At 34.5% G+C, this 72,089-nt stretch overlaps 5 protein-coding genes, 1 long non-coding RNA gene and 1 pseudogene across 7 annotated transcripts; 5 read left to right on the forward strand and 2 right to left on the reverse strand.

The window, feature by feature from the left end:
- The first annotated feature begins 1,340 nt into the window (after positions 1–1,340).
- Positions 1,341–2,678, forward strand: LOC111913593 (14-3-3 protein 9-like; annotated as a pseudogene).
- A 2,925-nt stretch (positions 2,679–5,603) lies between these two features.
- Positions 5,604–7,452, forward strand: LOC111913505 (uncharacterized). Its single transcript, XM_023909208.3, has 7 exons — positions 5,604–6,006; positions 6,138–6,206; positions 6,314–6,433; positions 6,539–6,613; positions 6,708–6,842; positions 6,933–7,074; positions 7,186–7,452. The coding sequence occupies exons 1-7, from the start codon at positions 5,704–5,706 to the stop codon at positions 7,344–7,346; spliced, it is 1,005 nt and encodes a 334-aa protein (XP_023764976.1). The 5' UTR covers positions 5,604–5,703; the 3' UTR covers positions 7,347–7,452.
- A 255-nt stretch (positions 7,453–7,707) lies between these two features.
- On the forward strand, positions 7,708–9,208 carry LOC111913506 (uncharacterized). The gene is made up of 3 exons (XM_023909209.3): positions 7,708–7,975; positions 8,125–8,420; positions 8,513–9,208. The coding sequence occupies exons 1-3, from the start codon at positions 7,874–7,876 to the stop codon at positions 9,039–9,041; spliced, it is 927 nt and encodes a 308-aa protein (XP_023764977.1). The 5' UTR covers positions 7,708–7,873; the 3' UTR covers positions 9,042–9,208.
- Positions 9,209–12,247: 3,039 nt separating this feature from the next.
- LOC111913594 (receptor-like protein 46) lies at positions 12,248–14,665 on the reverse strand. Its single transcript, XM_023909321.3, has one exon. It carries the CDS (start codon positions 14,663–14,665, stop codon positions 12,248–12,250), a length of 2,418 nt encoding a protein of 805 aa, XP_023765089.1.
- Positions 14,666–15,391: 726 nt separating this feature from the next.
- Positions 15,392–16,940, reverse strand: LOC111913507 (uncharacterized). 2 transcript variants are annotated; one of them, XM_042899809.2, is made up of 3 exons: positions 16,679–16,940; positions 15,750–15,871; positions 15,392–15,673 (listed from the first exon to the last, which is right to left on the reverse strand). In XM_042899809.2, exons 1-3 carry the CDS (start codon positions 16,806–16,808, stop codon positions 15,656–15,658), a joined length of 270 nt encoding a protein of 89 aa, XP_042755743.1. In that variant the 5' UTR covers positions 16,809–16,940; the 3' UTR covers positions 15,392–15,655. The 2 variants fall into 2 exon arrangements, with proteins under 2 accessions (XP_042755743.1, XP_023764978.1); XM_023909210.3 differs by having other exon boundaries at positions 15,392–15,622; positions 16,679–16,938.
- Positions 16,941–37,802: 20,862 nt separating this feature from the next.
- Positions 37,803–41,892, forward strand: LOC128132632 (uncharacterized). The gene is made up of 3 exons (XR_008230890.1): positions 37,803–37,938; positions 38,235–38,315; positions 41,714–41,892. It is a non-coding gene; the product is annotated as an uncharacterized LOC128132632 (long non-coding RNA).
- A 20,916-nt stretch (positions 41,893–62,808) lies between these two features.
- On the forward strand, positions 62,809–64,056 carry LOC111913596 (protein FAR1-RELATED SEQUENCE 12-like). The gene is made up of 3 exons (XM_023909323.1): positions 62,809–63,657; positions 63,893–63,934; positions 64,027–64,056. The coding sequence occupies exons 1-3, from the start codon at positions 62,809–62,811 to the stop codon at positions 64,054–64,056; spliced, it is 921 nt and encodes a 306-aa protein (XP_023765091.1).
- The last annotated feature ends 8,033 nt before the right edge of the window (positions 64,057–72,089 follow it).

Below are 72,089 nucleotides of genomic sequence, written 5' to 3' on the forward strand. Positions count from 1 at the left end.
TGACTTTGACCAGGGGTAAAATGGTCATTTTACCCTAAGAAGGATTATCAGATTTTAATTAAGTGTTGTTGTGAAATTGATACCCGATGAGTCATTGGAGCAGCCGTTAGAGATTCCTCACTCGAGATTTTAGCAGTCAGCTTTGCGAGGTGAATTTTCCTCCTGTAGGAATGGGTCGAAGGCACCAATGTTGGCTCGTTTAGATGTTAGTAGTTCCGGGCTACGGTCCGATGTCGGGGCGGTCTCGAGAAGCGTTTATGTATGCTTGATGTCTTTGTGATTCTTGCATGTTATGTGTTATGTGTTCCGGGCTTCGATCCGATGTCGGGGCAAGCCCGATGTATGTTAGCTTATATGTTATGTGTTATGTGTTTCGGGTTTCGGTCCGATGTTGAGGCAAGCCCGATGTATGTTAGCTTATACGTTATGTGTTATGTCTTCCGGGCTTCGGTCCGATGTCGGGGCAAACCCGATGTATGTTAGCTTATATGTTATGTGTGATGTGTTCTAGGATTCGGTCCGATTATGTTTTGTGTTTATGTTATATGATATGTTGTAGGTATGTGGCGGCAAGCCCGATGCCAGATGCAGTCTAATGTCGGGGTAAGCCCGATGCTGGGTTCGTCCCGATGCACCTGGGCAAAGTCCCAAAGTTATGTTATATGTTATGTGTATAGTATGTGGTAGTTTAGGGAGCTCACTAAGCTTTGTGCTTACGGTTTTCAGTTTTGGTTTCAGGTACTTCACCTAGCAAAGGAAGGGGATCGCGATGATCGCATGACACACACCACATCTCTTAGATTGGGACTTTTACTATGATATTTTTATATGTGATTTGGAAACATTGATACTGGTTTTAATAGATGTTTTTGAGATTATCACGACTTACAATTTTATTTATCAAACAACAATTATGGTTTATTTAATGGTTTAAAACGAAATTTTTGGACTGTATTTTTGGGATGTTTCACTATATATTGACCTAATTTTGGGAGGGTTTTTTTGGGATAAAATAGGATTCACATATAAGAAGTAAATGATGAAGAATGTCATCTCCTGTCATCGACTTGCCGTCTCCACATATGCACAAAACCATTGTCGGACCACCACAGGTATCCTATTTCACTATCATTTATTTTTCCTCTTCATCGTACCCTTTCTTCTCCGACGAAGACTGTATCACAGACAAGGCCATCATGATGTCTCTTTCTTATTCTTTGATAATTTGTTGTCTTGTTTAAAAAAAGCGATATGATCTTTCCTCTCTATCTCTCTCTCAAACAACAAAGTAATCCTTGAATCCTTATATCATATTCATCAAATCTCATAGATCGATCTCCATGGCTACTTCAAAACCCGAGATCTCTTTCTACAGTGTTAAGCTAATTGAGCAAGGCGAATGATATGATGGTCAGTCAAAATTCTTTTTCTTTGATCTTTCTATTTTATTTATACTTCACTACTCATCATAATTGGAGAAAGGATTATCCGATTTATGTTCACATTCATGTGATTTTATTATTTTTTTTGGTTTTATAATTGTTTCATATCACACTTGTTGCTGAAATGGAATTTACTGAGAGAAAGAGATACAAATGACTCAAAATTGATCTTATTCTCTCTACTTGCTAGTCCTTAGTATAGTTTAGTTTATTAGTACATACAAATTGCAACATGTAATTATAGTTGCAAACTGGATACTTGCTTTGGGATCTAAATTGAATAATCCAAATTATGCTTTGGGTTTTATAACTTGATTATCCATTGCACATATCAACTTCTACGTGTTAGCGTATGCTGCTTTTTAAAAATTCCATGGAGCTAGAAATGCTAGACCATTTTTGTGGTGTTAGTTTGATTATGAACTTGATATCTTCATAGTAAGGTCCTAATCTAACTAGTTATGTTTCATTTTATGTAGATAGTCATTTGTTTGACAGATTTGTTCCATTTCAAGCTTTTAATCTGAATATTTTTTTTGACATTCCTTAGATTCACTAATATTCTTTTTTCTAGTTTAGTGTTGTTGTTGATTCTAACTATCCCTTTTACGATTTAATGTTGATAGAGATGGTAGAATAAATGATAAAAGTTGCAAAGTTAGGTGTGGAAACTGATTATGGAATAAAGGAATCTACACAGTTAGGTATAAAAATGTAATCCGTGCTAGGAGAGCTTCATGGAGGATTTTGTCATCAGTAGAGTAGAAAGAGGAATCAAGAGGTAATGATCAAAATGCAAAAGATATCAGGAGAGGAGTATCGACATAAGTGGAATCATAACTCAATAACTCAATATCATTTGAATGATATCAAGAAGGTCATGATGAGAATCTCATTTATTCATATGGTGGTTTTGGTGATGAGATGTATTTTATTACAAGATGTAAGTTCAAAACATACATAATTTATTATTTTGTACAACCCATTTCAAAATTTTGCATCATTATAGTGGGACTCTATTCTTTTTGTAGGAAAAGGGATTATTATGGATATTTAGTAGAATTCAAGTTTGGAAATGACAAGAAAGATGTTGCAGATATTTCATTGAAATTATATGAGGTAGCTACCACTACAACAAAAGGTGAATTGCCACCTTCATTTCCTATTCGATTGGGACATACTTTAAATTTATCGGTCTTTTGTTATAAAGTTATGGTTCAACTATTTGAACCATAGTTGGGTTTTGACCAAACAAGTAATAAATAGTTTTTCCATCATCTATACGGCTAGGATTGACTAAAATACATTTTTTCTATATAACATCAATGTATATTTACTTATTTTTCTTTTTACAATATTAAAAAATAAGCATAACTTTTTTACCGTGAATTAACTTTGATTATTAAAGAATGAATTGTTGTTATTAAAGAATGAATTTTGATTCTTAAAGAATTACAGAGAGGCTGGAGGTGGTGGTTTGTGATGTTAAAGTCTGAATGGTGTGTTTTAATGTAGGTATATGTTATGAGAGGATCACGATGCAGGTGGTAATCAATATCGATCAAAAATAGTGGAAACACAAAAAGTTTTAGACATTATATTATTCAAATATTCTTCAAGAATGATCAAATTTTTCAAGAATTACAGTCGTTTAAGGTGGTGGTCTGTGACGATGATTAAAGTGAAAAGACAAAAAAAAAAATTAGACATTGTATTCTTCAGGAGTATAAAAAGAATAGTGTTATAGAGTTAGAAAACTATATATTCTTCAAGAATTACTTTATTTGTATAAAATATTTGTGGTGTTATAGCCAGAACATTTTAGTTCTTTAAGAATTTTTCAGTTGTATACAAAATAAAACATGTTAAACCATTTATTAATCATAAATTCTAAAGAAGTATATGATTGGTTGTTATGTTATACCGATTATTTATCCTAAATTCTAAAAGAATATATTTGATTGGTTGTTAAGTTTAACAAATTATTTATCATAAATTCTAAAAGAATATTTGATTTGTTGGTATGTTCAACTTACTCTCTCTTACTTCTTAAACTCGGGTAAAAGTATTCTTCAAGAATTTATTATTGATATTCCTTTAAAAAAATGTCGAATTATTTTTCATGAGAAATCTAAGATTCCCATTGTCATATTATATTTTAATTTGTATTAACTTTTTATTTAATTTCTCTTTATTTTTTTGATTAATTTCAGTTAGTTGCCTAAAATGTAGTTACTATTTAATTCTCTCTCAAAACAAAATATCAAATTTACCCCTATAATTAATGAGTTGCAATAATCCAGTAAATGACATCCCATGTTAATACAATGTTCCCGAAAATCAGAGTCACTCTTTCATATTTTGTATATTATTTGGCCTAACCTAAAATAAAATATTGTTATGCCACTGACCCTAACAATGTTCAAATCGGTTTCGAAGTCTAAATTAACTAATAATTGAACTAATAATTATGTTTAGACTTGACAATTCGTGTATTCGTGTCGTTTCTTTTATGTGTCAGACACGAATTTGACACGACACGGATACACACACAAAGAAATAAGTTTTATCTCATTTTTCAAGATGTATTCATATTGTGTATTTGTGTCATGTCGTGTTATACACGAATTCGTGTGTTCATGTCTAGAACTGTCAGGTCGTATGTTTGATATAAATGTTTTAGTATTTCATTTTTGAAAAGACACTTATACATGTTTACAAACATTTTTTATATTTTGATGATATTTTTATGATTATCCAAATAAAATATATTATTTTTGTTTGAAGTTATTGTATTCTTAATTCTTAGAGTAAATTACACGATTCGTTCCCCTCCGCTAAGTGTCAAAATGCACGTTTAGTCCCTAATTTCAAAAATTAACTCGGACCGTCCCTGTAATGTCTTTTTCTCACTTGGACCATCCCTGGCGAACATAAAATGACTATTTTACCATTTTCATTTCATTTTTATTTTATTTATAATTTTCTTTTCAATTTATTAAAAAAAACAAAAAGAATCTGTCCACCATCTATTCCTCATCCCTCTCAAAGCCACCCACTCCTTTGAAGTTTTAGGAACCATATTCACACTTGTCAGCTGGCTAGCCACCACCATCTTCGACTACCTACTTGTCGGTCGGCTACCCACCGAAAATATGTAAATCCAAAAACCCAACAACCCCAACAAAACCATACACCTCTCATAATCTCTTTCTCTCTAATTCACTAGATACGTTTTCCTGGCACCACTATCACCAACCAACAAACATGGGAGAAGATGAAGTGTTATAACAACCACCTACCTCCGACCAACACCAACCTTCGACCACCTGCAGGTACTACCAACCACCTATTTCTCAGCTCCAACAACCACCACTTGTTACCATCTAAATTTCCCCCTTTCACCTTTGGCAAGCACCACCATGTAGATCTACAAATGGAAAATAGAGAGTTTTATTTGGAGTGTAGATCTGCAAACCCCAAATGATGTGGCAACGATTGTCAAACAGAGAAGATCACCGACCTACAAATCAAAGAAGATATTCGAGTAAATCTGAGAAGATAATCCGATTAATGCTGATGTAAATCTGAGAAGTTTGAGTCGTTTTCGGAGACGACCAACGTTGTGCAGGTGGAGACGACAACGAAGTTGTGACGACGATGATGTGGGGGTGGTACGCATGTGAGTGAAGCGATGATCTTCTATTTTCTCTCCTGGTAGCTTCGACGATGACTGTGGTGGAGACGAGGGTGGTGGCTCCGGCCCCCCGTATCTCTCCAGCTCCGGCGACCTAAGTGAAGAAAAAGAACCGATGAATGATTGGAGTTTTTGGGTGGGGCTAGGTTAAGGATAAGTGTTTGCGGTGGTGGGTCTTTTTTTTAAGAAAAGAAAATTATTAATAACAAATAAATAAATAAAATATATCAAAAAAAATGAAAATGGTAAATTAGTTAGTTTATGTTCGTCAGGGATGATCCTAGTGAGAGAAAAACGTTGTAAGGATGGTCCAAATTAATTTTTGAAATTAAAGGTTATACGTGTAGTTTGACACCGACAAAAGATTAATCTTATAATTTACTCTAATTCTTATTTACGTTAATAATGTGACATAATCAGAATCATCCTGAAAACCAAACGCCTCCTAAACAAAATGAAATTCGTGACACGGGTACGTGGGGTAACAGGTTTCCACATAATCATGGCCGAAGAATCCCTATCCCCCTTCCCGAATCACGAAATTTGTTGTTGCAGTCGTCAAAAATGAGTTGCAGAACCACTCTCAATGCCTTCACCACAAATTCAACTTCCACTTCCATTGCTGCCGTTTCTCGTTCCTCCGTTCTTTTGTCCAACATCACTCTCAATTCCTTCCCCACAGTAGGAACAAGAAGAGGAGGAGGAGCAGCCTCAATTACAACCTCTCATCTGCTTTATTATTATTCCCTCCGGCGTCTAGATTCCAAAACCCAACTACTCAGACGCCCCAATAAGAAATTACGACGCAATATCGTAGCCTACGCGACCTTCTTGGAGCTTCCGCTTCTCCCTTTTCCTTCTGATCAGGTATCTCGTTTCTTATGTTACTTCGCTATGATTGTTCATATCGTAAACCCCACACTCAAGGTCTCAAATTCATTTCAAGTTTGAAGCTTATACTTAATTTGAAATGCGGACATTTTTCTTATGTATTTCAGGTGCTAGTTCCATCTGAGGCAAAGACACTTCACCTATTTGAAGCAAGATACCTAAAGTTGTTGGATGAGGTATTGAATTCGCTTCTTTTTATAGTTCTATCCTGCAAAAGTGTTATCCCTCTTTAGTTCTTTACTTCAAATTGTTGATGTGATATGCTTTTACTCTTTGATTTCAGTGTTTGTTCAAAAAGAAGAAACTTTTTGTGCATTTCGTGTTGGATCCCATTGTGGTGAGTTCCTCATCCAAAGAAGCATCATTTGCTGCTAGATACGGTTGTTTGGTTTCTATAGAGAAGGTAAGCTTCCATTAATCATCACATTTCCTTTAATTCCTTTACATTTTTTACTATTTTTTTTTTCGGTCAAACTCATTGTCCTCTCAGTGTTATGACTTGTGACAGGTTGAACAATTAGATGTCGGGGCCTTGGTCTCCATTAGAGGAATTGGTCGAGTCACACTTCTGAAATTTGCAAAGGTAATGTTGAAATATTGTGTCGATTCTTCATAAGAATCTTTTAATTGTTTAAAAATTACTTCAATCAAAGGGGTAACTTTTAGTGATTCTGCAGGCGGATCCTTATTTAGAAGGCATTGTATTACCATTACAAGACAATGTTCCACAGAATGAAAGTCAAATAAGTTCTAAAGTTCTAGAACTGAAAGAAGCTCTTCACAGTTTGAATAGTTTGGAAATAAAGTTAAAGGTTCTGTATTAAGTCGCAAGTCAAAAACAACTGTCATACATTGAGATTATTACAAAAATGACTAATTTTTCTGCTTATGCTAATGATTAGGCTACAAAAGATGAACCATTGCAAACACAAACAGCAAACTCCTTAGAATGGGCTCTTAAAGAACCTTCTATAGATTGTGAAGAAGCTTTCATTCCATCTTTTGCTGAGCGTGTGTCCTTTGCTGCACTTCAAAATGTTTCGGGTATAAAGTCAATTCATGATTTGGATTAATTGAAAGATGCTATAACTGGGTGTACGTGTATCTTTCAAAGCACAGTGACTGAATATGAAAATTGTTAATGAATTATGACAGGATCTACACAATCAGAAATGTTGAAGTTGCAAGAAGAAAAGCTGAAAGCAATGGATGTTAAAGAAACACTACAAAGACTTGAAAATTGTACGGGTTTTGTCAAGAACAGAGTCTCCATGACTGCAGCCAAGCTTGCTATACAGTCCTTGAACATGCAATAAACACAAAACTAGAGGGACTAAACTTGTGCATTTTCTAATTTGTTATACAGAATTTGTAAATTGCTCATCATGATGCAACTAATAAAAATGCTTGTTTGCATTTTCATATTGACCTTGTAGAAATAGTAGAATTATGTGTTTCATTAATATGCACAATATAAATTTGAGAAAACCATTTAAAACCCATCACATTTTTTCATTTTGTTTTTGCAAACAAGTCGCTAAACTCTTTCTTGAAACCAAAAAGACTAAACTTATTTAAAAAGTTACAAACACGTCCGCAATTAGTGTTTGTTTGCACACGTGGTATAAAATTGTTTACAAATAATGATCATTTGCGATTTTTCACTAGTTGTTTGAATACATGATTATTTGTTATTTTGTTATATAAAAATAAGATATGTTCATGAGGTCTGAGGCCTAGAATTTTCTGAACAGATATTTGTTTTGTATTATTCCCATTTTCTCTCCAGATATCTTCCATCATCTTCCACATTACAGAATCCACATTGAGACCAGAGCAAGAAATGGGGTTAACCTCCGCCATTATCATTGCTTCATCAGCAACAACCTCCAGGTATCTTCTCAATGCTCCGAATCCAAGCTTCTCGCCGCGCCTTTCCTTCTCTGTAAGTCTCCGATTTCTCATTCTTAATCTTCTTATTTGCTTCTGTAAAAGTGGACGGTGGTTTTGGATTGGGAAGAGCATAATTATAAAAATCGCAGATATTTCAATTTTAATTTGAATGTTGACCGTAAAGCTTCAGTTATTGTCCAGAAAATCTGCAATCTAAGCTTAAATCGTTGCCGGAGATCCTTGTCTAGGAAAAAATCATATCGCCGGGTGTGTTGCAGTCAGGTGCAGATCGAAGAAGGCACCGATGAGGAGGCATGTGAGCTGGTGAATGGAGCTGAGGTTTCCATAGGTGAAGGATCCGATACTGTTCCTGCTTATCTTCTCTCCGCTGTGAAGAACAACAATGGAACTGGTATTTTACTATTGTCTGACGTCTTTGGGTTTGAAGATTCATGTACCAGAGATTTCGCCTATCGAATCGCCTGCAATGGTTACAAGTATGTTTTACTAATTCTACCTTGGAAATAATATTCCAAATCCATTGTTGTACTTGTATGGAAAGCTTTGATGCTTATAAGTTATAACGCAGCGTTCTACTACCCGACCTATTCAACGGAGATCCATGGGGAAAAGAACGCCCAAAATCCTCATATGAAGAATGGCGAGCAACTCATAACCAAATCGCTACAAAAAACATCACAACTTCGATCAAATGGATGGTAGAAGAATTCGTAGCTGCAGGAATCTCAAAGAAGCTTGGGATCGTTGGGTTTTGTTTTGGTGGCGGAAAGGTAATTGAGGTTCTGGCTGAAGATGAAGAGGGTTGTTTTGGCCTCGGAGTCTCGTTCTATGGCACAAGAATCGACCCTTCTGTTGCTGCTAAAGTGAAGGTGCCGGTTTTGTATATAACAGGGGATGAGGATCCGCTGTGTCCGGTGAAGGTGGTGGAAGAGATCGAGAGGGAGAATGTGGGGGGATCAAAGGTCGTGGTTTTCAAAGGAAGAGGCCATGGATTTGTTCATCGACCAGCGTCTGTTGAAGATGATACAGATGCAGAAGAAGCTTTTACGATGATGAGAAATTGGTTGCATAATGGGTTGGTTGTAGAGAAAAACTAATATATCTTTTGTACGTAATATAGGTTTTCTCTTCCCAATCTCTTTCTTAGTTTTTAACAATTTCTTGAATGAATGGAAGTGTTGTATGGTTTGTAGAGTTATGTACATTGATATTTGCTTATGTTAGTTACCGTTTCAGGCAAATGAAATAAGTTTTCAATTTTTTATTTTCAGTTTTCATTAGAAAATTAAGAAAAAATGTTTAGTTAAAATTTATTTATTTTTCATTTTTGGTTTTAAAAAATTAAAAAATGTGTTTAGAATTATATATATTTTTTTATAGGTTTTAAATTTAAGAAAACGATAGTGATCGAAAGGTGGAGGTGGAAAGATGAGCTGGTGGTGGTGGCGGTGGATTGTCACCAAGACAAACGGTTATCCATTTCTAGCGGGGTTAAGAATGAATGTGAATACAATTTACAATCAAATGTATGATTAGACAGAACTAGGATTGATCGAGAAATTTATGAAATTGAAAATGTGAGAATGAATGTTAACAATTCATTTTGGAATGCTATATTTATGGATTTTTTTTAATATATTAAAATTTTAATATTTAATTCTTTATAAAGTAACATTAATATCAATACAATATATTTTTTATGCAATTAAAAATTGTTTTAATTCTTTTATAATTTTTTATTTTATATATATATATATATATATATATATATATATATATATATATATATATATATATATATATATATATATATATATATATATATATATATATATATATATATATATATATCACATACGATTAAATATTATTCGTTCCTGCATGCTCGATTCCATAATTGTTTTGTTTGAACCCCCACCCCCTATTGGACATATGGTATTTTAATACATATTTGAAAACAAAGCATGCATTCATGTGTGTATGAGAGAACATCGTAACATGGTGTGTTAGCATGTATAATTAATTTTTGTACGGCATAAAATGTTTTAACCTTGTTCATTTAGTATAAATTATTTTATAGACAAGTATGTTAGAAACATGGGGAAAATATGGTAGTTTAATAATCAATATGGTTTTTCTGGATATCATGATGATCAATGATCGTGTAGGTTTATTGTGTGTAATTGATATTTCGAGCATATGCTTAGGTCTCATGGCGTCCAATTTGAGATAATCATCGATGTCACTTTCAAGTTTAGATATGAAAAATAGAAAGGAATATACTAGAAGATTGTAAGGAATGTTTGAAGATTTTAAGTTGGTTCTCAAAATGGCAAATTATAAATATAAATACTCATATTTTCTAAAAATGGTTGATTGTCAATGCGACTTTCAAGTTCAGGCATGAAAAGAGAAAGCGATGTACAGATGTACAAGAAGAATGTAAGGAATGCTCAATATCTTAAAAGGGTTCCCAAAATGGCGAATTTTGAGTATTCATCAATGGGGTGACCAATTGCAGCAAGTTGGTCACAGATTGATTTGAATTTGGAACCAAATTCGGTAACAGTGGAGGAACCCCTTTTAAGTTGTCGAAGGGTATCCTTTAGGGTTTGCATATGTTGTTGATTTGTTTCACTAATGTGATTTAAGTGTAATGGGATTACTTTGTGTGACAAAAAGTGATCTTAATAAATATTAAACAAGTAAGGAAGGTGTGGAGTGCACACTTGTTTAAATTTACTTAAGATTAAAAGTAGACTGTCATTTAGGGGCGAAGCCCCTGAACGAACGGGGGTCCGGGGCAGCGCCCCTAGGAGCGGGGTCCAAGGGGCGGCAGCCCCTGGCGGGGTCCAAGGGGTAGAGCCCCTGGCTGGGATCGAAAATGCATCAGAAATCCAAATTTAGAATATTTGACCAGTTTTTTGGCTTGGTATTAATCATTATAGAAAACCCAGATTTATGACAGTTTTTTTACTGTTGGCAAACTATTTTATGACAGTTTTCAGACAAAGGAGATATTTAACCAATTTTGGTCAGTTTTTTCTAATACCCATGAAATTCATATATCTCATTCTCTGTTCTTTTCTCTTCTGAGTCTTATCCAATCAAAGATTAGGGAGTACCACCCAATACTTTGATTTGATAGTGAAATCACAATTCTCAGAATTTCCAAGGCTATTATTATCCCATTTTTCTAACAGCATACACTCTAGGAAATCATGGCGATATGCTACTTCAAGAGATCGCCAAACATTAAAGGCAGTCTTGGAGCCGAGAGATTCAACCATAGTAGCCTCGCTAAGAGGCTTGGATAACGAGGTAGGCACGTCGATCTGCTTCCAACCATGTTTCATAGTCAGGATTAGGAGAAGAAGTATCTGCAACGACTTTTGTCTTGGGTGAAGGAAGAATCGTGCCATCCATGTGGCCGGACAGCTTCTGATATGCAAGAAGGGGAAGCATTTTATTGCTCCAGAGTAAGTAGTTTGTAGGAGAAAGTTTGACAGTAATCATATGAAGAATGATGTTGAGAGGGAGAGAAGATGGCGACGAGGAAGAGGAGTCGTCGTTTGTCATTGCAGAGAGGAAAAGTCTTGACCTAATCTGATACCATATAAGACTTTATTAAATTAACCTCAAAGGATATAAACGAGTTTACAAGTATATATAATACAAGAATAACAAACAAAGGCCAATTTCTAGGAATACAACTTGAAGACAACTAGATAACTATATTATCTGGACTTATCTTATTTATCACTAATATTGAGTATAAATACTCATACTATCCTAAAGTGGACAAGATTGACGAATAACAGTTTAAAATAGTTAAGAACAGTTTTCTAGAAAATCCATTAGGCAGCTTGAGCTGCCTAGAAAAACTAATCATACAAGTACAAATCATATTTGTTTCTATAAGCAGCATGGGTTAACTTGATTGGCTGGCATCGTGAGATGCCCCTTACCGATCCCAAGAAGTACATATGTCTCATTATTCTTTTATTCTTATCATGTCTTCCTCTTGTCATTTGTCATATTTGAGATAAAAATTACTTATACAAGTATGCAATCTCTATCTAAATTGTATTATATAACAAATTAAATCTCCTTTGGCACTCATAATTTTTCCAATTACATTAAATGTACGGACACTAAAATCATCATTAGATTTTTACACGGGAATAGTAATTTCATAGCAAAAGAAATTGGCTTAACACACAAAGAAACAAGATCATATGTATCCAAGTTCAAACAACTGGTTTAATGGGATTGATTATCGAATTGATAAGGGAAGAATTTTTCACCAACATTTGAATAGCAAAAGAAAATTCAGAAAGTATCCCATGATCAAGATTGATGAGAAGAACCCAACCGGAAAACCAACCCACACTCCTTCCCATAAAATCCATGATTGTTTCTCCTTCTCCTCCACATTTCCTTTTGGTGGTGAGGGATCCTCGGGGCATTTGATCATAATCTGCATACCGCATAATCCACTATTGTTTGCAAAGAAATTCAACTCGTTCATTGTGTTCATTTGCCAACCTGTTGGAATCTTACCTGTTAACCTATTGTTGCTTACATCCAGAATCGCAAGTTGATCAAGCTTCACTAGTGATTGTGGAATCGAACCTGAGATTTTGTTGTGTGACAAATCCAAGCTCTCTATGTCCCTCAGATTCCCGAAAGACACCGGAATTTGCCCAACGAGGTTGTTGTGTGAAATGTTTAGCACTTTTATGCTTTTGAGATTTCCTAGCGATGTTGGGATCTCACCAGAGATTTTATTGTTAGACAAGTCCAAGAACCAATACATATCAAGATTGTGACTAGATAGGCCCTGAAGGGAGTTCTTCCAGTTCACTATCAAGTCCTGATACTCAATGTCCTCAAGGAAATTTTCCGAGAAGAATACATCATTGGGAGCATGTTTTGTATAGGGAGTTTCGATCGTTCTTTCAAGGTTTGCAATTCCTTGTGGAATACTTCCGGTCAGTTTGTTCCCAGAAAGATCAAGAATCCTGAGAGAAGTGAGGTTAGAGATTGTTCCAGGGATAATTCCTTCAAGGGAATTGTTTCTTAGGTTTAGGACTTGAAGCGTTGGAATTCGAGGAAAAACATCTTGGAAATATCCAGTAATATCATTATTGTAAAGATCGAGACATTCGAGGTTGACCAAGTTAGTCAAATTTGAAGGTAGGTCACCAGAAAACTTATTCCCACCCAGTGAAAGAGTTAAGATCTCTGTAGAAAAGGTCAACGGGATCTTACCAAAAAAGTCATTGTACGACAAGTCTACGTATAAAAGAGGGTTTTCTCTAAAGTTAGGGAAACTATCGCCAGAAAATCTGTTTCTGGACAAGTCGAGAACATGCAACCTGTTCATGTTCGACATGGACATTGGAATTTGTCCAGAAAATTTATTTCCTGACAACATAAGTGTCGTGATCGATCTGGCTTGGCCAATATTCTCCGGCAACTCCTCGGAAAAGTTATTCCGGGACAAGGCAAGAAATTCTAACTTCATGGATTCAAACAGTCCCGGCGGGATAGATCCGGTGAGCTTGTTATCTGAAAGAACTATGCCTGAAATATCCATCTCCACGAGCCAATCTGGGAATCTACCTTCTAAATCATTCACGCTCAAATCAAGAAAATGCAAATCTTTCTGTGATGAAATCCATTCAGGAATTTGGCCGGAAATTCCACATGAAGTCATGGAGATCTGTTTTAGACTACATCTTGGAATGATGTTTGCTTTGTTATCCCAAATCAAGTTGTTTCGAGCTCCACCAATGAACAAATACCTTAATGTTGTGATGTTGAATAACCACGTTGGTATAACTCCGGTTAACTTGTTGTGTTGGAGTCGAAGGGTTTCTAACTTGCTCAGGTTTTGCATTGATGATGGGATTGGACCCGTGAATTGGTTCTTGCTTAGGTCTAGTCTCGCCATGTTGGGTAGCATTCCCATGCCAGAAGGAATTTGCATGGAGAAAGAATTATCAGACAAATCCAGTGATTCTAGTTCCTTCATGTATACAACTGAAGATGGGATTCCGCCTGAGAACTGATTCTTTCCAAGGTATAATTCCCTTAACTTTGTTAAATTTCCAATCTCTTCTGGGATGTTTCCCGAAAGAAAATTTTCATTCAAGTACAAACGTTCAAGATTTCGAAGCTTACCAACTTCATGGCTCAAAACAACCCGGAGAATATTATTACTTAGATCAAGAATTCGAAGAGATTCAAGTTCGAAAAGCTGAGAAGGAATGGAACCCTGGAAGTTATTCAGCTTCATGTCAAGGTGAACTAATTCAGTGAGATTACCAAACCCATCTCCGGGAATCTCTCCGTTCAAGGAATTCCTCGAGATATCAAGTAGTTTCAGAGATTGGATATGGAAAAGCGGAATCAAGATGTCGGAGAACACCGGAATCGGATTGGCGAACTCGGGAACAACATTGGAGAGGTTGAGCTCAGTAATGGTTGTGGTTGTGTTGCATTTAACACGGTCCCATGTGCAACAATCGGAATCAGGATTCCATGAGTTAAGCTCTATGAACAATCTGGAATTAATGATGGTGGTGAGGGTGGATTTGAAGTGGAGAAGCGCTTGTTTTTGATGAAGTGGACAGGAGAATGACGGGGTTGGAATAGAATTGAGTACGAAGACGATTGATAACATTAACAATGGTGTAGTTAGGGTGGTGGCCATGGTGGCTTTTGATGGATTCTATATTTGATTCCTTTGTACAAATACTGATGGTGAATATAAAGGGATTGAAATGTGGAACATTCGTTTTTTTTAATCCAAAGTTTTGACTTAATTAAATAACGTGGACGATCTAAATTAAGCATAATCATAGCAATGGAAAAAAGATTAATTACGTCGGTGTATCATTTCCATATCAATAAGTTTGAAATTTCTCATTTAACGCTGATTTGCATCAATAAATAAACAACCGTCACCATTAAATTATTTGTAAAAAAACTCTTTATGCTTTCTTTACTCTTTGAAATAAACAACCGTTCTCCTTTTGCTCTCTGTTACAAGTGTCGGCATGCCGGGGAATATTGAAATGGTCATTTAAGTATAAACAAAATTAAAATAAAATATTTGACTATGTTTTTTTTTCTTCTGAAAACATGAACTATAAAACATAAATCAATGTAGAACATATTTGGCAAACAAGTTTACTTTGACATTCATGCACAAGGCCATCGAGACAATAAGCAACAAGAATTTTTTTACATGTATCAAGGAAAAGGAACCATTGGTTATTTCTCCTTATTTTTAATAATTGAGATTGCTGATATAAACTTTTACTTATCATATAAACTATACCATCTTAAATATATAAATACCATGAGTAGAATTTTAGCAAAAGCCAAGCAAAAAAGAAGACCAAAACATTAAGAAGAAGGTAAATTGGAGTGCCCAAAACCAAAAAAAAAAAAAATAGTTTTGATTGTACATCAAATGTATGTATGTGAAATCAGTAAATGTAATGTAAAAAGTGGACATTGCCAGTTTGCCAAAATTATTACTCTTCTTCTAAATTCATTCATACAAGATAAAATTCAAAATCCATTTCACTTGATCATTGGAAAACATCAACAATCTTCACAATTACACCTTCAACCCCTCATCATCTGGTTATTTTTTTCAGTCCTGAAAATTCGTATTCAGAAATTCAAAAAGATTTCATGCAAATGCTGATTGCTGTATCCATCCATGCAATACTTTCAGTTTCAGATGAATAGAAATTAAAAATAATAAAGTGAGAAAACAAAGCTACCTTAGCAACAGTGGGAGAAGTGGAAGTTGAGGCATCAAATTTGTGAGAGCAATCAGAGTATGCAGATCCAATTCCCACTCCAGCACCAAGAGCAATTGATGCCCACCTTGTAACAGGGGAACCTACCAATATAATTTAACAAAACATTTCATCTATTAAATACTAATATTTTAAATTACCTTGAGCTGCCATAACCAAAGTGTTGTATAAATTATAGTAGTAACTTCATTTCATGTGGCATAAAAATTATAATTACATCAAAGTTTCAATTAACAATAAGAGCATTAGCACAAATGTAGAACTTGAAGGTTTGACAGCCACAAAACAAAGTCCCAAAGATTGGGTATATTAGATGTGTATGCATTACCTATTGAGGATATGAAATGAATACTAATCTCTTCTCAACAGCTAGTTAATAACAAATATGTCAAAAAGAACTTAGTTAAACATATAGGGAAACTCTCATGAAAGTCTTTCTCCTTTCTATAGCATTTTGTAAACATTGTAACAGGACTTCTTATTAAGCATGAATATTATAACTTCAACTTCCATAAGAAATGCCCATTTTCGATAATAATTTCAAAGAAAACATCTCAGTAATCTTGATACGCCAATGTCAAATATATAACCTAAACGATAAATTGAAATCTAGCATTAACAATTCAGAAGGTTGGATTTGCTGATTTAGCTTCAGTTTTATTCAACTGGTTAAGGAGATATCAAACGGAGACGCATGTATGGCAAGTTCGATTTAGAAACTCCTCCTCAAACAATAACTACCTATAATATCCGTAACAAACGGAAAGCTGATTACAGTGCCCTAGCGACATATAGTTTATTATATTCTATCAAAGCATATCGATCGTCATTTGGAATCAGCGATAACGAAAATTATGAATCAAGGGATTGACAATGCAATAGGAACTCACGGAATAACAGAAGACCGGCGAAAGCACCGATACCGGCGGAGTATACGAAACGACGAACACCCAAATCTAGACAGGCATCCCACTTCGCATTCAGATCGTATTGAGACGGAATCTCTTTATTTTCAGCCATTTTATAAATTTTAGAGCGTTTTCCCCTTCTTTGATCTTCAATTTTCTACGAATCGAAGGAAATGTAACCTGATTTGCTTGAGGTCTCCACGACCGCCGAGGGTTTTTCGCGAGGAAGATATGAGCCGATGACAATATACCGGTTTTCTCATATTCTTGAAACGATGGCAAAATTGTAAATTACATGGCCAACCCAATTGCCAGGTCCATTGGGCTGTGAAAAGCCTTACTCAGCTTTTACAACACTCCAACTAATTTCGGATCCAAATCCCTTAAACTATTTGGGATTTTGGGGTTCTTACTTGAGCTTTTAAAATCATTATATATTTATAAAGCTAACATTTTTTTTTCATCAAATTTATTTGAAACCCCCATTCATTTTTCCTTTCACCACATTCATTTGAAACTCCCATTCATTTTTCCTTTCACCACATTCATTTGAAACTCCCATTCATTTTTCCTTTCACCACATTCATTTGAAACTCCCACGACTTTTCAATTTTCTTTCTAATAATAATTGTAAGTTGGTTAATAAGGTTAAATAAATATAAAACCTAAAGTGTAATTATATATAAACTAAATTTCAATATTAAAAGAATATATTTTCTTCTATTTATAAAGTTATGTTTTTAACTTTTAACATATTATACTTAAGTTATTAGGTCTAATATGTTGTTATATAAAAATCATTATCATTTTAAAGCTACACCTTTTGAACAATTTGTATAAAATACTTAAATTGTTAATTTAAATATAACCTTACAGGATCAACTTAAATATATATTTTTGTTCAACTTGAACAACCGAAAGAATATTTTGTAAATAGTTAAAAGTGATAAATTGTAGTGACGTTCTAATAATGATTATAAGTTGGTTAATATGGTTAAATAAGTATCAAACCTAAAGTGTAATAATAAATAAATTAAATTTCAATATTAAAATAATATTTTTAGTTCTACTTATAAACTTATGTCTTTAACTTTTAACATATTATACTTAATTTATTTGATTTAATATGTTATTGTATGTAAACCATTATCAATTTAAAGCCATAACGTTTGAACAATATTGACAAAATACTTAAATTGTTAATTTAAATATAAAATTACAGGGTCAACTTCAATATAAATTTCAGATACACTTAAAAACCCCAAAGAATATTTTGTGAATAGTTAAAAATGATAAATTGTAGTGCTAAATTTAAAAACTAAATTTTAATATCAATTTAACTAAAATATTTCTTAAAGATATTTTTATAATCGTTAAAAGTTTTTAAATAATTAGCTCAAAATAACTTACAATAACAATAGTTAAAAATAACTCTATATAAATGATTATATTGTTACCTTTAAAATCAAAAAAAAAAAAAAAAAAATTGTTTGATGTTTTAAATAATTACAATGATAGAAATTAAAAAGTTAAGAAAATAAATTTTAAAAAATTAATTAATAATAACTACAACTATAAATAACATCAAACTATATATTATATTTTATTTTATTTATGAGTAACCCGTGGGTAGAGGTCATTCAAAAGATTGAGATTATGCAGTTTTAATGGATGTATATATTATCATATAATTCAAAATAGAGTAAATTACATGAATGATCCCTATGGTTTAGAGTAATTTGTGTATTTGGTCCCTGACTTATTTTTTTTTAACTCGGAAGGTTCCTGCTATTTGTTTTTGTTACGCACTTGGTCCATGTCTTATCTAAAAATACTCTTTTTCCCTTTATTTTCTAATTTATTTAAATAAACACACCCCCAACCCCACTCATTCACCTTATATTACATACCCCATAATTTTTCCCTATTTAAATAATAGTCTTTTTAGGTAAGACAGAGACTAAACGCGTAACAAAAACAAACAATAGGGACAAAGCGCATAACAAAAACAAATATTATTGTCCTTCCGAGTTAAAAAAACAAGTTAGGGACCAAGCACGCAAATCACCATAAGGACCATTCGTGTAATTTACTCTTCAAAATAATCAATATATTATATCTCCTTAGTATATCATTTATTATATCAAATTTAACAATAATATTATTGTTATATTTAAAAAAAAAACATGTAAAGATTTCAGTTATATAGATGCTTCTGCGCAACGCGCGGGCATTCACCTAGTAATGAAATATTTGTTGTATCGTAAATATCTTGACGTTTCACCACACTCGAAGAGAAGAGGAATCAAGAGAGAGTGTGCATGTGGCAAGATTTAACACTCAAGACCGCAGGGTGGGGGTAACGTTTTAACCGGATGAAGTGGCAAACCATGTGGGTGCTACTACACCCACACCCTCAATTTATATAACCAAAACATGTTTTCTATTCGTTTTTTTTTTATAACAAAACCGAATTGATTTTTTAATTCAATTTTATTTAAAAAAAAAAACAAAAAAAGATCAATTATAACCGAAATCCTTTTTAAGAAAAAAAAAACTAAAACAGTTCAAAACCAATATATGTGCACCTCTGTTCATCTGGACATCTAGCCGACAATTTGTAATTTGTAAAGCTATTTACGAATAGTTTATTTTTATCCGAATAATATTGACTTAGGTTGTCATTTATATTTGATTCATGTAAATATAAAACGACCAAAATATCATAATGTGAATTGGTATCAATATTGAACTCGCATTGTTTATGTAAATATCAGACGGTACTTGGTATTCTAAAATCATGAAATTTAGGATTTGATACTATCGGTACCGGTATTAGTATCACAAACCGGTATCACTACCACTACCACTACTAGTAACACTAACTCGATTCAATTCTCATATTGATATCGGTGCGATATCATACTCATCCTTATAAACAATTACATCAATACTAACACCAAAAATTTATCAACAAGTTACTACATATCCAAAGTGAGGCATTAATTAAGCTGTAATCATGTATTCATATTTTAATGAGAAAATGACAAAAATAGTCATTTACATTAATTATATTACAAAAATAGCCAAAAAAAATCGAAATTATAAAATTGGCCACCCATTTCGCAGATGAGAAGCCCCATCTGCGAAATGCCCTCGTTTTGACTATAAAAACGTTTTTTTTTTTTTTTTTTTTTTTTTTTTTTTTTTTTTTTCATTTTTCACCATTCAATACACAAAAACTCTCTCTAACTTTGGGCTTCTCTCGGAATTTTTGCTAGTTTTTGAAAAAAATGGAGGATTATGTCAACAATCCCGCAAATATGGTTAGATTTTAACTCTTTTAATATCAACAATCTCTTTATTTTATCATTTGTTGTATTATTTGTTGTGTTATTTTTGTTGTTTTTTTAGTTGTTGTATAACCTGAAATCTTGTATATTCTTATCGTATAATTGTTTATATAAAGTGCAAAATAGTCGTTTGTATATATATTTGTCGTATAAGTATAACATTTGTATTAGTTGAAAATTTGTCGTATATATATTGTTAGAAATTGTTTGTATTTGTCGTATAAGTATAACATTTGTATAAGTTGAAAATTTGTCGTATATATATTGTTAGAAATTGTTTGTATTCGTCGTGTAAGTTGAAAATTTGTATAAAGTTGTCGTATAACTTGCAAAATTGTTAGTTTGGTTGTCGTTTTATTTTTAAATTTTTTTGTTTATATGGTTATAAAATGTTAGTTTTAATTAGAAAGATAAAAATTGTTTATATATTTGTCGTTTAAGTTGAAAATTTGTTTAAGTTGAAAATTTGTCGTTGATATATTTGTCGTTTAAGTTGAAAATATGTTTAATAAAATCTTTATATAATTATGTATGATATTGTTTTCTATCGTAAATATATTTATTGTATAACTTGGAAAATTGTTTATATATTTGTCGTTTAAGTTGAAAATTTGTCGTTGATATATTTGTCGTTTAAGTTGAAAATATGTTTAATAAAATATTTATATAATTATGTATGATATTGTTTTCTATCGTAAATATATTTGTTGTATAACTTGGAAAATTGTTTATATATGTGTATGTTATTGTTTTTTTTATCGGAAATATGTATATTAGTAATTAAGAAATTGTATTTGCAGTTCGTAATCATATATTTAAAAAAAATATATTTTTTAGTTATCTAATTTGTTTTTGTGTTTTTTTTGCAGCATCATTTTAGTTTAATGAATACGAAAGCCTTTGCGAACCTAAAAGGCTCTGGCGGTAACATATGGGAAGTATTTGAAGTTTTAAATGATGTCTGACGTGCTATTTTCAGAGATACCGTCTTTGGCTATTTTATTGATGTCCCTCGTTTACAAGGGGACACTTTATTGTTTCATAAAATGTTCCTTCATCAGATCCGGCCGGACCCTGTTTTATCTCCAGATGGAATAAAACGTTTATATTTTCGAGTAGGCAATACCAAAATGGTTTATGGGTCGGAAGAGTTTTGTTTGATTACCGGCTTCAATTTTGGGGAGTATCCAAAAAATATTGGGAGAAAAGGGTCGGAAAAATTAATAAGTAGTAAAAAAAGATGTTTACTGTGTGAACGGCTATTTCCGGACCATACTAATAGTTCGGTGAAAATCGGCGACCTGAAAAGTTTAATTTTAAATCAAACATTCCTAGCACTTGACGACTTTGATGCAGTTAGAGTATGTTTGATATACATTTTGTGTGAAGGTTTTTTGGGCAAAGAAGTTAACGATCGGGTGCCACAAGATTGGTTTTATTTGGCTGAGAATTTGGATCTCTGGAATAGGTATATTTTCTTTACGTTAAAAGTTCTATTTTATTAAAGTTATAATTTATATAATAATCAATTTTGTTTTTTTGTTTTGTTAGCTTCGCTTGGGGTAGCTATCTCTGGGATTTTACTTATGTTGACCTTGAGGATACATGAAATAAGATACATAATTATTTATCACTTCCTGAGCGTGATCAAACTTTAAAGTATTCCGTCTCAGGATTTACGGCTCCAATAAGGGTATAAAAATTTTCTTATATTTAAATTGTTTTATTGTTATGTTTTTTATTTTAATTTTAACTTTTATTACTGTAATTGTAAAAAATTGTAGATATAGATATATGAGATGATTCCGGCTGTTCGTGCATGTGGATTTGCATCGAGAAAAAATAAAGAATTGCCTCGGATGAAAAGATGGAGTGGAACAAAAAAATTGAAATGGGTTGACGTGAACAAGATTTGGTCAAAGATGCAGGTTTAAAAATATTTCGTTTATTATTAATAAAGTTGATTATTATACTTTTATATGCATTTTTAATATGTTTAATTTTTTAGGAGGGGCTACCACCAAGACAAAACATGTTATCGGGTAATGGTGAGATGACATCTTTTTATTATATGTCATTTCAAGAGTATGTATATGGTGAAGGAAAAGCAGTTCCATCCCCAGTACGAGACCATTTTAGGAGAAAAGACGAATCTTCGTCTAGTATGTCGTCCAGTGGTCGCTCTCATGGTAGAGGTCGGGGCAGTGGGAAACACAAACTAGACGAGGTGTTGAAACGGCTACATGCACTGGAGCAGCATGTGTTTATGAACCGACAACCTACAGAGGTTTTTGTTGAAGAAGTGAATAATGACCAATTTTGGAACGACATTTTTTTTGATGATACGACAGTGTCACAAAGAAATTATGATGAACAGGTTAGTTACACGCTACATTATTTATTAAATTTTATTAACATATATGAATACTTGTGTTCATATTTTATATTTGAAAATATAGGTTGTGCAAGATGAAGTGATGAATAAAAACAATACAACTCAAAATGTTTTTGGTGATACTCAAGACGACAAGGTTGTTATAGATGTTACCTTTACGATTTTAATAATTACTTTTTAATAAAGTGTCTTTCGTTATTAAGTAAAAAGTTATATTTTTAATGTAGGTGTTGGAGGAGAGTAATCAGTATGCGGGGAACAAATTTGATGATGATGTGTTTGATGTAAACGATTATAGTGAAGTTAAAGAGGTTATTATAGTTACATTAATATAAATATTTTGTTTATTTAGATATTATTGCTTATTAAATTATGTGTATTTCGTTATTAAGTATAAAGTATTATTTTTAATGTAGGAGTGGGAGGAGAGGAATGACAATGCAGGGAACAAATTTGATGATGATGTGCCAGACGAAGACGAACTAATAATAACGGGAAATGTAGATTATTTTCATGATGATGATGATGACAAAGAAGTTACACCCGATAAACCGAGGAGTCGAAAATCATCACAATATGTGTGCCCTCCTTACACCGAGGTATTCGTTTTATTTATAAACTGATGATTTTATGTTTATGTAAATTATCTGAAAGATATAGATTTAAACATTTGAATATTGTTTTTAGTTGCACACGACACCGAAGCAAAAAAGAAGAACAAAAAAGAAGGTTGATATGAAATCAACAAGCCCCGTTCCTCCTCCAGTTTTTGGTGTTGCTCATGACTTCTCCATGTTGCGCCTGCAACCTTACGTAGCAGGCGGTGAGGATGTCATCCAAAATTATGTATTGCATTCATATGATGTGCAGCATCGTTTGTTTAATTTCGTGTTAGATAGAGATTTTTGGAGCTCATTGTTTGGGCATACACACGACGGATGGTTGGAGTCAACGGTAAATAAATTGTTAATTAATTCTTTTAAAAGTTAATTGTTTTTTAGTCAATAACAAAAGTATCATGTGTGCAGCATATAACCATTTGGTACCGACTTTTGATGGAGAGACGGTTTGAGAGCGACCAACATACAATAATGCCTCCAAATTTTTTTGTTTCTCATGCTTTGGAAGAAGGACAGGACTGGAGGGCGTTTATGGCTGGTATTGCTACGTACCCCAACTTCATGGTTGCTTGGTGGGATGTTGATACGGTAAACTTAATAGTTTATATTGAAAATAATATCGTTTTTTTGTTATGTTTTTGTATTGTGATGTAAATAAACATAATTTTATTTTCTGATCCTTATACAGGTCTTATTGCCGATTCATTCATCCCCTAATCATTGGCTATTTGGGGAACTGCGTTTAGCGTCAATGGAAGTGCATATTTATGACAGTCTTGGTAGAGGTGCTTATGAAAAATTCCAATCCAAAGGAATCTTTTCCAAATTTGAACGTCGGGTGACAAATTATTTGGACAAGATTAAGTATTGGGCCCGGAGGAACATCCCAAGGATTCCATTGAATATGCAATTCATTTATGAAGAAAACGTTCCCCAACAAAGTAGTCATTTGGGAGATTGCGGTGTTTTTCTTTGTATGTTTATGGAGCAATTGGTTTCAGGTCAACCAATACGTGTTCTTATTGACCCAAAGAACACAGCTTTAGAGTTCCGTCTCCGGATGGCAAAAATTATTTGGGGGTCTAGTCTTGCTCCTATGTAGTTGGATTATATAAATGTATATACAAATTAATGTTGGATTTCATTATTAGTTTATTTTTAGAGTTTACTCAACGGATGACAAAAAATATAACGTGACGACAATTACAACAATTTAATGACCTACTAATTACTTATCAATACATACAACATAAGAACGACTACAACATTTGTTTTAACGTTACAAATACAACAATTTATTGACCTAACAACTTCAAAACCATAAAAACAATATTGAAAAGCTTACAACTTGTAAACAAGAACTGCCAAGAACAACACCCAACTACAAACCAACGCTATCTTTAACTTCTTATTTTCTGATTGAAAGAGCTTATTAGATTTAGCTACTTTAGCTATTACCATAGAAGATTGGTCCTTCTCTTCATCAACCCAACTGATAAACCCGCATTTTGGTCCCTGTTAAATTTAATATTCACAGTAAGAAAATAAATTTGTGTGATGTAAACACGAGGGTTTAAATTTGAATGACGGTAAGAACATGATACCAAATACGGGCAAGCGTAAAACAATCTTCCTGGGTTTTTAGCTGTACCCGAAATCCTAACGATACGTTCTCCTCCGCAATTGCAGTATGCCATTAGCCTTCTTATTCTTTTTAAATCGGAGTTACTTTCTCAGTTAAATTTTTTCATAATGAGTGACACCCATTTATAGAATAAATCATATTACCGACAATTCTTTTTGACTATGAAATGAACTGGTTTGACTATGAATTCAAAAAGTTCAACTATGAAATGCAGACAAGTACATTCTGTAGTATTGTCATGTCGGTCAGTGAAATTTGACTATGAAATGAACTAGTTTGACTATGAATTCAAAAAGTTCAACTATGAAATGCAGACAAGTACATTCTGTAGTATTGTCATGTCGGTCAGTGAAATTTGACTATGAAACGAACTGGTTTGACTATGAATTCAAAATGTTCAACTATGAATTTAAAAGGTTAAACTATGAATTTTGATCAGTAGAGATACAATATTTTCTATTTATAATTGCATTTGTGTGATCATTGTAGAACACAATCATCGGTATTGAAAATGAGTAGTTACAGCGAAAGAACCTTTTCTCAACTACCAATTTTCTTGCATAACCTTCAAAGAACAAATCCTAATACCTTCACAGCCATTAAGAAAACCGATACCAACCGCTTTCAATTCTGTTTTGTGGCTTTAGGTTGCGTGGTATAACATACTTCTTTTATTGAGTTATACAATATTTCATGGTAATGTATCTCGATTAGTTGTTACTTATCACTAATATGTGTTCGTTTTTATGTAGATTCGTACCTTCCTTAGGTGCATGATACCGCTGATATATGTGGGTTATTTACCCCTTCTTGGGAGCTTTCTGACAACAATGTACTTCGCAGTGGCTTTAGATGGAAATCATGAACCACTACTCTTAGCAATTGGTTTGGGAACCTTACAGTGTGAAGAATCATGGAGATGGTTCATGATGAGGTTAAGAGATTGTTTAGGTGAAGACATAGAGGTTGGTTTCATAAGCAACCGGTGTGGTAACATAGACTTTGGTGTTGAGAGTGCCTACCCGGATTCCTATCATGGATATTGTCCTAAAGATATAGCTCGAAAGATACGTGAGTCTGTCAAACATAACAATACGGAAGTCGAATCATTGTTTTGGAAGTCATGCAATGCATATAGCGTTGATGATTTTTACTTGTGTTTGGAAAGGTTGCAAAGTACATGTAGGCAACCACCTTTCTGCACCTTGCTTATGAGTCCAATTTACTGGCTTGACGATATACCGATTTCAAAATGGACAAGAGCATTTTTCCCAAAAATACGTTACAATGTTAAATCGATTGACGTCCCTAAAATTTTGCAAATTATATCCTCACGTGAGTTTCCTATAACAACGATAATTGAGTTAACCACCACGTCGATAAAATCAAAGTATGCTGAACGGGCCGAACTGGCTGGTAAGGGAGATTGTTATATTTTGTTTTTTTTTATTGTGCTGCTATTTTTATTAAAATATCAAATTTTACAGGGAGGTTGTCTGGTGGGTTGACCCCTTACGTTGAGAGTAAGGTTCAAAAAAGTCTCAACAAGGCTTATAATTGTAATGCAAGACGTTTGTATGGATACATTTGAAGTCGATGACACTTTTGCCACCAGCAACGTACAACTTGAACGAAGGGTATGTAGTTGTGGTAAATGGCAAAAAAGCGGTATACCATGTGGCCACGCTATAGCATGTCTAAGAACCCGTACATCTGAGTCCATTCAGAGAATGGTTGATTACAAGTTCACTAATTATGTGTATCGAGTTGCATATGGATCTGAGTTGGTGAATGGTATACCATCATATGAGCATTGAGAAATACCAAATGAAACGGTGGTCCTGTTACCTCCCTCAATGCAGTAGCTATTCATGTAGCACCTTTATGTTTTATGTAGTATTATGTATTAGTTTTTTATGTACCCCGTTTTTATTTTAGTGCTGTGTTACGTATTAGTTATCCATGTACCCAGTTTATTTTTTATATCGTATTATGTGTTAGTTATTTATGTACCCCATTTATATTTTATTGCGTTCTAAATATTGGCTATTGAGGAAACAACATACATTAAAAGAAATGGACGTTTATTAAATAGTAACGACTAGACACATACAACAACAAGCAACTTAAATAATGAAAAACAATTAACTTAACCAACATGCATATTAAAAATAAGGGACATTCTTTAAAAGATTCCATGCATCTAAGTGGGTAAACTCGCTACCATCATATTCAAAACGGTATAGTTCCAAAGCCACCTGCCGTAGAATGTCTTCATCCGTATTTGCATGTTCGTTATCCAACTCGTTATAAATACGTTGAAATTGTTTCACCTTCATTTTCATATCCAGAAACTTCGCTTTGACATCTCTTCTTCTTCGATATTGAGTGCGGTTCATTAAATGGTGAAACAAATGACAGACACGAGACCAAAATGATCCAGCACGAACTTGTGGGGGACCCGGTGGAAAATCCACCTCTACAGTTGTAATCCAAGCTTGAACCAAAGCGACCTCCTCTGCGTTCCTCCATATACGTGGTGAGTCCATAATTGCAAGGAGGGAAGTAATAGAATACAATTACAACGGATATTGAAATCTATTTATAACGACTCGTTACTTTCCTGGTGCAATGACTTGTCAACTCAAACAGCAATGTATTGTGTTGTCATTCAACCGGGGATGAATTGTCAACTCGAACAGTGATCTGTTGTGTTATAAGTATAGTACACTGCATTCGTCAGTTAATTTTGACTATGAATTGCAGACATATTAGAAGATTGGACTGTGATTTTGTGTAGAAACTACTATAAATTGACCTTAAGTTACATGCAACACTTTATTAAATTAACCAATATAGTTGTTCAAATATTGTTTTTTAGATTCTACTCTCTTTGTTTCAATCCAAATGACTTCTATATCATGGAGCAATGAAGAGTTCTTGGTTCTTACACATGCTTATATTCATGTGTACGAGACAAGCAAGTTGAACGATCCAATGTTTTGGTGCCGTTTAACAAATATTTTCAATGCTGAAAACCGAATGGCTACAAGAAACGATCGTGACGAACTAGACATCTTAGCAAGATGGTATGAAATGAAAACCGAAGTTCTATTATTCAACGATCTTTATACCAAAATTGACGACACACGTTTAAATGCTACTGAGGATATCATCTTGGAAGCTGCTAAGGAGGAATACAAGTCATTAAGTAACGGGTTGGAATTCCAGTTTGAAGCCCCTTGGAATATCTTGAAATATATCCCGTTTGTTTAAAATCTATTTTAGTTTATTATTTGAGTACTAGGTTATTTTCATGTACTAGGTTATTTTCATGTTTTTCTGATGTATTTCGTATGTATTTCGTTTGTTTAAAATCTATTTTAGTTTATTATGTGAGCAACTCGTATCATTAACTTGAGTTAATAAATGACCATTGCATTAGTTATCACAATATATTAGAATACATTAGTAACAAGGATTCCATGAACCATTAAAAACATCACAACAATTACATGAAAAACAACGACATAATACGAACAAAGCATTAATGTAAAACACAAGTCCATGGGTTATTCTTAACACAAATTAGAGCGGTCTACTTGAAATACTGTTTATCTCTAACAACCTTCCAAACTTCCTCGTATTCGAAGTCTCTGCCATCATGCTCACAGATGTAAAACTCTGTAACAACTTCCAAGAACTCTTCTTCGTCACGATAACGAACATTGTTACGTTTCGCATAACTACATGCTCGATTGAACCATGTCACTTCTTCCTTTACATACGTCCACTTAGTAACAACATCTGATTTTTCTCTTTTTTGTCCTTCTCCCATCTCATGGTTAAACAAAGATGTGAGGCGACTCCATTCATCACCAATTAGGCAATGCGGGGGAGCAAGTAACGGTTCACCATCCTTAACACTTAGCCAGCATCGTGTTAGAAGTAACACCTCGTTTGTCGTCCATTGCCTTTCAGAATTGGAACCAGGTACTTCATTCGAAGAACTTGCTGCATTTGACGACATTTCTAATAATGGGAATTCGTTTCGTTTAGGTGATTTGGGTGTTTGGTTTATAGATCTTAAACATCTATTTATATAAATAAATAGACTATGAATTAATACTTTGACTACGAAATGGTAATATTTGGACTACCATTTTCAGCTTTATGCAGTGTTTTGTCATGTCAAACTGTCATTTATCTCTTGTCACTTAAGGGTCCCACTGGGATGTGCAGGTTACTACAGTGACTTGTCATTACCGTCTAGTCATTTCAAAGTTGGACATCTCATTACTGTCTAGTATGTATAAATACCACTTATTGCTCCAGTTTAATACAATGTCGACTTTATTATGAGTTCCTCACACAAATACGAAATTTGCTCATGCAACGAAGTAGATTGTTACTACTGTGATTCGGTAGACCCTTTTTTTACACCCTCTTCAGCCGGGCCATATATGTCACATGAAAATTTTGAAGAATTAAAGAAGGCTGAAGCACAACAAGAAGAGGACAAAGAGTCATCCCGACTTCTCACTCAACTTGCTAATGATATAGATTCGGAATGCAAACAAGCTCAAGAATGGATTGACCTCAATAAAAACAAAATCAAAGAGCATAAAGATTGGATAAAAAAGAGTAAGAAGGCAATCAAAACGACTAAAAAACGGCTTGCTGAGAAGGATGAGCAGTTGATACACATTATGGTAAAAAAGGATCGTTTCGAAGACAAAATGAGAATTAGGGATGACTATATAACAATGGAGAAAGAGAAGTACCCGTTGCAGTTCCCTAAGTTTAAAAATTAGTTATAAAGTTGTTGTAATATTATCATGAAACAGATTAGGTTGCCAAAGGATCGTTTGTTGTTTCTTTTAAATAACATGTTGTAACTGTTAAAATAAATCTGCAAACTATATTTTATAATATAAAGGCTTCATTCATTGTTATAATCAACAAAATTAACTAAAATATGAGAGCATAGCAATGTCTTGTAAGAGTTAATAAAAATATTACAATACATAATAAGCTAACAACTCGTCATTACTCTTAATTTCAAGGTTGTTTTATATCAAAATCAGCGTTATGGGTTTGTGAGCAACCCGCTGAACCACCAATATTATATGCCATTTCTGGAGTAGAAATTATGTGACCTGCTCTGCTACCAGACGCCCTTCCAGTACAATTATTTCTCGTGTGTCCTAGTTGACCACATGTAGAACACTCTTTTATAATTGGACCCTCGCCTTGGGATGGAAGGCGGTCTGTGTTTCTTGGCCTGCCTGGCTGACGTTTATCCATTGTAGGTGGCTTAACAATCATCAAATCATCGGGGATCTCCCATTCGGATGGCTTCGGCAGAGGGTTTATTGATTCCTCATATGTTTTCCTCAGTGTTTCGGTAAGGTAAGCATTTAATGCAAACCTCGAGCAGTCTTGGTAATTGTTCACTGTTAAACATCTTATGACATGACCACAAGGTATCCCATCAAGTTGTCAATGCCTACATGTACATGTCATATGTTGAAAATCAACAATCACATTTTGTGCCCCCTTTTTGACCTCGCATTTCGTATTTGAGATCATGCGAACATCCCATTTCGTAAAAGTTTTCTTGTTTTCTTTTACAACTTCATCCGCCCAAGGGGTAAGTGTTGTTGTTGCTTCCGCTAAAAAAACAGCCAAAATGAAGAAGTTAAGATCAATAACATCAAAACTAATAAAACATTAATATTACAAATTCACGTAATACCTGCAAAGTTACGTCTTTGAAACCACCATTGTTGCATTGTAGCACGAAAAAAATCAATCAACATAAGTATTGGCACCTTACGTGCGTGTCTAGATAATGCATTTATAGACTCCGCACTGTTGGACGACATAAGATTGTATCGGTTCCCTTTAAAATGTGCCCTTGACCAGGTTTCTGGATTTATACTTTTTAAGTACTCCCATACTGGTTCTTTTGTCTTTTTCATAACATCCATGGCAGCATCAAAAGCATCAACTGTGTATGCCCTACACGCCTCCCAAAATATTCCTTTAACCGTCTTACTCTTGCCGAATCTAGATACTATGTTGAAATACAAATGGACACCACATATTCCATGATGAGCGTGAGGAAAAATGTTGACAACGGATGTTGCTATAGATGGAGACCTATCAGATATAATTGTAAGCTCCTGCATATTTCCTATGCAATCATGTAGTTTTTGAAAAAACCATGTCCAAGAATCAGTACACTCATTTTTGCATATACCATATGCAACCGGTAATATTTGATTTTGTCCGTCCTTAGTAACTGCAAGTAGCACGGTACCTTTGAACTCGCCCTTTAGGTGAGCTCCATCTACTACTAGGGTCGGCTTACAAAAATTGACAAAAGCTCGTACCTACAATACATTGTATATCTATTCAAATACACCAAAATAAATATTAAAAAAAAAATTAGGACATGATAATACTAACCGAGCAACCGAGTGCGACGTACAAAAACTCAAAGCGATCATCAGCATCTGTTTTAATATGTGTGACAGTACCCGGATTATGTTTGGCCAAGTTGTGACAATACACCAGAAGTTTGGTAAAAGAATCCTCTTTCGTACCCCTTAACGACAACAATGCATATTGCTTCGCACGCCATGCCTGATGGTATGAGATATTGATATTCAATTGAGCATTCATATCATTAACAATTTCTTTTCCCCAATAAACTCTACTATAGTCTTCAGCCAAAACATCAGCAACATATTCACCCAAAACATATTTGTTTGCTTGTCGATGATTAGGTTGCAACAATGTTGAAGAACATGTGTGTACATCAACAAATTTATTCACTTGGAAAAGTCCATCAGAATTTTTAATTGCTTTTGCTCTTAGTAACCAAGAACAATTTTTCGAAACACACACAACTTCATACCTTGATTTGGTGGATCTACTTGTCCTCGTCTGGAAACCTTCTCGAAGACATTTTTTACCAACACACCGCTTTAAAAGTTCTTTGTTTTTAAATATACTCTCACATTGAATCTTTTGAAGATTAATGTCTACCATCTGTGTTGGGATATCTTCATTAAGATCAACTGGCCATGCTGGTACAGGGGGCATACCGTGAAAAAGGTTATCGGTATACTTAGCTTTAACTTCATCACCCACTCATCTCTATCGGAATTACTTTGTAGCTCGGTTATATCTAAACATACATCACCAACATCAACATAATGCCCGTAAACATGATTTTTTTCATTTTTTTGAGTTGAATTTTTTTTCTTTTTAGTTTTATCTACCACACGCCTATTTATAAGTTTAACTTCTTGTTCAGCAACATCATCACAACGACCACCCACATGATTAAGATATGTACCAACATCATCATCACCAACAGACTTGTAATTCTCGGGATCCACATAGTGAATAGGTGAATAACTAACATTAACATTTTCAGCAACACTGTGAAACTGAGGTACACTAGGAGTATTGAAAGTACCTATCGGATCGTTGCTCCCTTTATAACTGCATAAATTACCAACAAGTTGGTTTCCAATTTCACCACCCCCATTAACCTCCTCAACTTCATCAACCACCACAAACACTTTCACAGCCCTTCCTCCACTACATTTGATTACGTTTATCAACATTCTAACATCCACGTCTTCAACTATAGCTATATAATAATTTAATTCAGGATGGTGGAAACGAAGACTAATTCTATATTTGTCTAACAAACCAATTTTGCTTCTTACCAAAGATACAAAATCACTATAACTAATATACTCAGAAAATATCAAAGCGAGTTCAGAAATACCTCCCTGTGGACATATGTATTCCAGATTAGTTCCATTAACTTGTCATCTCCCACCGGTTACAAGACAAACCAAATATTCAATCATTTTTTGAGCAAATTGTAGAGAGTATTTCCTAAACAAATAACAACCAAAATGATATTTTTTCTACAAAAGTTTTTATATAGCAACGTGATTTCGTAGTCAAACCAATTCATTTCATAGTCAAACTTAAAAAAAAAATAGAAAAAAATACACCATTTCGCAGATAGGCTCAGAGGATTTCGCAGATGGCCCTATTCCATCTGCGAAATTAACCCTATTTATACAGAAAAAAAATTAAAAAAAAAAAAAATTCTCATCTGCGAAAGTACAAGTACCTAAAGCACAACTGTGCTTTAGGTACTTGTACTTTCGCAGATGAGAAGCCCATTTCGCAGATGAGACCTTCTCATCTGCGAAATGGGTGGCCATTTTTGTAATTTCGATTTTTTTTGGCTATTTTTGTAATGTAATTAGTGTAAATGGCTATTTTTGTCATTTTCTCTATTTTAATATCCAACCTACTATGTAGCGAATAAGTATTCCCTATCATGTTTGTAATATGGATGAAATATGGATGAACATGGTTTAGGACTATGGAGTATATGAAAGAAAGAAAAATCTGAATACAAAACCATGTATATAAAAAAAAAAAAAACTTTGGACTGAATCACTTCCTAACGATGAAACGACGTAGCTAATATCTAGTAAAGTTCTTTTTTCACAACACCCGGTCCTCAAGGTTGGATATAAAAAAACATAGTGTTACGAATGGAGTATGTGTATGTATCGGCAAGCCAATCAATCACTCCTCAAGGGTATTGTATAACTAATAAATGTTGTATTCAACGGTTTGTTAGAAACATGAACGAACCTGATTAGCAAGGATCTCATATCCAAATGAATGGTTTTATAACTCACACTATCAACGTTGGAAAAATTTAGGTTTGTAAAGTCCCAAATATGTCATCGCGGAAACAATAGTAGGAGAAAAAAAATGTAAAAGGTAACTTCATGTTACAAGAAAATGTTAAAATCAGTTCTATGAAATGCTTATAAATCTATAGATCGAAAGAACTAGAAATCGAGGTGAAAAAAGAATAATAATATTATCTATATTCATTAAATTGAAACCAAACCAATATAGACAAAACCTATTTTGAATGAAACTAAAACCAGACTCATCTAAAATGGTTTTGCCCCAATAGAAAACTAACTTTTGGAAAAACTCAAAGTCTTGATAATCAACTAAAAATCAATACTTGAAACTTTTACTAGTATTTATTAGTTCAAAACAATTTTTAAACACCCTAACTAATCTTTCCATAGAGGAAGATAAGCGGGAGTGAGAGTTAGCCGGACGGAGTTTTCTCGGTTTGTAATGCATGGAGACATATCGATGACTTTATTCTTGATGTTTGTGATAAGCCACTAGATGGTGTAACTTGGTCCCCATTAAGATTCAAGACGTATACTATGAATTTATAAGTTGTTTCTTGTAATAACAATTTATAAAAAACAATGATATTGAGATCAACTAGAATAAAAGATTCATAATGTCGTTTCTAATACACAAGTAAAGAGTTTATTTAATATCAAGTAAATAACAAAGAGCCTTTGGCCTTGAGGAATAGGAGTTGATAAAAAGATGCCCTCAAACTACATTAACGGTTCAAGTCTTGTTTCAGACTAAATATATAGATTTATGAGTATAATAATAAATGCTTGTGTAATCCTTTCTTAAAAAAAGTAAACAATCTTTATTTAATGTCATACTAGGTGTGAGACCCATGTATTACATGAGTTTAATTAAAAAAAAAATATGAAATTTTAACAATTTGAAATTTTTGAATTTATAACAAAAATGAGAAAAAATTTAAATTATTATAATTAATGAGACTTTAATGTATTGAATACATTACATATATAAACCTTTTCTAAAAAATACCTTACATATATATTACCTTATATATTAAATATGAAATTTTAATTTAATAAAATGAAAAATACAATAAAATGACAAGTGGAAAATAGAAAATTTAAAAATTCTAGAAAATATCATGTGTCCAAGTGAAAGAGAAGAGAACATGTGGCAAAAAAACCTTCATTTATTAGAGTAGATTTAATTGTTTACTTCCAATGGAAGTTAAAGGCTTTGAAATCTTTATCTAATAGTTCATGTATGTATTATTTTAATTTTAGAACAGCTAACACACATACACACACTTGTTATCTTACTTCTAAATATATACATTTTATCTCTAGTGATAACTAAACCCTCAGATTTCGATGAAGTCGTCTTTCTGTCAATTCATGATATCGCTTGACTATAAGTCATTTAGTAATAATTCATATATTTAAGGATGAGATTAGGGTCATTAAGAAAATAAATAATATTGTCAAACACGAATCTCACACTAAATGGCCCTCTCCCTCTCTTCCTCCATTAAGTTTGACGTAAAATAAAGAAACATGGAAGATATTTTGATATTTTTGATCTGGTTGAAGGTTTAGTAGTCACTTGTATAGGTACATCATAGATACAACCCACTTCTATTATAATTTTGTATGCTTTAAGTGTTTGATCTAATTAAAGGTATCTCAAAATTGCTCAATCTAAAATAATTAAAAAAAAAATAGCAAGTTGTATAAAAATTATGGGGTAAATTAAGTAAAGTTGTAAAAAGAATATAAACTTAAAGTTTTTATTATGAGTTTTATTTAAAAAAAAGAAAACCGGAAAACCAATGAAAAATTGTAAAAGATAGTAAAACTAAAAAGTTGAACCAAATCTATGAGGTAAATTGAGAAAAAAGAAACCAATAAAAACGGGAAAAAAAATTTAATTTTTTTTTCTAATATCTAGAAAAAAACTCATAACCATCTTATGTCATAAAAGTTAAACCATCTAACTTAATTTATGGATTTAAGAAAATTGTTTATCCAACACTTAAGATATGTACACAAAGTAATAATAGAAAATACTTTATTTTAAAAGCGCTATAATTTACCACCAGTAATGTGTGTCATCTAGGATGATGGGGATATGTTTGCCATTTTTGTAATTTTAAAAAATGATCAAGGTATGGTGTTGATGGTATTCACCATGGAGAGAGAGAGAAATCTCATTATTTGCCTCACATTTGCCACCGGTAGAAACCCACCGCTAGTATTATATCGGCGGTAAAAATCTTGTTGCGGCCTGGTGTTTACTGGCACTAAGGAGCCACCACAGCATACCTCCGGTGAAAATTTTACGACACCGCTTAGCCTAAGGCTAGCAGGTGTGGGCAACGTCCACATCGGCCTTTTTAGAGAAAAAGAAGGAAATGACGTTAATGGAGGTTGTAGTGGTAACGGGAATCAACGTGCAGACGTGTAACACCCAAAAACGGTGAAGGGGGCTGTGTTTGTGCGTCATAATGCACAAAAACGCCCAAAAACGCCCCGATGGACATTGTCTATACCTAGGAGTCTAATGATAATAATAAGATGTTACTAGGTGGCAATTGGTATAGGCGCCTTCGACTCAAGCATGAGCACGAGGTGAGGAAATCATGGGCCACTATCGATGTGTCAATAGAATCAACGGATCCATTTTCACAAGCACCGAAAGAAAAAGGTTATATAAATTGAACATTTATCCAATACCATGTAGAGTTTTGTATTGGGTTCGAACTGACATTGTTTAATATAAGCGAAAAAAGTTACGCTTTTTAAGAAGTCGTTTTTTGTTTTTCCCCACGCTACCTTTTGTATCATATTCTCATGTGTTGCATAAACTTGAATGAAATAAGTCAATAACACTCGTATTTATAGAAAGAAGTATAGCCATAACACTAAAACAATATATAAGACCTAAAAAGATAAAATTAACAAATTAGTAGTAAATAAATGATGTTGAAGTAAAAAATGGATTGTAGGTGGCATTTTGGTGAAAAATAGTAAGAGCCGTTTGGAGCAATGAATGAAGACCGTTAAATGGGGTCAAAAAAAGCAGCAGTCCACCAGGTTTTGTTGAGGGCCCACACCACATGTGCATCAGGATTCAGGACTGTTGGAACAAACATCGGTTGGAGTTGTTGTCGGACTTGAATCGGGTAAGACACTTGTGTACTTCTACTTCCGTCGTTGTTCCCTCTCAATCGGTTAAAATATAAAACTCTCTTAATGAAAAATAAAATAATCCAACAGTTTTTCACTAAAATTACCACATATTGATTAAATATATCTTGAGAAAACAATTTGTTTTAAGTTGGGAAAATGACCACGAGATTCACAAAATTTATTGGGCAGTAACTGGAAATCTGGAATCTGAAACTCTGAATTTGGGGCATCGTAAAGGACTAAATGAGATAGCTAAGGTCTTGCGGATGCTAATTGTTACTCGTGATTTGTTTGATGTATCATTCTTCTATATATCTTTTCCTTTTTATTGTCTTGTGTTTTCATTTTTTTGCTTTGACGTTTTACTCTTAGATTGTTATTTTTAAGGAATCACATTTTAAAAGGTTTACTTTGGCTATATTTATCACATCATACATCATTGCTAGCTGTTGAGGCAGTTTATTATTTTGAGATTTTTGAGATTGTCTGTTTGGCAACCCAAAAAATAGTTTGTAAATGAAAATGTAATACACCAAAAGTAATAAGTGATAACATAAGTCAATAAATGAGATTCTCTAACAATTAATCATTTGAAACAACAAAATTATAATGGTGATGTGGTGAATTTGATGATGTTGGTGTGGTGTGAGAACCTCACCCAATAGCCACTAGCCTAAGAGATATTTGGACATAATTTGAAATGTTGATTTAAAAGTAATAATCATATATTATAAATTGCCTCAACATATGTATGGTTTTTATGCAATCTGCTACTGCCTGTTATAAAATAATAAACTTCAATCAAATTTGCCAACTAATAAGATTATCCTTGGATATTTAGGGGGTTTATTCACTTCCTAACAAAAAGAAAGCGGCAAAGACAACACTGTTAGCTCTACTAGTCTAGTCACCTGCTATCATAGAAAACTTAGGACATGAGATAAGATTTACAAATAATATGGTAAATTAAAATTATTTAATTTATTGATTTCAAACAAAGGAAATCTAAACCACTTATATTAATTACAAAAGGAAAGGGACGATCACAACACTGTTGGCTGACTAGTGACCGGCTCTATTAGCATGTTACTTACAAAAGGAAATGGACGAGGACCACACTGTTATCTCTACTAATAACGCATAGAATTTTGAGGACAAAGCTGAATCATACATAGATAGAAACTCATCTTCAAAAAGACATTTTTTTTATCCATACGGGAGTTTTGAGACTCACTTGATATGTAGAGAAAGCTTTCCACATGTTGGAGTTAATGATGTAACGTCCCGTCTCTGGTATGTTGTTTTCATGTTTATTTATTTTGAAGTTTTCCAGAGGGACTCGGCGAGTCTATAGCCCGACTCGTCGAGTAGAGACGGGATTTCGAGCACGTATAAGTCGGCGACTCGACGAGTCCATATTCGGGACTCAGCGAGTCCGCCTGTCTGGAAGAAACCCTAAATCCCCAGGTTTGCTCACTATTTAAGCAATGATATGTGCCCCAAACTCGCCTCCTTCACCCTCAGAGAGTCTGTGAGCAACCATAAACCATTCCTTGTTTGATTAAAGTGTTTTGTGTGGATTCTTGAAGGTTTGAAGAAGGAAAAGAAGAAAGGACCAAAAAGAAGAGGTGTAGAGCAAAGATCCAAGGTCAAAATCAGAGTTCATTGAGGTATTTCTCAGAATCATTATGTTTTGTGCTTAAAACCTCCATTGGAACACATCTAAGGCTAGTTTAATGTATTTTCCAAGTTTTGTAGTTGTATGGATGCCTTGATGTGTAACACCACAAAAATACCAGTTAAAAATTTCATTTTTAATTTAGGTCAAAACATAAAAACATCATTACAAAACATTCATAATAATAATTCATGTCTGAAAACCGGTAATGTCATAGTAATAATTCAGAGTACATCCCAAAGATCCATAGTGCGGAAAACAAGAGTGTGTGTGATATGTCGCTACCGCGCCGGCTCCTTTCTCTTAGCTGAAGAGGTACCTGAAATCAAAACTGAAAACTGTAAGCACGAAGCTTAGCGAGCTCCCCCATAATACCTCATACCATACAAGCATACAACATACAACATGAAGCTAGGAGTTACGGGCCTCGCCCACACTCACGAAGATACGGGCCTTGCCCACACTCCGCTAGCCGGAAGATACAGGCCTCGCCCACACTCTACGATCTGGGAGATACGGGCCTAGCCCACACTCCACTCTCGGAGAGATACGGGCCTTGCCCACACTCAACCGCTAGCCCATAATATACAAGTATCACACAGACAACAAGTATAGACAACTCTATCATACTGGAACATATCATAATCAGCTCAACCAAGAGATACGGGCTCGGCCCACACTCTAATAATAACATTTCGTCTATACGGGCCGACCTTGGTGCCTTAGACCCGTTCCTACTGGAAGGAAACTCACCTCGAAATAGCTGCTGGCCTGTGTGGGAATCGACTGTCTGCTGCTGCTCCGGAAATCCTCCGGCTATAATTCCCACATAACACTCAACCAAACACCGCTAACTGACCCTTGGGTAAAATGACCATTTTACCCTTGATCAAGTCAAAAGTCAAAGCCAGAGTCAACTTTCAGTTGACCCGACTCGCCGAGTTGGCTCTCCAACTCGCCGAGTCCCTATCCAATCGATTGTCCTGCAACCTGTCTCTACTCGTCGAGTTGGGCGTTGACTCGACGAGTTCTCCTTCTAAACTGATGTCCAAGTCCTTCATCCTACTCACCGAGTTGTATGAACAACTCGCCGAGTTCATCTTCATCCGATGAACACTTTATGTTGTGACTCGCCGAGTTGTATGAACAACTCGCCGAGTCTGTTCTTGATCTAAGAAGATTGCCTTAACCTCGCTGAGTCAGGACATTGACTCGCCAAGTTCCTTCATGGGTGAGTTCGGCTTCCAACTCACCGAGTCCACCCAGGACTCACTACTCTACTCGACACAACGAAAAGGGGACAAACTCGGAGACTCGCGACTCGACTCGCCGAGTCAGATGAGCGACTCGCCGAGTCTGCTTCATGCAAAAGCCATATACGCGATTTTGCTTGAATCCAGTCCATGCCATTCATAGATCTGGGCTCCTAGGGCCTGGTTTACACGTAAAGTTTCCAACTTTACATGTAGATCATCACCAATGAAGGTTTTAAGGCTCAAAGTGCACCAAAAGGGGGTAGATCTAGGACTTGTGTGCAACATGACTCCATAAAGACAGTGGATCCAAGCTCCAGGGACTGAATAGTGCCTAGATCTAAAGGCTAACAACTTAATACGACCCACAATGCACAAACAAGCTTGGGAAATGGCTCAAGAAGGACCTTCATGAAGCTATTAGGTACTACAAGCTCAAAAACAGAGGGGAAATGAGCTATACCTCAGGGAAAACGTTGGGATGACACATAGATGCTTGGCCTCCTTCTCCTTTTCTTGATCTTCTCTTCTTGCTCCTCAACAACTTCAAAAACACACCCAAATACTTCAATCTCTCAAGGAAAAAGGGCAAGGACGATGTTGGGGGCTCTGAGGGTGAATGGGGGCGAGTTTGGGGCGGAATGAGGGATTAAATAGGGTGCAAACCCCTGAAACTTAGGGTTTCATCAAACAGCGGTGACTCGCCGAGTCGCCAACTTAAAACGTGTCCCGGGTCCCGTCCCTACTCGGCGAGTCGGACCTACAACTCGCCGAGTCCAAGGCTAAAATGAAAATACTCAAATGAAATTTACGTACCAGGAACCAGGTGCTACATGATGGGTCGAGATATCCTTAGATCTGTTCATTTAGGAGTTGTAGAGCCCTGATCTATTGCCTTTTTGAAGTTGCTTTGCATGAGAACCCTAGATCTAGCCTTTATTATGCTTTTTGAGCCTTTTAATCTTCATGGATGCTTATGGGCATGTAAAGATAGAATCTTTACGTGTTAATCGAGCCTAAGGAGCCCAGATCTACAAGTTATATGCGCTGGATTCAAGCATAATCGAGTTTATAGTAACTGCATGCATGCGACTCGGCGAGTCGTTTTTCGGACTCGGCGAGTCGAGCCGCGAGTCCCCGATTTTTCCCCCTTTTGAGTGATTCTGAGTGGGGACCAGTGAGTAGTGGAATGGACTCAGTGAGCCGGGGTCAGACTCAGTAATGGAGGGACTCGACGAGTTGTTCATACAACTCGGCGAGTCCAAGGCAATCTTCTTAGTTCAAGAACAACTCGTCGAGTTGTTCATACAACTCGGCGAGTCGGATGCAGATAGCCTGAGTTCTAGAATCGAAAGGAAACTCGTCGAGTTGATGCCATACTCGACGAGTAGCAACGAACAGGGTTGAGAAGTGAGAGTAAGGACTCGGCTAGTTGGCGGCCCAACTCGGCGAGTCAAGTCAACTGTAAGTTGACTTTGACCGGGAGAGTTGACTTTGGCCAGGGGTAAAAGAGTCATTTTACCCCAATACAGTTATGAGTATTTGATTGAGTGTGTTTGTGGAATTGTAGCCGGGGAGACACCGGAGCAGCAACAGATAGCTTCCAGAGCCATACACTCAACAGCCAGTTCACGAGGTGAGTTCCCTTCTAGTAGGAACGGGTCTAAGGCCACAATGTCGGCTTGTTCAATTAGTAATAGTTTCCGGACCTCGGTCTGATGCAGTAGTTAGTATGTTTGACACCTTCGTGGCTCAGACAGGTTTGTGTGTTATGTGTTCCGGGTTATGGCCCGAAGCAGTATGCAGTATGTGTTGTTGTGTTAGTTGATATGTTATGCTATGCTATGTTCAGTAGTTCCGGACTTCTGTCTGATGCAGTCAGTTCCGGACTTCGGTCCGATGTAGTTAGTTCCGGATTTCGGTCCGATGCAGGAGGCAAGGCCTCAGTAGTTCCGGACTTCGGTCCGATGCAGAGGGCAAGGCCCTGGTTAGTTCCGGACTTCGGTCCGATGCAGTTTTCCGGACTTCGGTCCGATGCAGTGGGCAGGGCCCAGTAATTGTTATATGTTTGTATGGTATGTGGTAATTTGGGGGAGCTCACTAAGCTTCGTGCTTACAGTTTCAGTTTTGGTTTCAGGTACTTCCGCAAGTAAAGGGAAGAGTTCGAGATGATGGCATCGCACACACCACAACTTCAGTTTTTGTCCTGGGAGATTGTTTTGATACTTAGTTTGAGTTGATACAGTTGTATCATGACATTTTATTATGGTTTGAGATATTTGACGTATGGTTTTATGATATGACGTTCAACATATGATTTTTATTATTAAAACAAAAAAAAAAATTTGAGATATATTTTTGGATGTTACAAATGAAAAATAGCTTAGGGATTTTGCTAGTTAGGTCTCCAAGTTTCAGTTTTCCCTAACTACTCTTCAGTTCGCAGTTTCAAATATTATGCTTTAAGATCTTGTGACGAGAGTCTAGCGGTTGACATGTAAATTATATACAGTATGTTTAAGATTCAAAATTTGCACGTCCAAAATAACGATGAAGCTCTGCGATATGCCACTTACGTGATGTGCTCTGGAGCAGGTTCAACATGAGTTGTCTAGAGGATGTGCCTTGTCGTTGAAATATTTTGTATTAAATACCAAATTTTTTGATTTCCTTGATTACCGAAAATCACACAAATAGATGCCTATTTAAGTTTTATAAATCAATGGCAAATTTATTAATCCAAAATTTGATGATATATGCAAAATGTAACCACACTCTGTATAAAAGTTCGTACGTAGGCCTTAAGGACATAAATTGAATAAACTAAATCCCTTTACGATTTACTTGAATAATTATCGTTGTTCACTATTTAGACATACCAAATTATATAAACTAAATCTATGTGGCATTATCAGGGCAAATCTAGGATTATATAATGAGGCACAAACAAGGGAAATTAAGTAGTCTAACCACTTTTGGTGGGTTTTTTTTTTTAATCAAAATAACCGGGTTTTTTTCTTCAAAATAATCATTTTCTTCATAATGGGTCATTTCGGAATCTACTTCAAAGTATATAGATTCGGCATGGCCCATTCACATATTCCAGGATGCCTATGCCAACATATTTTGGAGGAAGAAATACAAAACCTTTATTCTGGATTTTATTCTGAAATATCTACACATGTCGGAGATCTACACATTTTGGAGCAAAGGATCAACAAAGGTATTGGTAATATTTTTAATAATAACAGAGTCCTTTTGGGTTGCCCTTATAACACATTTGAGGAATTAAAAGAAAATGGATTAAGGAGAAAAAATAGTTTATTATTTTATTATGCTTGATAAATTAATTAGAAACTATTTTTTGAGTTAGTTGGGAATTAATTAATTCAATGGGTTAAACATTAATTAATTAAAAGTTAGTTGATTGTAATATTCAACAATCCTTTAAGGATAAGAAAGAGAACAAAAAGTGGGATCATCATACATGGAATTGGAGTTACTTTTGGGGTAAACATTAACAACCTATAAATAGGGTACGAAGGGTCAAACCCTCCTTGCTCGTTGGTTTAGATTTTTCGAACCTCCCTTATTCCTTTCCTTGGACGAATTTCTTAACCCTTTCTAGGGTTTGTAAAAATCAATCATTCTAATTTTCTTTTAATTCTCTCTTTGATGTCTTGGATGTGATACCGTAAGAGGGATTCTACTTTGGATCCTCCCCGTCCAAGCAAGGTAGCAAGGGCAAGATCATAAGCTAGAAAGTATCTAGCTACAAAAGAGGTATGTTATTCTATTTGTTCTAGTAGTTGTAGTAATAGATTGAAACCTAGATCATTATAGGTTACATGTGCACATAGGAATTTTATTTAAGTCTTCTGCCGCTATATTCATATGTATAGAATGCCCCATAACCCATCACTATGATTCTAATAAGTTCGTGGGCATATGCCTTAGAAACTGCTTCAAAGATTCCTAAAATATAATAAATCGTCACTAACATATTTAAAATTCCGAGTTTGTAATGCTTACATTCGTTGTGAAGCTCACGAAAAATTAGAACCCATATTAGAGAAATGTTATTGGATATCCTATTGGATCTTTTTGTATTAATTTTATACACCTTTTGAGACATTTGTTGCTCGTACGGCAATCTTCCTAGAAAGGGGGTTGATATCTAAGGAGGCTAGTAGGAGCCAAATTGTAGGGGTGTAAGTGAGCCGAGCTACTCATGAGCTACTCGGGATCGACTCGTTAAAAGCTCGACTTGAGATCGAATTAAACGAGCCTGAGCCGAGCTCGAGCCTAAATATGAGGCTCGTCTATCAAACGAGCTCGAGCCGAGCTTCAATTAATGGGCTTGCAAGCCTAAACGAGCTTAAACGAGCCTACATACATACATACATACATACATACATATATACATACATGCATACATGCATACGTACATACATACATACACACACACACACACATATATATATATATATATATACATAGAGGCTCGATTAGGCTCGCGAGCCCACTAAATTGTTCGCGAGCCGAGCTCGAGCTTGGTCAGGCTTGGGCTCGGCTCGGCTCGTTTACACCCCTACCAAATTGATCTTGAAGAAACTCTATATTTAGCCAATATAGAACTCGTTGTTGGCACTAATACTCAACAAAATGTTATATAACATGTTGAGCCTTAGCAAAGAGTTATTGAGGAATCTAACACAAAACCGTATCTCTAATAGAGCATATCATGTACCATAAGTAGGGATGGTCCAAACGTATATGGGGTCCGGTGCGAAAAGAAAAAAATGGCCCTTTAAAGACAAATGTAATAAAGATTAAAAAATATCATTTATTCTTCACTATAAACGCGATTAATTAACAATAACAAGCAAGCCAAATTTTTTATTTTTTGAGCTAGTTTGAGTTTAAACCAACTTTAGTCTCTAAAAATCATTTAGGTGATATATATATATATATATATATATATATATATATATATATATATATATATACACACACACACACACACTACATAGCCCATAAATTTTGGGCCTCCTGGAGACGTGGGCCCTAGGCGGTCGCCCGCGTTGCCCGCTGTCTGGACCGACCCTGGCCATAAGGATATTGTTTACTCATATATAATGGTAATGGGTCTATGGTAGATCATGATGAGCCTACTGGCTATCAAAAAGCCATATCAGGCCCAAATTCTGATAGTTGGAAGGAGAATATATAAATTGTGAGCTGAAATCTATATATGATAATTAAGTATGGAACGTGGTTAATCAATCACCTGATTGTAACAAGGTTAAGTGAAAGTATATCTGTAAAAAGAATACTAACATTGAAAGGAAGTTACACACATAAAATCCAACTGGTGGTAAAGGGTTACACACAAAATATTGGTACAAACTAGCAAATGGATGTAAGAACTATTTTCTTTAATGAAAGTTTCACTAACGGTGTGTTCATGACATATCCTAAAAGGTTTGTACTGTTGTACATCCTAAGTATCCAAATTTAATGTAAGCTTTAGAGTGCCATTTATGAACTCAAACAAGCATCCCGTGCTTAGAATCTTTGCTTATAACAACTTGTTTCGAATCGTATTCGAATTTAGGGTCGTGACCCAAGGATCAGTTGTCATAAGTCTATGGGTCTTGGGGAAGGAGAGATTTAGACCCCTTGGATGTAGATAATATAGATAGGTGATCCGAGAGTTCAGTTTGTGTTTTGGAGCCCAAGGGTATAACCGTAAGGTGATAGTTTGGACAATTTATGAATTTTGGGTTTAAGCTCAAGAAGTTTTAAGGCAAAGGAGAGTTGATAGAATTGTAGAGGTTCTCATCACCTTTCTGTGGATATAAAGAACGTTGAAATCAGACTTAGAACAAAGAAGTTATAGATTTCGGAAGATTGGTGGTTTTAGCCCCTAGCCAAGTATGTTGGGCGTACTTAAGGAGTACGTTGGGTGTAATGGCTTGATGCATGATCGCGGAGGCACCCACGTATGTTGGGTGTACGCGAGGCATACGCTCAACTGGGACAAACCCTAATTTTTAGGGTTTATGCCCTATTTAAACAACTTATGTTGCTTTGGGTCGTTCTTATGTCCAGCTTCCACCTATCCAAACCCTAAGAACAAAACTGTAGCCTTCATTTGAGTGTTTGTGAGCCATTGTTGTGATCTTGTGTGGTTTTAGGATCCTTTGAAGGAACTGTAGCTTGATGGTGAAGCTTTGATGGACTTGGAGCTTGAAAATCCAAAATTTTCATCAACTTTGCGAGTTATATGAGGTATATAGCTCTTAACTTGATGGATCTTTAGGTTAGATCTATTTAGAGCTTGTTTTTATGTTTTTATGGTCCTTTAAGCCAAGCTTGTGAGTATGAGCTACTGCAGAAGCTAGGGATGGTAGATCTTGGCATTTTTTAGGTCCCTTGTTCATTAAAATGCAATCTTGATGTGTCATCTTGGCCCATGCATGAGTTGGAGTTGTTCTTATGCTTCTTTTTGAGTCTTGGGCCCCATTAAGTCATGAAAAGGTGTAAAGCTGCCAACTTTACGTGTTAAGACACCACATAGGATCAGAACTGAGAGTTTGGCTTAGTGGCTTAGCCCATTAAGTGCTTAATGGAAGTATTGGTTGTCTGTGGAGTATGTTGGGCATACCCAGCTCGTATGTAGCGCGTACTGGCCCCAAAGGGAGTATGTTGGGCGTAAGTTTGAGTACGTCGGGCGTACACAACAACTTGATTTTTGGTTGACTTTTATGTTTTGGGCCATTTTTGGACTATTAGGGTTTTGGGACTTGTTAGGCCAATAGTCTTTCTGAATTTGGGACATTATTAGACTTTGAGCCTTCTTGGATTTGGGCCCATAATGCGTTTTTGTAACATTTCAAAAATCACAACAATTTTAAACTTTTCAAAACAACCCATAATCATAAATTTTTTACAAAATCATTGATTCAAAAATGTTTATCCAATATCATAGTATCCCAAAATCATAATTACATTCAACGGGACGATGTGTACGTTCATGTCTTCTCCTTCCCGCAATCATCAGAAGTACCTGAAATAGTGACCTAAAATCATAAGCCCAAGCTAAGTGAGTTTCCCCTAAAGTACCACCACATAAAACATATCAAACATCAACATGCATACATGAGTCTTCAGCCTAACTGGACCGACTCGTAGCGCCTACAGCCAATCTGGACCGCTCTCGAGCTTTCGGCATGACTAGACCGCCTCGTAGGGCCTACAACCTATCTAGACTGCACGTCGGGCCTTCGACCTAACTGGACCGCCCCATAGGGCCTACAGTCTATCCGGACCGCCCCGTGTATCTTGGCCTTCGGCACAAAGCATGACAGTCTCAACCCAACCAACCATAACATGTCGACATACACATAACAAATAAACATATAACCCGATAACAGGTAACAACCAGATCTACAGATCACTACCGCATGCGAACATCCTATATACCAGGATACCGATCTAACAGTTCTCTACAACATAACAACATAAGATCATATAACAGGATACCCAATCTGATGGGTCGGCCTTGGTGCCTTCGACTCGTAAGTACAGTGAGGAAGACTCACCTCACAGTCTAACAAAAAGTTGAACGATAATTGCTCCAAATACCGGCTCTACATGTCACCTATTCAACAGATAGAGACCAAGACTCAACTATTGCTCAAAAAATACAAATAAGACATGATCCAACATACAAACATCAGGGGGGGGGGGGAGTTGCTTTATGAGAACTATGAAGATTTGAATTTATTGGAGATGGCTATGGCTAGAGTTATCGATTTTTGAATTAAAAAAAGAAGCAGTATAACACTTTAAAAACTAATTACCTGTCAAAAGACAATCCATTCCATCCTACAGCCAAACAAACCCAAATTCAAAAAAAATATGGCAAGTGCCATAAATCGTTCAGCAGGTAATAAGATACATAGAAACAACTCCAACAAACAAAATGCTTATCACAACATGAAGCAATTACTACAAGAAAAAGTAACAGGTAGAAAAGATAAAATAACTTACATAATTTCTTATATAAAAGTTAAACATTGCAAATATTTGAAGAAATGTCTAGAATCGCCCAAAATGGGGGTGAAGGGATTTTTAAATGAAGATGAGAAATCGAGTATTTTTCTTAAAACCGATGAATAAAGATCGAGTTGTAGGTCTAGACTTTTCATCCTGAAATCGATTTCCGAGTCTTGAAATCGAGACCCATCCATGCCACGTAGGTCCAAGAATAGAGCATTGGAAGGTCATTGTTGTATGACGACACTGATTCCGACGAAAAGGTTGAGATCGTCTTCACTCATGGTCGACACTAAGTCATTGCGATGAATTGTATGATGATAGGCGACATGAAGGATTTGGCGAGCATGTAGGTTATTGGAGACTAATTATTGTCAATTACCAGTTACATACCATAATTGTAACGCCCGTGTTTCTGGGCTTGCCATTTTTAGCAATGTAATAGTCTAGGTTAACCTTTGTAACCCCAATTTGAAATAATAAAAATGTATTATTTGTAAATTATGTGAATTATGTGTTTATTTTCTTAATTATTATAATTTAATGAATTAAGAATAAAATAAGCGTCAAAATTAAAGTATTAGATATGCCCAATGTCTTTGCATAAAGCTGTAGTGGCCGAAACGAGGTTTCCGAATATATATAGAACGTCCAAATCTGACTTTGTATGAGGAAGTTATGATTTTCTGAAGTTTCGACTGGGCAGTATGCAGCCCGAATACTCGATTTGAGATCGAGCGGTTTTTAGCCGAAACAATCTAAACGAGAATCGAAGATCTCGTTGTTAGTATTGAAACGATGAAAAGATAGGCGAGAACGGACGTCGGACGAAGAAGTTATGAATTTATAACGAAGTTTTTCTGTCCCGGCCTCCTATAAATAAATAATAAAAATAAAATCAAAATTTGCCGACGGAGTCTAAACGAAAATTGTAGAGCGTAGTCTCACCTACGTGCGGATATAAAGAACGTCGAAAACGGAGTTCGTATGAAGGAGATATGAATTTTTGAAGTTTAATAAATATTTAATATTTAATTTTAATTAAACCTCCGATATTATCCGAAGAGGAGTCAGCCGACCTATCCGAAGTACGCCCCGCGTACTGATGTACGCCTAGCGTACATCGAAGGATGACGAAGTCAGCACTCGAGTACCTCCGATAACGCAAGTGCTTACGATCCGAGGCGTACGCCCCGCGTACGTGCGAGGGTTCAGCCCCTATAAAAGGCTTGCGAAGGCAGCCGATTTTCTTTTACAAATTCCATCCTTTTCTCTCTAGTTTTTCCTCGATTTGCGTGCCGTTATATCCCGAAGCCCCGGTAATATTCCCGAGCCCCGAGGCGAGTTCCGAAGCCTCGAAGATCCCGAAGAGCGTTATTCCCGAGCCGAAGCTCTGCCCGTGAGGAGCCTGGTTTTGTGTAGATCTTCCAGATCTACGGAGAAACACTACTTCTGCAAGCCGTAGTGCTGCCCGATCGTCTTCCGATCAAGTGAGTGTATAGTCCCTTTTCAATACGCGATATTATACAAGTAATTGTTAAACGTATTTAAGAATACGGGATGTGAGTGTGTAGTCATTTTCATTCCAATGCAATATTATGAAGTATTCTATATAAAATACGTGATATGTATATATATTTTGTTGTTATATGTGTGAATGTATATTCACTCTCTTCTATCTCATAGATCTGATATATTCTCTATGAAATATGTGTTATGTGTGTATGCCTCTTCTGTTATGTGGAATATGTATTGATTAAAGCATGCTATACAGGTTTTTAAACAATGTATAAAAATGTATATTTTTATCTACTAATATGTTGGGTAGAACATGGGTAGATAATTGGTGTGAAATAAACAGATGAGAGGCCTCGGTGTTATTGGTGTTATTCTAGTCATTTAGCAGAGTATGAATGACGACCACAGACTATTCTAGACTGTCATGTGGAACACTAGCATGCTCATTACCTGTAGGTGTTGTGAACGACGTGTTCACCGGTGTACTCTATCCCCCACATGGTTGCCTTTAGGGCACTTATTGTTGAGGAAGCCCCTCTGCAGTAATGTCCGTCCCGATGAAAATCCTAAATTAGGTTGCTTATAATAGATGTTATTTTAGGGACGTAAAGTGAGGATAATGAGAATGGGTAATCGGTTTTATTGTGAATTGTTGAAATTAAATATAATTATTTGTGGGTTGAAAACCTATATGCTCACCAGGCTCCCAAGCCTGACCCACTCAGTTTATTTGTATTACAGGAAGTGGCGCAAGAGCTTAAGATGGGCGAATCATCAAGTTGTTTTGTTTACAAGTCTGTATATGTATATATTTGTTGAATGACTTGTAATGTTATCGTTTATGCTTTCTGATCTGTATCGGAACATGACATCCCGACTTTTGATTATGAAATAAAATCATATTTCTATATGAAATGTTTTGATAAATATCTATTTTATCATGTTTTGTTTTGGGGAACAAATTCCGCATCTCTTTTAAAATTAAAAAGGATTTACTCTGAAAATGTTTAAAAAGCATAAATGAAAACGGTATTTTCTGGCCGAGATTTTGGGGATGTCACAGTTGGTATCAGAGCATTAGTTTAAGCGAACTAGGAATTTGTAAGATTTCTAGACTTAAACTTAAGATGCTAAGTGGAGATTGTGAGATGTGTGTCTGATAAATTTAGACACGAGCACTAGTTTATTTTAGGAGAGTTGCCTAAAATGCTTTTATGTGCTAAATGTTATATGTTGCCATACATGATATTAATTGTGCGGATCTACGGTTTGTTGCCAACCGGATCTAAAGGTTTATGTTTTTAGGATTCTAAGCATATGTATACGATATTAGAACTAGCATGTAATCATTTGGAGTAATAAGGTGAAATTATTCGGTGTATAGATCAAAAATGGTGAGAACAAGAAGCAGAGTTGGAAATGCTGATGAAAACAGGAATCAACCGCCTGTAATTCAACAAGTACCTGTTGTAGCTGCTGCACCTGAGTCGATAACAATGGCTAGTGTACAAATGATGATTCAAACGATGTTGGATCGTCAGATGGAAGAAACAAGACGTATGCTTAGGCAGAATCGTGAAGAACCGTCAATTCAAGCGGAAGAGCCCGAGGAGAATGGAGGGCAGTATGAAGGAGAAAATTTTAGTGGGATCATTGGTCAAGACGAACAACCAGTGGTTAGACGCAATAACCAGTATGGAGGAAATGATGGTCGTGGGTGCAAGTATAAGGATTTCATGGCATCCAAACCACCATGTCTATCCGGAAGCCCGACGCCGGTGCAAGTTATGGACTGGGTCTCCGAAATGGAGACTATGTTTGAAAGTTGCGAATGCAGCAACAGGCAGAAGACCGCTCTTGTAATCCCTCTGCTAAAATCTGGCGTGTTGAGTTGGTGGAAGTTGTTAGCTGACTCTATGCCCAAGGGAGAAGCAAGCAAAATGTCTTGGGAAGACTTTGTGGAGCAACTAAAACTGCAATACTGCTCCGAGCAGGACCTTCTGGAAATCAGTAATGAGTTTCAGAATTTGAAGAAAGGGAAATTGAGCGTTACTGAATACGCTGCAAGTTTCACAGAAAAGATGAAGTTTATCCCATATTTGGTGCCTACAGAACTCTCTAAGGTCAACAAGTTTGCCCTTGGACTACCAGCGGACTATGGTCCAATGGTTAAGCAAGCAACCACATTGAAAGCCGCCATCTGGGCTGCTAGAAATGTTGAGGCCCAGATCAGGGAAAAAGGTCTGGAAAGGTCAGAGGTTGGTGAGAAGAGGAAAATCGATGGATTTTCAGGGTCCAGCAAGAAAAGTAAATTCTTGAAGTCTAGTTCGAAGGGAAGTGGAGGAAAGGTAAAGGCAAAATGGTGCGACAAGTGCAAGAAGAAGCATCATGGGAAGTGTGGCGGGGAAACCACATGCTTCAAATGTGGAAAGCTAGGGCATTATGCCAACGAATGCACCTTTACCAAGAATGTTTGTTATGGTTGTGGTGAGGAGGGGCACATCTCAAGGGATTGTCCGAAAAAGAAGGAAGCAGGAAGACCCAACATTCCGCCAAAGCCAAAGGAGAGAGCATTCCAGATGACACTGGAAGCTGCTAAAGATGAAGCTGAAGTCGCTTCAGGTACCTTTCTTGTTAACAAATTGCCTGCCCAAATTTTATTTGATTCTGGAGCCAACTACTCCTTTATATCGCATGGATTTAGTAGAAAACTGGCTTTGCCTGTTGATAGACTAGATAATGCCTTATTAGTCGAAGTTGCTAGTGGCAAGTTTGTACCTGTTAGCCATCGTATGAAAAACATCTTAATTGATCTGAATGGGAATAAGTTCCACGATGAATTATTGCCTATCGAACTTAACGGTTTCGACATCGTTTTAGGAATGGATTGGCTTAGCGCCAATGATGCCGAAATTTTATGCAAGAAGAAAATAGTGAAAGTGAACCCGCCTGGGAAGGAATCGTTTATGGTGTACGGAGATAAACACAGAGTAAATTCTGGAATCATTTCTCTAATGAAAGCCAGAAAATGTTTGACCAATGGGTGTACATCATACTTAGCATTCGTGATCGATGCTAAGAAGGAAAAGAAGGTGATGCAAAATATTCTTGTTGTGTGTGATTATCCAGAAGTATTTCCAGAAGATCTTCTTGGATTACCACCCGATCGACAAGTAGAATTTCGTATCGACTTGTTTCCTGGAACAACGCCAATTGCAGAAGCACCTTATCGATTAGCACCGACGGAGATGAAGGAGCTAATGATGCAACTTCAGGAGTTATTGGACAAAGGTTTCATAAGACCTAGTTCATCACCCTGGGGAGCTCCAGTGTTATTCGTAAAGAAGAAAGATGGAAGCATGAGGATGTGCATTGATTACCGAGAGCTGAATAAGGCAACAATAAAGAATAGATATCCGTTGCCGAGGATTGATGACCTATTATATTCCTGTTGTGTGTGATTATCCGGAAGTATTTCCAGAAGATCTTCCTGGATTACCACCCGATCGACAAGTAGAATTTCGTATCGACTTGTTGCCTGGAACAACGCCAATTGCAAAAGCACCTTATCGATTAGCACCGACGGAGATGAAAAAGCTAATGATGCAACTTCAGGAGTTATTGGACAAAGGTTTCATAAGACCTAGTTCATCACCCTGGGGGACTCCAGTGTTATTCGTAAAGAAGAAAGATGGAAGCATGAGGATGTGTATTGATTACCGAGAGCTGAATAAGGCAACAATAAAGAATAGATATCCGTTGCTGAGGATTGATGACCTATTCGATCAACTACAAGGTTCAAGTTATTTTTCAAAGATCGACCTGAGTTCAGGATATCATCAGCTGAAAGTAAGAGAGCAGGATATAGAGAAGACGGCATTCAGAACGCGATATGGACACTATGAGTTCTTGGTTATGTCGTTTGGACTAACCAATGCTCTAGCAGCATTCATGGATTTAATGAACATAGTTTGTAATCCGTTCCTAGATAAATTTGTGATAGTGTTCATAGATGACATTCTGATTTATTCAAAAAGCCAATAAGCGCATGGCAGACACTTGCGAGAAGTGTTGGAAGTCTTGAAGAAGGAGAAGCTGTATGCGAAGTTCTCCAAATGTGATTTTTGGATTCGCGAAGTCCAATTCTTGGGTCACGTGGTCAACCAAGAAGGTATAATGGTTGATCGAGCAAAGATTGAAGCTGTAATGAAGTGGGAACAACCAAAAAGTCCCACGGAGATCCGAAGCTTTCTAGGATTAGCCGGATATTACCGAAGGTTTATCCAAGGCTTTTTTTCGATCGCTAGTCCATTAACAGCTTTGACCCACAAATGAGCTACTTATGCTTGGAGCGATAAGCATAAAGAAGCATTCGAGAGACTAAAGAAGAAACTATGTGAGGCACCAATACTTTCTCTACCCGATGGGGTTGAAGACTTCGCTGTTTATAGCGATGCGTCTGGAGTTGGATTGGGTTGTGTTTTGACCCAAAGAGATAAGGTGATCGCATATGCGTCTCGACAATTGAAAGAGCATGAAAAGAACTACCCGATTCATGATTTGGAGTTGGCAGCGGTAGTTTTCGCTCTGAAAATATGGAGGCATTACCTCTATGGCACAAAGTGCAAACTTTTCACTGATCATAAGAGTCTCGAATATCTCTTTGGTCAGAAAGAATTGAATATGGGGCAACGACGCTGGCTGGAATTACTTAAAGACTACGACTGTGAGATACTTTACCACCCCGGTAAAGCCAATGTTGTTGCTGATGCTCTCAGTCAGAAAGTCAATCTTGAAAGGAGAAGGTCAAGAGCATTGAGAATTGAAGTTGTCTCGACTATTTTGGAAAGTATAAAGAAAGCTCAAAGCGAAGCTTCTGAGAAGAATGACCGGAAGGAGGAACGTTTGGGCAAAACGTTGGTGTTCGGTGTAAACAGTCACGGACTGAAGGTGTTCCAAGATCGGATTTGGATACCTAAGACAGGAGGATTCAGAGATCTTCTGATGAAAGAAGCTCACAAAACCAGTAGCACAAAAATGTATAGGGACCTGAAACCCTATTATTGGTGGCCGACGATGAAGCTCGACATTGCGAAGTATGTGGCAGAGTGTGTGACCTGTGCAAGAGTCAAGGCACAACATCAGAAACTATACGGGAGTTTAGAACCATTACCTGTGCCTATGGGTAAGTGGGAAGACATTGCTATGGATTTTTTCACTAAACTACCGAGAACAAAAAGTGGTCATGACATGATTTGGGTGGTCGTTGATCGATTCACTAAGAGTGCGCATTTCATAGCAGCCAATGAGAAATGGTCTATGGAGAAGCTTGCAAATTCTTACGTGAAGGAAATTGTGAGGCTTCACGGTGTTCCGCTAACGATTGTGTCGGATCGTGATTGCCGTTTCACCTCGAGGTTTTGGAAAAGTCTACAAGAGGAATTGGTAGCCAAGTTGTGTTTAAGTACATCTTACCATCCGCAGACTGATGGTCAGAGCGAACGGACGATACAAACACTTGAAGATATGTTGAGAGCGTGTACCTTGAATTCCTAGGTAATTGGGATGAACATTTACCTTTGGTAGAATTTTCCTATAATAATAGTTTTCACTCGAGCATAAAGATGGCACCTTATCAAGCATTATATGGACAGAAGTGTCGTACGCCGTCTTGTTGGCTTGAGGCTGGGGAAAAGCAGTTTATGGGGCCGGAGATAGTCCATCAAACTGCTGAAAGTTGAAAATAATTAGGGAAAGAATGTTAGTAGCTCAGGACCGTCAAAAGAGCTATGCTGACAAAAAGCGAAGACCGGTGACTTTTGAAGTTGGAGATTCGGTTTTGCTTAAAGTCTCGCCGTGGAAGGGACTTATAAAATTTAGGAAAAGGGGAAAATTGAGTCCAAGGTTTATTGGACCGTTTAAAGTTCTTCAGAGAATTGGGGACCAAGCTTACAAGCTCGAACTACCAGAAGAACTGAATAGAATTCATAACACTTTTCATGTGTGTTACTTGAGGAAGTTCACGGGAGAAGTTCCCGACATAATTCCACTTTCGGAGTTGAGGATCGATGAGAACAAAAGGTTGATTGAGGAACCGGAGGCAATCGTTGACCGAAAGACTAAGAAATTGCGACGTAAGATGGTTGAGTTAGTGCTTGTCCGATTGAAACACACGAATGGGCCGAATCTCACCTGGGAGACGGAGAATGACATGATGAGTCGCTATCCGCATTTGTTTGCTGGTGTCTGATTCCGGGGACGGAATCATTCTAAGGTGGGGAGAATTGTAACGCCCGTGTTTTTGGGCTTGCCATTTTTAGCAATGTAATAGTCTAGGTTAACCTTTGTAACCCCAATTTGAAACAATAAAAATGTATTATTTGTAAATTATGTGAATTATGTGTTTATTTTCTTAATTATTATAATTTAATGAATTAAGAATAAAATAAGCGTCAAAATTAAAGTATTAGATATGCCCGATGTCTTTGCATAAAGTTGTAGTGGCCGAAACGAGGTTTCCGAATATATATAGAACGTCCAAATCTGACTTCGTATGAGGAAGTTATGATTTTCTGAAGTTTCGACTGGGCAGTAAGCAGCCCGAATACTCGATTTGAGATCGAGCGGTTTTTAACCGAAACAATCTAAACGAGAATCGAAGATCTCGTTGTTAGTAGTGAAACGATGAAAAGATAGGTGAGAACGGACGTAGGACGAAGAAGTTATGAATTTATAACGAAGTTTTTCTGTCCCGGCCTCCTATAAATAAATAATAAAAATAAAATCAAAATTTGCCGACGGAGTCTAAACGAAAGTTGTAGAGCGTAGTCTCACCTACGTGCGGATATAAAGAACGTCGAAAACGGAGTTCGTATGAAGGAGATATGAATTTTTGAAGTTTAATAAATATTTAATATTTATTTTTAATTAAACCTCCGATATTATCCGAAGAGGAGTCAGCCGACCTATCCGAAGTACGCCCAGCGTACAGCGAAGGATGACGAAGTCAGCACTCGTGTACCTCCGATGACGCAAGTGCTTACGATCCGAGGCGTACGTCCCGCGTACGTGCGAGGGTTCAGCCCCTATAAAAGGCATGCGAAGGCAGCCGATTTTCTTTTACAAATTCCATCCTTTTCTCTCTAGTTTTTCCTTGATTTGCGTGCCGTTTATATCCCGAAGCCCCGGTAATATTCCCGAGCCCCGAGGCGAGATCCGAAGCCCCGAAGATCCCGAAGAGCGTTATGCCCGAGCCGAAGCTCTGCCCGTGAGGAGCCCGGTTTTGTGAAGATCTTCCAGATCTACGGAGAAACACTACTTCTGCAAGCCGTAGTGCTGCCCGATCGTCTTCCGATCAAGTGAGTGTATAGTCCCTTTTCAATACGCGATATTATACAAGTAATTGTTAAACGTATTTAAGAATACGGGATGTGAGTGTGTAGTCATTTTCATTCCAATGCAATATTATGAAGTATTCTATATAAAATACGTGCTATGTATATATATTTTGTTGTTATATGTGTGAATGTATATTCATTCTCTTCTATCTCATAGATCTGATATATTCTCTATGAAATATGTGTTATGTGTGTATGCCTCTTCTGTTATGTGGAATATGTATTGATTAAAACATGCTATACAGGTTTTTAAACAATATATAAAAATGTATATTTTTATCTACTAATATGTTGGGTAGAACATGAGTAGATAATTGGTGTGAAATAAACAGATGAGAGGCATCGGTGTTATTGGTGTTATTCTAGTCATTCAGCAGAGTATGGATGACGACCACAGACTATTCTAGACTGTCATGTGGAACACTAGCATGCTCATTACCTGTAGGTGTTGTGAACGACGTGTTCACCGGTGTACTCTATCCCCCACATGGTTGCCTTTAGGGCACTTATTGTTGAGGAAGCCCCTCTGCAGTAATGTCCGTCCCGATGAAAATCCTGAATTAGGTTGCTTATAATAGATGTTATTTTAGGGACGTAAAGTGAGGATAATGAGAATGGGTAATCGGGTTTATTGTGAATTGTTGAAATTAAATATAATTATTTGTGGGTTGAAAACCTATATGCTCACCAGGCTCCCAAGCCTGACCCACTCAGTTTATTTGTATTACAGGAAGTGGCGCAAGAGCTTAAGATGGGTGAATCATCAAGTTGTTTTGTTTACAAGTCTGTATATGTATATATTTGTTGAATGACTTGTAATGTTATCGTTTATGCTTTGTGATCTGTATCGGAACATGACATCCCGAATTTTGATTATGAAATAAAATCATATTTCTATATGAAATGTTTTGATAAATATCTATTTTATCATGTTTTGTTTTTGGGAACAAATTCCGCATCTTTTTTAAAATTAAAAAGGATTTACTCTGAAAATGTTTAAAAAACATAAATGAAAACGGTCTTTTCTGGCCGAGATTTTGGGGATGTCACAATAATTATAGGAAGTTAATATTAAATACTAATTAATTTAATTAATAAAACTACAAAAATACAATTATCAAATGATTGGTCAATAATTAGTCATACATTCACATAAAAATTAAGATTTATATATGAATATATATATATATATATATATATATATATATATATATATATATATATATATATATATATATATATATATATATATATATCATTTCATCATTTCATCATTATATACTTATAAAGGAAGCATTTTTCCTTTCACAACATTCATTTGAAACTCTCATTAATTTTTTCTTTCACCACATTCATTTGAAACTCCCATGACTTTTCAGTTTTTTTCTAATAATGATTATAAGTTGGTTAATAAGGTTAAATAAATATAAACCTAAAGTGTAATCATATATAAACTTAATCTCAATATTATAAGAATATATTTTTTTATACTTATAAAGTTATATTTTTAACTTTTAACATATTATACATATTTTATTAGGTCTAATATATTGTTGTTTGAAAATTTTGTATAAAATACTTAAATTGTTAATTTAAATATAACCTTACAAGATCAACTTAAATATAAATTTTAATTCAACTTACAAAAACCGAAAAAATGCTTTGTAAATAGTTAAAAGTGATAAATTGTAGTGACTTTCTGATAATGATTATAAGTTAGATAATAAGGTTAAATAAGTATCAAACCTAAAGTATAATCATAAATAAACTAAATTTCAATATTAAAATAATATTTTTACTTCTACTTATAAACTTATGTCTTTAACTTTTAACATATTATACTTAATTTATTAGATTTAATATGTTGTTGTATGTAAACCATTATCAGTTTAAAGCTACAACTTTTGAAAGGTTTGGACAAAATACTTGAAGTTTTAATTTAAATATAACATTACAGGGTCAACTTCGATATAAATTTCAGTTCCACTTAAAAAACACAAAGAATATTTTGTGAATAGTTAAAAGTGATAAATCATAGTGCTAAATGCAAAAATTAAATGGTAATATCAATTTAACTAAAATATTTCCTAAGGATATTTTTATAATAGTTAAAAGTTTTCAAATAAGCAGCATAAAATAACTTATAATAACAATAGTTAAAAATAACTCTATATAAATGATTATATTGTTATCTTTAAAATAAAATAAAAAATTGTTTGATGTTTTAAATAATTACAATGACAGAAATTAAAAAGTTAAACAAATAAATTTTAAAAAATTAATTAACAATAACAAAAACTATAAATAGCATTAAACCATATATTATATTTAATTTTATTCATGTGTAACCCACAGGTAGATGTCATTCAAAAGATTAAGATTATGTAATTTTAATAGATTTATATATTATCATATAATTCAAAATAATCAGTATATTATATTAACGTAACATACGAATTATTATATCAAATTTGACAACATTATTGTTTTATTTAAAAAAACATATATTTGTAAAAATGTCAGCTATATAGTTGCTTCTGCGCAACGCGCGGGCATTCGCCTAGTATATATATATATATATATATATATATATATATATATATATATATATATATATATATATATATATATATATATATATATATATATGGGTTCCAGTTCCTATGATGACTATTTTTAAAATGAGGATTCGTAAGAACACCTTTAAAAATTTGTAAAAAAATTTAAAAAAATACAAATCATAAAATCGACCATAGTATTATATCCAAGAGAAAAAAAAATTAATTTTTTTTGTATCATTAAAATTAAATTATGAATCATAAAAGTTGAATCATGGATAATAAAAACGATCCATGCTTCAATTTTAGTGATGCAATTTTTTTTTCCGATTTTATTTTCTCCCGGATATAGTATTATGCACGATTTTATGATTTGTATTTTTTTTCAATTTTTTTAAGATATACTCACGAGTCCTCACTTTAAAAAGAGTCATCATCCGATCTTCTCTCTTTCTCTCTCTCTCTCTCTCTCTATATATATATATATATATATATATATATATATATATATATATATATATATATATATATATATATATATATATATATATATATATATATATATATATTAAAATAAAAACAATTATTAGAATCCGTGTAGACGATTTTGACGAATCCCCATAGATGGTTTGTAAACACAGATTGAAAAAGAATAACAAAGGTCCCGATTATATGAAATATACAAAAGTAACCAATCCAAAGTTCTTATCACCAAAAACAAACTTTAAATTAAATAAAGTATAATATAAAAAGAAAAAGAAAAAGGGAAAGGAAAAGAGATATTAGGAAACCGATATTTAGGATTATCGAGAAATCCGACAACCATATAATCATAAAATGACCCTCCAAGGTGCACTTGTACTTGCTCTATATTTTAAACCTTAAAGGGTCTAGTACTTACTAAAATCTCTCTCTCTCTCTCTCTCTCTCTATATATATATATATATATATATATATATATATATATATATATATATATATATATATATATATATATATATATATATATATATATATATATATATATATATATATATATATATATATATATATATATATATATATATATATATATATAGAGAGAGAGAGAGAGAGAGAGAGAGAGAGATAGAGAGAGAGGAGTTATTTTGTTTTCACTATCTATTGTGTGCATTTATGATTGATTCTGGACCAATTATTTTAATTATTTTAAAAAAGTAATTAATGCATATCAGATGTTGAAGATATAATGGATATTAATTACATCTTCAGCATTTAATATACATTAATTACTTTTCTTAAAATAACTAAAATAATTGGTCCAGGATTAATCATACATGTACACAGTAGATAAACCTAAGTCTATATATATATATATATATATATATATATATATATATATATATATATATATATATAACCCCTAAACTATGTAGTTTAATCCATATATATGAAAACCAATCATGATATTTTATTTACTATTCTTTCTTAATCATGTGACATAATAAATCGATTGACATTAATTATGTCTAAGAACTTAAAGCATTTACACTCATGACCATTTAATTAACTCTTCTAAAATTTAAATGAAAATTAATAAAGTAAAAGATAAAAGAAGAACATACAATAACTCAATCAAGGTTTTCATAAATCATTGGAAACAGTTTTTCAATTGAAGGATAAAACTTTTGAGTTATACTCGATAAAAAGAATATTGGTTTTTTTACTTTCCTTATGAAATTTAATGATTTTTTGCAATAAAAAATATATATAATTGATCTTTTGCATTCCATTATTTAATTTAATTCAATGATATTCTATTAAATCAAATATAAAAGAAAAATCAAATTGGATTTTTTTTGTTTAAAACTAGGTCATTTATAAAGTTCTATATCTAAGCTTAGGTACATAACACTATAACAGCCACATATTTACTTTTTCATATATATATATATATATATATATATATATATATATATATATATATATATATATATATATATATATATATATATATATATATATATATATATATATATATAGAGAGAGAGAGAGAGAGAAATTACAAAATTAGCCAAAATCCTTAATCAATTATTAGTTTTTAACCAAAAATTAACATTTATCCTAAAATAGTGATTAAAACCGTAGACCATTAAGTTGTCTACGGTCAACGGTCGGTTGACTACTCTTGAGGGCATTGGGCTACTATTTGGTGGGCCGTTCACTCTTTTAGAGCTCGTTGGCCCAAAATATATAAAGTTGTAATTTCAGTTTTGCTCATTATATGTGTGTTTGAAGTTTGGAATTTTGTCTCAATGGATCCTTCAAAGAACAACCATTTGTGTCTCCGAGTTTTGAACTTTTTTTTTCTTGTTTAGAACGAGAATTAGTAGATACATATTTTTTTTGAAAAAAAATCCTTAAGTTTCTAAGAAACCTACGGTTTAGAAGCGTTCAATGCATAAAACGCGCATTACATACTTGTATACCATATGTTTTTTTGGACCTACGGTTTTCATAAATCTTTTTGTAGCTTGTATAAAATGTCATATATAATGGAATGTAGTAGTCAAAATTCATGAATTAGTAGTCAACTTCTACCAAATAGTTGTCAAATACAGATACAATAAAATAAAACCATAGCTTTTTGTCTGAAACAGTAGATCATTAATGGTCTTTGGTTTGGGAAACAGTAGACCATTAAATGGTCTATGGTTTTGTTTTGTAGAAAAAAATATCCTTAAATATATACCTAAAACCGTAGATCATTTACATGAAAGATTAGACAGTTTTTTTGGCCGATGTTTTTTATGGTTATTTTGGTCTAAGTCCTACATTTTGGCTAAAAATAGAAAAGTCATTAGGGAATATGACTATATGACTAGTTTTCTCTATTTTTTATTACGAAGTATAAATAAGGTTTAATGATCCAGAGATTATTATGTTACTAGAGATGGAAACAGAATACAAAATCGTTATGTCTAATATGTAGAGTATGGTAAATATGAGCCAATTTGTGACCGACACATTTGATAACTTTTCTGTTTTTCAGATTAGAGGTCTTGGAAAATCCGAATATTTACGATTTTTACTAATTTAGTGATATCAACTTCTAATAACTAGTCTGTTTAAAAAAATCAAATACAAAATTTAATAAAAAAAATTATATGCTTGTCACATGAAAATAAAATAAAGAATTCCTTACGGAATATAGTTATCAGGAGCGAATTACATTTAACGAAAGAAAATGTTAATTTTTTCTAAAAAAATGGAATAATGTAGAAAATTTCATTAAACTAACCCTTTCAAAAAAAATGTAATCAAATATGAAATTTAATGTAAAAAACAATTATATGCTTGTCACAAGAAAATTAAATAAAGAATTTCTTACGGAATATAGTTATCAGGAGCTGGTTATACTCAATGAAAAAAGATGTTATTTTTTTTCTAAAAAAAACAGAATAAAATAGAAAATTTCATTAAGCTAACCCTTTCAAGAAAATGTAATCAAATATGAAATTTAATGTAAAAAACAATTATATGCTTGTCGCGAGAAAATTAAATAAAGAATTCCTTACGAAATCATTGGGTTAAAGCCGGCTTGAAGGATGTTTTTTTTGTTGGCATGACAACAAGCGGACGAAGTGAGAGCAGTAATTCTTTTTTCGATGAATTTGTTAATTCCAGGACTATGTTGAATGAATTTGTAGTTCAGTATGATAAAGAAGTTGAGTCTCGAAGAGCCGTTGAAGAAGATGAAGACTTCAAGACTTCAAGACTATGAACTTAAAGGCAGTTCTTTGTCAATTCAGCTGATAGAAGCAAAAGCAGGCGAATGTTATACCAGAAAGAATTTTGAGATTTTTCAAAAAGAGTGGATACAAGCTACTAGCAATCTAACTCATGAGACAATAAGCAAATGTACAGAAGAAATCAAATATTGGGTTGGGCAACTGGATGTTGATAAAACACACTGGAGAGTTGTCATCTTTCGTCTCAAAGATAAAGTGAATGTCACATGTTCCTGTGCAAAATTTGAAGCATATGACATATTATGCAAGCACTATTTATATGTGATCAAGAAGAGACATGCTCAAACCCTTCTGAATCATTATATTTTGCCTAGGTGGTCACTTGATGCTAGATTCAAAGTGGATACTCGTAGCATTGGATTGAACAAAATGAAAAATGAAAAGGAAGTTAGTGCCTTAACCCTATGGTATGTGTGTGCAAACAGTACCAAAGCAATCGAACATGCAACAAATTCCCCTTCAAAAATAAGAAAACTCAATACTTTGTTGGTAAAGTTTTTAGAAGATGAAGTTATTCAGAAAAATCTGAATGCACCTGAAAATCCATCTCAACATTCTTGTGCGGGAATTACTCAAGTAGACACAATGCCTCAATTTTCTATTCGGGATCCTGCTATTCTAACTAATACGAAAGGGCTTCCTAAAAATGCAACCACGATTAAGTATTCTTTAGAGATGGTGAAGAAAAAAAGAAGAACTTGTTCTCATTGCAAGGGATTAGGTCATTATGCAACTGGGTGCCTAATGAAAAAGGTGATTTTTAATTTTTATATTACTTTTAATATTTCATGATTTCCCATGTCCGATGCTTACATTTTCTCATCTTAGGCGGAGGAGGATTTAAACGACAAACAAGGATGTTACTCTTGAATGGTTTTAACACGACCACTTGGCAATAAAAGGTGAATAGTTGTTGCTGCTCGACATCTACAGATTTTTATTCAGCTTAAGTTTTAGCTACATAATCTTTAATTTTGATAATTTGAAGTATACCATTCTTGAAATCTCTACAGTCATATTTAGCAGCCTGGTTTGTCGTTTCTTTTGTTGAAGTTTTGGGAGATTTATAGACCATCAAGTTGTTTTCTAATTATTGAATTATACTTTTTTTTCATATTATAGCATCATACTTTCAATGTTTTTCTATTATGACATTGTACTTCTAGTTTTGTTTCTTATTAATTTTGTAGTGGAAATGTGAAACAAATCATTTCTTATACAAATTACATGACATGAAATTTTGTTGAATTGAATTGTTGCTTATAGCCCCCAATCAAATTATTAAATTATTAAATTATAGGACCTGAAACTATAACAAAATTGACCCTAGTATGTTGCTATTTTACCCAAGCGTGGTATTCTATCATAAAAAACAAATGTTTAGCCCAATGAGAAACATGTTAAATTAGGGAAACTACTGAACCTATTTTTTTGTAGACTTGATACATTTAACATAACTAAAATACTAATTAACCCAATTCCTACATTTTGTAAGTACATTGCTATTTATCCCAATTCGTGTTTTACCATACTTGTTACATTTTTAACAAACATGAACATTCATTAAACCATTAAAAACAAGCATTATCTTTCATTTATTCTATTATAGCATTGCACTATTATTTATGTTTTCTTATCTAGGCATTGTACTCGACACTTATTCCCAAAAATAACATCTTAACGGTGATTCTAGAATTTTATTAATTAAATATCTCATTTTGCAACAAAAGCACCCATCGTTTTTATATAGGAATTCTTTTACCATATAATCAATAAGACTAAATTGAATTTTGTTGTAAAAGAAATGAATTTTCATCATCATTCCAATTCTTTTATTTATTTGTTGGAACTGAACAAGTTGACCTCAAAAGCAAAACTAGAAAGCCATATAATATTGTATACATTCGATTCCATACATTTGCAAAAGTAATAACAACAAAAGATCACCAAATGAAGTGTAAAGAATCTAAAGAGTATGATGAATCAAGGCGTTGAGATGGAATACTATGCATTTGCATCTAAATCACCAGAAGGGTTGGAATAAAGTTTGAACTCTTCAATTGGGCTCTGAAGCATAGAGGAAGCAAACCTAATTAAGATCACTTGGCTTGAATTTTCGAAATTATGCAATTTTCTGTAAATAAGATGCCTAAACCTTCCATGATGTCAAACCCCCAAACTAGAACGCCGGAAACGTCTGAGGGTGGATGCTTCATGTATAGTATCATAACATAATGAATAATAGTGATCAAAGCCATACAACCATCATATTGATAATTAAGAATTTTACATTGTATCCAAAACATTGTTTACTTGATACCAAATACATATGACAAAAGTAAATAACGTAACGCCACGACGCCCCATCTTCAAAACCTTTTGATTACATGTTTACTGATTTCTTGAGAATACAAGTAGTTTTGAAAAAGTGTCAACAATTAAGTTGGTGAGTTTATAAGAGTTTTGTATGTGAAAAATTGGTAACTTTTCATTGTAAAATGATAGAGTGCGCTTTCAGAAAATCGAATATTTTATTTAAAAATGAGTTGTAAGTCTTAAACCCAAAGACCAAAAATGTAAGTAGTGTTGTACTGGAAGATAATATTATGTAGTTTTATCATTATATAAAACTGATTGAATGTATGTTATCCCCGTAAACCAAATGTATTGTTAATACCCCATGTGAGTTATTATAACCGTGCTAACGACTAGTTGGCCTGCTACGACGTTCTTCGGGCTAGGCGTGTTCATTTGGATGGATCGGTTTTGATCCGATCCAATCAAGTGAATCCAAATTGGTTTCCGTTTTCAAAACATGGATCTGAATAGTCCAAACCCAAATAAAATCCGATCTGATCCGATCCAATTACAATTCGGTTGGATCGGTTTTTATAATTCGGTTTTCAAAAACCGAAACGTTTTAAAATGACATACACTTATAATATTACTCAACTTTACACAAGAAGTGAAAACAAATTATTTAGTTGTGATTTGAAATTTATAAACAACTAATAAGAAGATATATTATAGTTAAATATTTTACAGATAGAAATTTTTTGAGAGAAAATGCATATTTATTTTTTTATCAGGTGAAACTTTTTGAACATATTTGAAAAAATAAATTACAAATTTAATTAATAACTATAGATATATATTATAAATAAATAAATAATAAATGTTTATTCGGTTTTTTGGACTATTCGGTTCTTATTTTATAAACCAAACCAATCCAAAATCCAAAATAGTAATTCAGTTTTGTTGAAAACCAATCCAAAGATCCAATTATCCAAAACAAATAATTCAATCTAAATTGTCCAATTGGACAATTCGATTTTATCCAAATAGTGAACAGTTCTACTTCAGGGTCACGCTCTCTTACCGAGACTCTGGTTATAATTCAAGAACTTTAGTATGTACTCAAGTAGGTATGGTGAAGGTTATGTCTCACAAATTTGTATTAACAAGTTTACGTTTAGTGTAATGAAAACCCTTTTTGTAAGTGAAAGTATTACCCTTCCGTAGTGGTTACATTGTGTAAAAATAATTATACCTTTAAATAATTATATGTTTCGTCCAAAATGATAAAGTAGTATTTACGACCCACAAACTATACCAATTATAGTTTATTATAAATGTTTTGTTAAGTCCATTTATATAATCATATATAAATACGTATAAATTAACATGTCTAGATGTTTTAAAAGATTAAATCATATAAATTCACATCTAACACAAGTATAGCAACATTTAGTATGCTAAAGCCAAATTCTAGTTTTTGCCCATTTTTAAAGATATTTACCGGTAACTAGTAAAATATAACTTTGTAAAACTTAAATTTAAAACCATATATTTTTAGTCAAACCCCACAAAAATGGTGTCATAAAGTAGTTAGGACCATTTTTCTAGAAAAACCAATTTTTACATAAAATGATAGATTTTTGAGGGGTTCTTTTTTTTTTTTTTTTTTTTTTTTTTTTTTGTAAAACTAAATCTTTGATATTTTTGACTAGTTTCAAGATATATGTTCCAAATAACATATTTTGGTTTGTTTCACACAAAAATAATGTAATAACTTGTTTAAAACCATTTTTGCTAGAAAAATCATATTATGTTTATAAAAACTATAGTTTCTATACTTTTGTTTTTGTGACATTTTCTCAAGAACATGTGGTATGTTTATACTCATTATTTATAGATTTTAGCATTTTAAGCAACATACCACACATAAATGTTCATAATACTAGGTAATAGCATTATTTCATATAAATAATACTTTTACAGAACTTGAAGGCTAAGCATGTATAACAACTAGTGTTATTATACAAGTTTACTTGTATTCCCCCCCCCCCCCCCCCCCCACCCCCCCCCCCCCCAAAAAAAAAAGAACTTGGATAAAACCGAAAATGAGGGGTATGAACTCTCCTTGAGTGTGTTTGTGGTTGGTTAAAGAGTTGAAGATGAAGATCCTCAAGCTTAGAAAACTTGAAGATGGTTGAAGAACACTTGAAGATGGTATTATCCTATGCATTTTAACACATGTTAATGTGTGTAAAAGTCACAAACTAGTATGAATGTGTATAAAAACACTAGATTAACAAGGAAATGATTACCAAAAATCTAAGAACCAACTTATGAAGAAGTATCCTTGAAAGCAAAGGAAGTGTTCTTGAAGGAGGGATGAAGAATGTGAAGAAGATGAAGAAACGAAGAAAAATGATGAGGGGGGAGGGGGATTCGGCCGCAAATCTAAAGTGGGAGGGGAGGGGAGGGTGGGGTGGGGTGGGGTGAAGTGATGTTTACTTGGTTGCATGGTGGTTAATAATTGGTTAAATGTGGTGTAATACATGGATGTATGGTGGATAAAGATTGTGTTGGGAAAAGATGAACACATCTTTTCCTTAAGTCAACTCTCTTCTTTTTTTTTTTTTTTTATAAAAATCTAGTAATTTTATAAAAGTGTGGTAATTTATATAAAAAGATGATATTCTTTATAAAAAGTGTGGTATTTTTATAAAAAAATATGATATAAATGATGTATAAATATTTAATTTGAATTATAAAAATTCAACTTTTTAATAAAATCGTTATTATCAAAAATAACAATACGTTACATGAAAATTTGGTTGCTTCCTAAATTCTTTCCGTTAAAAGTTGGGCGTTCAGTCGGGTATAGAATTTGTCGCATTTGGTGACGAATTCACCAAAAATTTGTATATGTAACATTTGATATGCATTTGCCATGTAGTGTACGGTTTATGAACTCCACTATATTTAGTTATGAATATTATTTACACTAAAATAATGTAAAATTGAATTACCGAATTGTTACGATAGTAACCTTATTTAGGGTTTATTTTCAAATATTTTCCAATAAGAGTGGTACTTTGTATTAAAATTCGTTAATGGTACACTGGTTGACTTTTGTTGACCTTGTTTGACCAAAATTGATGGTTGTCACATCATCCCCCTGTTAGAAGGAATTTCGTCTTGAAATTCGCACTTTGAGTAGGTTTTCACGAGCTAGGGAAAAGATGTGGGTATTTATGTTTCATTTGGTCCTACCGCAAAGAATGCAGAGGTATGTGGATTGTTTGTTCAAGTTGAATGTCAACTTTGACGAAGATCTGGCTACATATATAGTCCTACACTCTTTGCCTCTTTGCTATGATCAGTTCAAGATGAATTATCATATGAGCAATGAGGAAGTCGCATTGAACAAGCCTTAAGGCCTGCTAAGAACTGTTGAAAGTGGATTAAAAGGGAGTAGTGTCGAATCCACTCCTACTCCTGTTGCTGCTTCTGTCCTGGCTATTGGACAAGGAAAAGGGAAAAAGAGGAAATCTCCCTCGAAAACTGGAAGGGAAAGTCTCAAGATGGATCTTCTTCTAGTGGATCCAAAGCTAAAACCGGTTCTGCCCTCCCTCCTCCGATCCTAAAGAAGCAACGTGCTTCTACTGCCATGATAAGGGGCAATGGAAGTGAAGCGGTCAGAAGTACTTGCAGGACATCAACGATGGGAAGATAAAACCCACCTTTGCAGGTATTTATATTATTCTATCTAAAAACTCATCACATGCTAGTTCTTGGGTCCTTTATACAGGATGTGGTTTTCACATTTGTTCTGATTTGCAAGAATTAAGAAAAAGTAGGAATGTGGATCATGGGAAGATGAACCTGATAATGGGAAATAGGAAATCCCCACATGTTACCAAGATCGGAGTTTACTCTTTACTTCTTAGTAGTGGGTTAGGATTATATTTGAATGATTGTTGCTACTCGTCAGAGATGACGAGGAATATTTTTTCTTTTCATGGTTTGTACAGACAAGGATTTTGATATTCATTTAATAATGAAAGTGGTTCTATAAATGCTTATTATAATGGTATTTTTTATTTTAAGCATTTCCATGTAATGGTGTATATGAAACTGTGATGGTTGTAGATAACTTAGGAAATAATGTGTTGCATATTGATTCGTATAATGGTATGAACAATGCATGCTTGTGGCATTATCGTCATGGACAGGTCAACAAGAAGCGCATAGCCCAACTCCAAAAAAATAGAGTGTTGGAGTCATTTGACCTAAAGTCAGATGACACATGTGAATTTTGTTTACTTGGAAAGATGACTAAATCACCTTTCACTGGTACTTGTGCAAGAGATGAGAGATTGTTGGATCTCATTCACATAGATGTGTGTGGGTCATTCAGATCCACCACAAGGGATGCAAACCGCTTCTATGTGACTTTTACTGATGATTATAGCAGATATGGATATATCAACTTAATCAAGCATAAGTCAGAAACTTTTAAAAAGTTTAAAGAGTTTAAGCAAGAAATGGAGAATCAATTGGGCAGAAAGATAAAGATGCTCAAATCTGATAGAGGTGGTGAGTATCTTAGTATCGAGTTCCACGACTATCTTAAGGAATGTGGAATTGTTTCACAGTTAACGCCTCCTAGGACACCACAACTTAATGTTGTGGTTGAAAGGCGTAATCTAATCTTGTTGGACATGGTTCGTTCCATGATGAGTTGAGCTCCGCTACCAATCTCATTCTGGGGGTATGCCTTAGAGACTGCCGTACATATCCTTAATCTAGTCCCAACTAAGAAGGTTGCCAAAACACCTATCGATATGTAGACATGGAAGGTCCCTCGTTGGCACATATCAAGGTGTGGGGTTGTGAAGCTTTCGTAAGACGAGAGACTCACGACAAGCTTGAACCTCGAAGTGAGCGGTGTATTTGCATCGGCTAACCACAGAACTCCTTTGGATATATTTTCTATAGACCTAGTGATAACGTGGTCTTCGAAGCAAGAAGAGGAGTTTTCCGCGAGAGGGAAATCATAAGCCAAGAGGACAGTGGGAGGAAAATTGATCTTGAAGAGATTCAAAAATCAAGAGGTGAAGGAACCTCTAACACTAGTGTTCAACCTAAGGAAGAGATTCTTATTAAACCTATTGAAGAGTCATTACCTCTTAGACATTCCACTCGAGTTAGAATGGCACCAGAGTTTTATGGTCTTCATATTACTACGGACGGTGATACGTTTATCAGTGATAGTACACTGGTAAATTTGGATGAGCCTTCTAGCTACAAGGGAGCTATGGCCGACCCTGAGTCTGTCAAGTGGAAAGAGGCAATGGATAGCGAGATCCAGTCCATATATGACAATCAACTTTGGAACTTGGTTGACAATGTACCAGGTCGAAAATAGTTGGGTGCAAATGGATCTTCAAGAAGAAGTCCGACACGGATGGAAAGGTGCACATGTTCAAGGCATGACTGGTTGTGAAGGGCTTTACTCAAACCCCAGGGGTTGACTATGATGAGACCTTCTCACCAGTGGCCAAGATCAAGTATATTAGGGTTATGTTAGCCATCGTTGCATTTCATATTTATGAAATCCTGGAAGATGGATGTCAAAATCGATTTCCTTAATGGGAAGTTGGCTGAAGATGTTTACATGTGTCAGCTAGAAGGTTTTGTGGATGCTAAATACCCAAATAGAGTGTGTAAGCTTGAGAAACCCATTTATGGATTAAAGCAAGCATCTCGCAGATGGAATCTTTGCTTCGATGAGAAAGTCAAAGAGTTTGGTTTCTCTAGGAGTGAGGATGAGTCATGTGTGTATGTCAAAGCTAGTGGGAGTATATTAGCTTTCTAGTGTTGTATGTTGATGACATACTTGTTGGATTAGGTGTCTAAGCCCATAACTATAATTGGTATGTCTTGACCCGAGAGTAGCATGGTCCATTTTGGGTTGCATTCACCAGAACAATTTGATAGGATGAATATTTGAGAAAGATGTTTATTATTTAATTATTATCGATCAAGAATTAATTTGGAATTAATTTAGTGATCAAAAGATACTAATTAAATATATGGGGGCTGATTGTGTAAATTAATGATACATATAAGTTGGGCTATTAATCCATGATTGATTAGTGATGGGCTAAGCTCATGAAAGGATCCATGAAGTGTTAGTCCATTACAAGCCCAAGTGTAAGAATTAGGTTTTACACATAACCCTTGGAATTCTACACTATATATATGTAACCCCTTGGGCTAAAATTGGTGACACTAGTCTTCTTAGAGAAACTACAGCCGATTTTGAGTGCCTTCAAGCTCTCTCTCAAGTTCTCCAATTGTTGGTGGTGTTTTGTGAACCATTTGAGGCATCACACTTGAGGTGCTAAGTTCTTAAAGGCCAAAAGGTACAACAAGAGGTATTCTTCTAACCCGTTTTATGATTCATATACCAAAATTTTTATGCTAGTTTAAGCTTCATGCTTTAGAATCAATATTGCATGTATAATTTGAGAAAACTTAGATCCAAAACATTCAGATTGTATGTGCATCATAGGAGTGTTATAGAAAACTTAGATCCAAAGCATTCAGATTGTATGTGTATCATAAGAGTGTTATAGTGCTAAAAACCCATATGTGGTATCAGAGCCTAGGGTGTTTTTCTCTAATATTGATGCATCTGTAATTGTTCAAAGTAAGAAAATCGTTTTCTTTGGAATATGACTGATGACCACGACGTGGTCAATGTGACCATGACGTACTGTTCGCTAGACGTTTTTTTTACCAAGTTTGGATGAGAATCATTACCACAAACTGTTTTGACTATTAAAAATCATTTTTTATATGGTGGTGATTATACTCATCCAATTAAA

The sequence above is a fragment of the Lactuca sativa genome, chromosome 1, assembly GCF_002870075.4.
Source record: "Lactuca sativa cultivar Salinas chromosome 1, Lsat_Salinas_v11, whole genome shotgun sequence".
Classification (NCBI taxonomy): Eukaryota; Viridiplantae; Streptophyta; class Magnoliopsida; order Asterales; family Asteraceae; genus Lactuca; species Lactuca sativa.

What these genes read in the sequence shown, in the direction of transcription:
- LOC111913505 (XM_023909208.3), top strand. Translation starts at nt 5,704, where the DNA reads ATGAGTTGCAGAACCACTCTCAATGCCTTCACCACAAATTCAACTTCC. An exon ending in CACTTCTGAAATTTGCAAAG is followed by an intron (nt 6,614 to 6,707) that starts GTAATGTTGAAA and finishes GTGATTCTGCAG; the next exon opens with GCGGATCCTTATTTAGAAGG. An exon ending in TGCACTTCAAAATGTTTCGG is followed by an intron (nt 7,075 to 7,185) that starts GTATAAAGTCAA and finishes GAATTATGACAG; the next exon opens with GATCTACACAATCAGAAATG.
- LOC111913506 (XM_023909209.3), top strand. Translation starts at nt 7,874, where the DNA reads ATGGGGTTAACCTCCGCCATTATCATTGCTTCATCAGCAACAACCTCC. An exon ending in CGCCGCGCCTTTCCTTCTCT is followed by an intron (nt 7,976 to 8,124) that starts GTAAGTCTCCGA and finishes GTTATTGTCCAG; the next exon opens with AAAATCTGCAATCTAAGCTT. An exon ending in ATCGCCTGCAATGGTTACAA is followed by an intron (nt 8,421 to 8,512) that starts GTATGTTTTACT and finishes GTTATAACGCAG; the next exon opens with CGTTCTACTACCCGACCTAT.
- LOC111913594 (XM_023909321.3), bottom strand. Translation starts at nt 14,665, where the DNA reads ATGGCCACCACCCTAACTACACCATTGTTAATGTTATCAATCGTCTTC.
- LOC111913507 (XM_042899809.2), bottom strand. Translation starts at nt 16,808, where the DNA reads ATGGCTGAAAATAAAGAGATTCCGTCTCAATACGATCTGAATGCGAAG. An exon ending in CGCCGGTCTTCTGTTATTCC is followed by an intron (nt 15,872 to 16,678) that starts GTGAGTTCCTAT and finishes TTATATTGGTAG; the next exon opens with GTTCCCCTGTTACAAGGTGG.
- LOC111913596 (XM_023909323.1), top strand. Translation starts at nt 62,809, where the DNA reads ATGATAAAGAAGTTGAGTCTCGAAGAGCCGTTGAAGAAGATGAAGACT. An exon ending in CTGGGTGCCTAATGAAAAAG is followed by an intron (nt 63,658 to 63,892) that starts GTGATTTTTAAT and finishes GATAATTTGAAG; the next exon opens with TATACCATTCTTGAAATCTC. An exon ending in CAGTCATATTTAGCAGCCTG is followed by an intron (nt 63,935 to 64,026) that starts GTTTGTCGTTTC and finishes TTCATATTATAG; the next exon opens with CATCATACTTTCAATGTTTT.